The sequence below is a fragment of the Citrus sinensis genome, chromosome 3 (genome assembly GCF_022201045.2).
Source record: "Citrus sinensis cultivar Valencia sweet orange chromosome 3, DVS_A1.0, whole genome shotgun sequence".
Classification (NCBI taxonomy): domain Eukaryota; kingdom Viridiplantae; phylum Streptophyta; class Magnoliopsida; order Sapindales; family Rutaceae; genus Citrus; species Citrus sinensis.
Window position 1 is genome coordinate 22,401,141 of NC_068558.1, and position 72,089 is coordinate 22,473,229.

Consider the following 72,089-nt stretch of genomic DNA (forward strand, 5'->3'; position numbering starts at 1 on the left):
TGCCGCTGAAGATGCGTTGCTAGAGCCGCTACACCCTATATTCAGTCATCTTCGACATAAATATTATTAGGATTTTCCATATTTCACAACTCTTAACTATTCCCTCCCCCCAACCTGAACAAGACATTGTCCTCAGTAACTTAAATGAAAGGAGTAGAGTTTAGAAGACATTACCTCATTGCTCCAAAAAGATAGTTGCAATTGAAGAGTTAAGTCCAACTTGTACTTCTTACTAGGGCTAGGGTTACCATCATTAGTCAACCATTCCAATGCCAAGGTCCTAGGATCTGGCTTTGGTTTGTAAGCTTGTAAAGGATCAAGTAAGTCATTATCAGTAGAAGCACAAAGAGATTGTTTTGCACAGATTGGAATAAAATGATTCTTAATTACATGGTTAATGAATGCGAGCAAGCCATTATAAAAATTATTAACATTTAGTAAACCGATGGGCTTCTGATGGATGTTCAAATGGGCTCAAGATGCAAATGTAATCAGTGCCTCTAAAGTTGCAAGATCTCCTGACAAGAAAATAAAAGTGTCAGCATGATTTAACATCTTAGATATTCGCTCTTGTATATTTGAGATAACTAACTCTTCTCTAATTAGTACGTCAGATATACATCCCAGGGTTTTCAGGCTTGTGGAATGATATCTAGTACCTGATTTACTCTAATAAAAATAGCTTTTGAGATAAGTTTTGATAACCCACAGTTATCTCATCCATATACAAGGTGTAATTTCCTCTCAGCTATAACACGACCAAGATCTACAACTGCCTGAACGAAATCCTTGTATTTTCCATAATGAAATTCAGAGAGCACACAAATGTTTTTGAATTGTCTACTCAAAGATATTGCCATTAGAATAATCTTAAAAAAAAAGTTGTGAGTAGTTTGAAAAAGAGCTCATATTTAAAGATCTTAGTGACAGACAAAATGAGGGCTGGTTGTAAATGGGTTGGTGTATTTGTCAGATGACGCGTAAACCTCATGTCTCAATAATTCAAAAGCAAGCACTAAAAAGAAAAGCAAACATTGAAAAAAAAAAGTAAAAGAAAACAAATAATGATTAAATACAAAATCACACCACTAAATGCAATAATGCAATTGATAAAATAACAACAAAAGAAAAAGATATTTACGGGTAGTTGTGATTGAGGCTCACATATTCCTCTGATTTTACGTCCAGCAATGGTTTGAACGCCCTCTATGAGTCGAGGATAGGCTTCCCATCTAGTTTTCTTATAAACTGGCAAACAAAGTCTTTTTGAGTCAGATTCCAAAAACTAAACTGTGCACTTTCTTTTTTCGAATAGTCTCCATAACATGTGTATCTCATATTGCACATGTCTAATTTGATGTGACTCAAGAGATCGTAAGATATCATCTAACGATTCTTTACTCAAGTCAACTTTAACGAATTTAATTTTATCGTCTCGATTATCAGAAACTATTCCTAAAGATTTACAAACTTCCCGTTTGCAACTAAGTCTTATACAATTATGACATTCTGAGTAAAGTCTTTTAGCTCTCCGTTTTTTATCAAATGTGCTTTTACTAAAACTAGACATGTAAGAAATAAATGGATCAGGAAACTGACCAGCTAATCGGACCTTTACTTCAATTAACCAACAAACATCATGAGTAATTCCGTTGATCATTAACAAACGCAATCTTTCACAATGAGCTTTGTAAATTTTTTTGAGTGCATTTTGAGAGACAAACGGAAAATGCTTATGCAATTTATGTTATATTTCTTCCATGCTTGATTTTGAGATTTTCGTTATTGTAGGAAACTGGGAATACCGACTTAAGAAGTCACAGAGTACCATTATCTGCCATTTATACGGGAAAATAAATCAAAACACACCAAAATCAAATCTGCAAAATCAAGTCAAATGTGAAAGCGAACAAAAAAATGAAACACACAATGTAAAAAGGAAAATGAACTTACATTCGTCCTCTGATTGAGTTAACCTCAAGCTCCATTGAAATTCATATATACCACACTCTATTTCTTTGAGTTGTCTTTCTAGATCCTCAACGTAGACCACTAATGTTGGTGGTTGTCGTTCCTAAATTGGATGTGATTTACAGTTTTGTATCTGGCCTCTCAAGTGAAATTTTTTTCACAAAAGGTTTTTAAGATGTCTGAGCAGAATCTTCTTTATTGAGGTATTTATGATGTATAATGATAAAGAAAACACAATTATTAAACACACTTAAGCAACAAACATCACAATGCATATCATTCAAGATAGTCAAACAATTCAAACGGTAAAGCAACAATAAAAAGTTAAAGCACTCATTAAAAACTTAATCAAGATTTGGTGGGTCACTCAAATTTATTTCGGTGCTTGGTTCACATGGTTGGTATTCCAGATAGGGGCTTTGTTCTTTGTTCATTAACTTTAAATGTGACACTGTTTTTTTTGGATTCTCAATTTCTATAGCCTCATATGGATATACATTTTTTACAACAAATGGGCCACTCCACTTTGACTTTAACTTTCTTGGAAACAAATGAAGACGAGAATTATAAAGCAACACTTTTTAACCAATTTCAAAATTTTTTCGAAAATTATTTTCATCATGAAAAGCTTTTGTTCTTGCCTTTGTTCTTGCCTTAATAATTCTTGAATTTTCATATGCATCATTCCTTAATTCCTCAAGTTCTTTCAATTGCAATTTTTGCTCATTACCAGCATCATCTAAATTTGAATTAAAAAATTTAATAGCCCAAAATGATTTATTCTCAAGTTTAATAGGTAAGTGACAAGATTTATCATAAACTAACTAATAGGGTGACATTCCTAAAGATGTCTTAAATGTAGTACGATAGGCCCAGAGTGCATTAGTCAGTCGAAGAGACCAATCTTTGTGATTTGGGTTAATTGTCTTTTGTAAAATTTGTTTTATCTTCTTATTTGCTAATTCAATTTGACCATTTATTTGAGGATAATAAGGGGTAGCAATTTTATGTGTAATTCCGTATTTTTTCATTAAAGAATCAAATGACTTATTACAAAAATGTTTACCTCTATCACTAATAATGGTCCGAGGGATTTCAAATCGACTTAGAATGTTTTCTCTTAAAAATTTAACCACAATTTTACTATCATTATTTCGACAAGAAATTGCTTTAATCCATTTTACCTTACATTTGTCCCACTAATAAAATATAAACCTAACTTTATCCACTCAAGCACATCCAACACATTCTACTAACAATTACCATACCTAACATGGTAAAAACTTATAATTTCACAATTACTACATTTACCGTGGGAAAAACTTAAAAATTTACAACAAAAGTTTCGGATCCTCCTCGACAATGACATAATTTTTTAGACTTTCAGAATCCAAATTTGACATCCGTACATTTGTTTGGAGCCTCAAATTGTATGAAATTATTATTTTTACTTAATAAACACACAAAAATACAAAAAATCAAATACTTAGAAAATAATTAGAAATTCGCAATTACACAATCACAAATATAAATTACATTAATAGAACAAAATAACAGTTTTTCCTTTAATAAACATACAAATTTTAACACTAATCAATTGGCAATCATATTGAGCATACTTCTATATTATTGTGCAGTTACTATGGGGACGCAAGTGGTGATAGCTTGCAAATCTTCGTGGAGGCGCCTCCTGACATAAGTAAGTTTGGATGTTCGTACGGGCTCTCATATGTCTTTAATAGTTCTTAGTTGATTTCTCCTTTCAAGAGAGTAAAGAACATTCAGCCTCTACCCATGCTCAAAATAATAGACTGCGAGATCGATGAAAGAATGAATGTCAATATAAATCCATTAGAGGACTGGAGGATTCAAAGCTATTTGATGAGTTCAATTAATGGTTTGTTGACAAAACCACAATAGATCGTATTATCTGACAACCGCACAAATTATTTCAAATATTTTTAGGCCACGCTTCAATAGGATGGCTAGGTGATGAAGTAAGCCATTGAAGTCTTCTTAATCTTGTGTACTATCTTCTGTTCTAAATTGACACTTTTATTACTCTATAGCATATGCAAGAGTATTTTCGCTTCATCAGTGACAAGTAAAGGCAGTATCCTAATGCCTTAAGTCAACATTTCATGCATATGGACACATTCTTTTTGAATAATGAGTTTACAAAACTTATAATTGTCGGTTTAATTTCTTATCTCTTAATGGTTTGAAGTCTTATTAATTTCTTATTTTTATGTAATACATCTACTAGAAGTTCTTTAAGTAATTATAGAATGATGATAACTGTAATGTCAATTCATTACAATATAGTAACAACTTAAATAGTTGTATTGATAGGTAGGAAGACATCCTGTCAATACATTTCATAGACGTTGATGTGGTATGTGCAGCTACACAATCCAATGTACTTAACTTTTTAAGGATTGTAGACATAGCAAAAGTGATAAATTTGCAATAATTTTTATATGGAGGTATTCATTCCTGTGAAATCGTGTAGGTATCATTGGATACTAGCCTAAACAAACCTTTGTAAGAAGAAAGTATCAAATTTTGACTCGATGGTGGTATATCATTATTTTAAAATGTACAAGGATCTGTTTAAGCCACTTATAGTCATAATTCCTGGATGGCTAGAAGATGTTGAATTTTATAACATCTAACCTAAGTTACAAAGTACCAAACCTTGGAAAGCCATACTAATTAAGGGTGTGCCACAACAAGATCTTGTTAGTGGCGATTATAACATGTTTGTGTTAATATTTATGATCTATTTAAATATTCAAGCTCAGACTCAATTTTAGTAGTAGCTATGGGTAGTGTTTTAGGAAGAAGATTGCTGTGGACATATTTAATGGCAATATTAGACTGTAAGTCATTAGAGTCTTTCCAAAGTTGATGTATGGATTCTTTTTTTTTTTAAGATTCTTAAGTGAATACAATTTTTTGTTATTATATTACACGTTAGTCACATGGTAAAAAAATCTAAATGTTATACTGATATTTTTAGTAATAATTAATTCTAGGTATATTTAAATAAATATTACAATAATAAGTAAAATAAAATATTTCATCATACTTAATTGTGCAATGTACCAAAAAAAAAAGATTTCAGAATACATAATTACTTGGAACTGTACTGCGATTGTGGAATAAATACAATAAGATTCTTACATTTCTTGCAGTTATGGCCAGGTCTATTGCACCACCCACAATTTCCAGTTCTTCAGTTTACATTCTCACATGTAAAATGTATTCTGAGCTTTAGACGACAACCAAGGGGTGGTGCTTCTATTGATGGGTTAACCTCTATCTCTTAGATATCATCTGGAACTTCCCAAGATGCTTCATTGCCATCTAGCTGTACTGGTTGCATAAGCTATCACCAATAATTCATTGCTGTAAAAACAGAACAAAGGCTTATGTAATTCACTCGAATGGTTAGGCAATCAATAATTGAATGAGCACAAACAAGTTGATCAAGCTGTAATACTTTATAAGAGCAAATCTTGTTACGTATGTTAACTAACTCCTCCTTAATACCACCACCTAAAACTTAAAATTAGTACTCAGACACAGGAAGAATGGTCATCCTTTCAGCCAAAGTTCTCCTATATGTGACCATTTAGTCTGCCTATGTTGCTAGATGAATACTCATTGATTCAGATACATTTTTCTACCATAAAACTATTTTTGTAATTTTTTTCTAAAGTAATCAACAAGATTAGTAATAAGAAATTTCGGGGTCCTCTCATGAAAGAATTTACACTCTTCGCGATGTTGGTGGTAAGAATATTGTACTTTCTACCTTCGAATTTAGACTGTGCCCATTTACATGTATACACATTATTCTCTAAATAATCCTCCACACCTGAGTAGAACATCCACAACCTCTCAAGTTGTTTTTTAAATTCTTTGTGTCGATATGTTTTCCTACTTTTATAAAGGTAGGCTCAATTTCATCTTAAACAGTTTTAGACATTCTGAATTTTGACTTTATATTACCTTTTATATGGTAAAAGAAAATGCCATGGGTGGCGTCATAAAATACTTTTAGAACGAATCTCTTAATAGAAGTGCATCGATCAGAGATGATTACTATCTCTAGCTTATTGCCCATTATTCCATGTAACTTTATCATAAGCTATTCCCAAACATCATTATTTTCTGAATCTAAAACCCCAATGGCTAATATGTTGCCATAAAGATGCTTCTACTATATAGCTTTTAAGATGAGTTTCATATACAATAATCATCAACTTGATTCACTATATAAAACTCTTGATGCGATCCAAAAACTACAAAATAGTATAAAAAATTATCATTTCATCTCGTTTGAGGTGAGTAATTGTATTCTTAATTGCTTTGGTCAAAATATAAGAGTACTTGGAAGGTAAGTTGCATGACTTTGTAGGTTTCCCTTGTACTATTTCAAGAGCAATTTCTTTGGCCAAATATGTCTGCTGATTTATTAATTGGACACCGTATTTCTACTGTATGTCTGCTCTGATATCATTCAGAGTGTATTCTATTTTACTTGGATAAATTTATTTGTGATAATATGACTAATAATCCAACCCCTTACTTGATGAAGACCGCTAGGCAACACCTCATTAGAACAAGTGTATATATTGTCAAATTTCTTTACCACCCAATGAACATTCTTCTTATTCAAATCTCTTATTTCTCGAATACACCATTTATATGATTTCAAAGAATAGTGGGCCTCGAAACATGACATTGTAGACCTTACAATCTTGAAATTAAACTTATCCTTCAAGGCAACTTTGCACAGTTTTAGTATCACCTCATTCTTCTCAGCGAACAACTTACCTATACTAATATCATTAGAATTACAACTTCTAACAAGTTTGGAGCAACTAAGTTTAAGGTAAAATTAGAGCAAGACTTACAAGAGGGTCAACTGTTGTTCTCTTTCTCGAATAAGCCATTGAAGGAACGGATGAATTATCTCTATTATTACTAAGATTATCGTACTAACCCTTATCCTTATTAATAATAAAAATATCGAAATGATTATTGCCTCATCATCAACTAGACTATTGAAACGATCATAAACAGGATCATTATACGATTTCACACAATCGTTATCCGTTTTTATGTTGTTGATGTCATCAATAAGATCATTATTGTTGCGGAATGAAAGGTAACATTGCTTTAACGACATCGCTAAAGGTAAAACCTCTTCTTCAACATCCGCTAATGTAATGCCATTGTCATCAATGATGTCATCATTGTCGTGGAGTAGAAGGTAATGTTATTGCAACAACATCATTTACAGTAACACATTTTCTTAAATATCAGGGACAAAGATGTTTACTTTAAAGGAAGTTTGAATTTCTATAAGTCACAAAATGTCTTGATTTAAAACTTGAGAAGATGTGGTAATAAATATAAGAATGCACTTGTAGTTGACCACATAAGAGGCTTTATATATTATAACTTTGATAATTTAATCATTAAATATGTCTATAGTTAGTAAACATGCACATAGATTGTGTTATTAGATTTCAAAGTTGTCTTCATCGCAATACTCTTTTCATTAAGGTTTATCTGCATAACCTTATATACTCTTGTAAGAAACTGATCAAACGTATATTCTTTTGGAACAAAAAAAGCTCTATTCTACATGTACTCCATAGGGCTATTTTTCACCAACCATCATAACATGTTTGGAGCACAATTGAATCCATTAATCTTGAATTTTTTTAAAAAATAAAACATATATAATTACACACTACAAAACATGATATAATGAATATATGATACATTTTACATAGATTTCACATATATTGTGATTATGTATGACAAGCAACTTTATGTACGACGCATAAAAATATAAGTAATTTGCCAATTTGACCATAGGTTAGAACAGTATGAGCTGTTGCGGGTTTGATTCTCCTCTCATAAGCTTTGGAAGGGTATATTATACCAAAAAAAGACATATGTAGCCTAAGTTATGACCTCTAAAAAGTACCTAATACATTTTACATGGTTGTTGCATATACTATGATTATGTGCGATAGGCATTGAGACATGTGCCTATCACATATAAATAAAATGATATTTATGTGTGACAAACATCTATCGCATATTCCATCACATATAAATTTGCCTATTGCACATAATCTAGTGATAACTCTATGTAATGAGAGTTATCATGACATTTTTAAACGCAAACCAACATTACTTAGAGAGTAAATGATATGCTTTTATTATATCTTTTACTTATATTTTACATGAGTATCTGATTAAGTTTAATTTTAATAACTTGATTGTGTTTTAGATCACTTTGTGCTTTGATTATGTGCATGATTATTTGTATGAATGTAGGGGACAAAAATGCTCAAGTTTCATAGATGGAATGCTGCAACAATAAATTTACAGAGATGATAAAAGAACTTGACTGCAGAGGAAATGAAACAAGTTTAGAACAGAGGAGATGTTGTAGCCCTTGCTACAGCAATCTTGTAGCAACTGCAGACAAGATTAAGCACGTGTTAACAAAAAGATTGCTATCCGAGGTTTCAAAAAATGGAAGACACGTGACCACACACTTTTGGTCACTCTAATTCCAAGATATAAAAGGAGCACACGTGAAAAGAAAAAAAAGGAGAAGTCATCACTTAAGGAAAAATAACAGTAAAAAACAAAAAAAAACATAGAATAAGAGAGAATCGAGGGCTGCAACAGAGGTTTCGATGAGAAAAAGAAAGAGAGATCGCAAAGACTAAGCGGAACTCAATTTCTCATGTTCTTTTCTTGTTTTTCTTTATTTATGAGAATGCATTTGATGACTAAAACGATTCTTGTTACTATTTTATTGCAAATCATGAACTAAACTTTGTTGTGGTTGAGTGTTAAACAATTTTAATAGATATTTGACAGATATATCTGTGTTGCTCTGGATTTGCTGCAACATTTTGCCTTGATTTTACTTATTGTAATTCTCTATTTCGACTGATCACCCATTTAGTGGATACTAGCTAAAAATGAGACTTAAAAATGTTTGACTTAGTAGAACAAATTAAGACAATACTTGGTTTTAGATTGAGTTTCCCAAGTTGAGTTAATCTTGATTTGAATAGGGTCATACTTGATCTAAAATTAGTGAAGAATTAAACATAAAGATTCACCTTGTACGGCAATTAGAACCTAAAACACATAAAATTATATCTAATGTTAGCGTAATAGCTAGTCATTGTTAGGTTTCATTTAGATATAAGATATCCAATATGTGACAACTGAAGATGCATGAAGGATTTTGCCCAGAACTGTAGTAGATGTTGTAATAACAAAAAATTAATTGGAAAAATAGTCAATACCATTAAGTGAGTTTAATTACTCAACTACTTCTTTCCTATTGAGTTTGTCCTTGAGTTAACTTAAGATTTTTCTTATTGCATTTTGTTATTTGCGTTTTTAGTTTAGATACTTCATTAGTTTTATTAATTATTTTATTTTAGTTTAGACTGAAATTGCACTATTAAGATTACTGTAATAAATCCTATAACATCAATCCCTGTGGAGACGATATGAATACTCCTCAGTATATTACTTGTTGTGTACACTTGCACATTAACACCTATAGCAATAGAAACCAACCAACATCTGGGTTTCATTTTTACCTAAAATTTCTATTATTTTCAATAATTGTTTTAGTTTATGTTGATGCATATTGCTATAGGTGTCAATGTACAAGTGTATACAACAAATATTGTAATGATGAGTATCAGATCGTCTCCACAGCGATTAATGTTATAAGATTTGTTACAGTAATCTCAATAGTGCAATTTCTGTCTAAACTAAAATAAAATAATTAATGAAACTAATGAAGTAGCTAAACAAAAAATGCAAATAACAAAATGTAATAAGAAAAATCTTAACTCAAGGACAAACACAATGGGAAAGAAGTAGTTGAGTGCTTAAACTCACTTAATGGTATTGACTTTTTTTTAATTGCTACAATCTCTACTACAATACTGGGCAAAATCTTTCATGCATCCTCAACTGTCTTATGTTGGATATTTTATATCTATATGCAATCTAAGAGTGATTAGTTGTTATGCTAACATTAGATATAACATTATGCGTTCTAGATTTGATTTGCCCTACAAAGTGAATCCTATGTCTAATTCTTCACAAATTTTAGATCAAGTATGACCTTATTCAAATCGAGATTAACTCAACCCTGGAAACTCAATTTAAAACCATGTATTGTCTTGATTTATTTCATTAAGTCAGAAATTTGTTAGGCTATTTCTTAGCTAGTATCCACTAAATGGGTGGTCAACTGAAATAGAGATTTGCAATAAGTAAAATCAAGACAAAATACTATAGCAAAATTTGAGCGACACACATATATAAGTCAAATTACCATTAAGCTTATTTAACACCCAACTACATTAAATTTAGTTCATGATAACTGTTAAAACAATAACAACATACATTTTTGCCATCAACTACATTTCCCATAGAGAGATGAAAACAAGCAAATAAAAATGAGGATTTGAGTTCCGTTAATATAAGGCGTCCCTTTCTTAAGTTTTGCGATCTCTCTTTTTTTTTAAGAAAAATCTCTTGTTGTAGCCTTCAACTCTCTCTTATTCTCTCTGTTATTTTTGTGTGACGACTTCTTCTATTTTTTTACTTTCATGTGTACTCTTTTTATATCTTAGAATTAGGTCAACCAAAAGAATGTAACCATGTGTCTCTTTTTTGGAAACCTTGGATCGCATATCTTTGTTAGTTAAATGTGAGTAATCTTATCTGTATTTGCTCCTGGATTGCTGCCACAATTGCTACAACATCGTCTTTGATTCAGACTTGTTTTAGTTCCTATGCAGACAAGTTCTTTGTTATTCTACTAGTTTGATGTTGCAACATTCCATCCATAAGGCTTGAGCTTTTGCTGCAACATTTCTGCAAGTCTTCTTAAACTAATAAAGCTTTTTTTTTAATTTAAAACACAATCAATTTATTAAAATTAAAATTAAATAGATGCTCACGCAAAATGTAACTAAAAATGCAATAAAAATACATCATTTACTCTTTAATTAATATTAGTTTAAGTCTAGAAATGACATGATAACTCTCATTTCATGAAGTTATCAGTTTCTAAACTCAAACTAAGTGCTTTAAGAAATCATGTTTTATGAATGGAAAATAAAAAATTTACAACAAAACTCACATTAATGAGGTGTCACGATTCTATTGGAGAAAATTCTTATGCACTGTTGATCGGCGACGTGGCAGCATATCAGTGGACCAAAAATCGCGCGTACGGTACATGCATATACATAGGGTTATTTTTAACCAAATCATGTCACTGTTCAAGCCGGTTGACTGTTCAAACCGCTTGGTCAAACCGTGTCACTGTTCAAACTGCGTGGTCAAACCACGTACTATTGACTGATGACGTGGCGCAATCCTGAGCGTCCAAACTGTTTTTAATCCGATGGCCATGATTTACTCAATGTATTTATAAAAAAGGGGCCTCCCCCCTATTTTGATATCTCTGAATCTATTTTTGGGCTCCATTTTCTATAATTCCTTCTCCATATTGTATTTTCTACGTATTTTAATAAATTCTCATTTTACTCCTAGTTCAATTATGAGTAGATAATTTTCTTTTAAGCTTGGGTTGAAGGTGAAGTCTCAACGTGTGTCATGGGCTTTATTTGGTAAATTTATTTTCTCCTCCCCTCTAGTTTTTGTGGATGTTTTGACTTCTCATTGACAAATAATAATAATCTTATCTAGATACTGCTTTGGTTTCACCGGCTCCCTAATACAAGGTTATCATTATTTGGCACGATAAGCCCTTAGCACCATATTGATTAGAGTGTGGTTCATGTAGATGCGGATCCAGATACCCAAGTGCTTCCATTATAATAGTTTCGACTTTAATTTAATTCCACCATTCCAATTTAAATTTTAAGATATTCCAAATCATTTTCATCACAAATCCATCCACCCATTTAGAAAATTAATTCTACACACAATTAAAATCCACTTTCTCGTGGGATTGACACTCGTCACCATTAATCTATTCTACAATAGATTCGTGCACTTGCGAGTTCAATAAAATTTGCACAACAATAAACCTCCTAGAAACCTAGAGCAAACCATCTAGCACAAACTTTCTATTGATTCTAGGATAAGCCACCTACTGTAAAAGCTCCTGGGATAAACCTCCTAAGACAAGTCACTTATGAAAAACCTCTTAACACATTCCTCTTATAACAAATCTTGTTAGATAAAATCTTCTTAGATTCAACCTATGATAAAAACATCTATTTTTTTTAGCTAAGCACAAGGGTGCTACATCCTCTAAAAAATGAAGAGGATGAAGACAATTCCTCTTCTAATCCAAGGACAAGATTGTATGTCAGAGTGTCATTTAACATGGGCACAAAATGATAAGTGTCACTGGGTGTCACAAGAAAAATGACACTTGTCATCAAATATTTAAGACTTGAATCAAATCAAGTCATCTATATATAAGCCCTCTATTTTTGTTTAAAGGTAAGCTAAAATTACTCAAGAGGGGAAATGCTAACTTTCTCTTTCTAAATTTTATCTATCTAAATATTTGGTGACTGAACTAATTATTGAAGGGATTACACCGGTAAAGTCAACCCTTTGAGTTTTTTCTTATGTTTGTATAGCAGTATTTGATCAAGGTCATCCTTGTCAAATCGTGGAAGGTTTACACATCCTAGGAAAAAACAATGTAGGAGATTGCAACTGAACTTGAAAACAAAAGGCCCAACATGAGCAACTCAGATCAAGAGTTTAGCATTGTCTAATCCAAAAAAAAAAAAAGGAAGCACAGTGCTTAGTAGGCCTAATGATAGGTCGTGTTTAGGTGGTTTCATGTTGTTTTCTTATTATATCGTGTCAAACTATATTTTTTTAGAATAAATTCCTAGAGATTTTAGGGTTTGTGATAACATTATAGAGTTAGTCAATTTACCTTTTTTTTTTCATATAATAGTAAAAGCATGTCAATTTATTTTTCTTTAAAATTTTATAATTAAGTTAATAAATTTATTAAACCATTAATATTAGGTATTTTTGGGTTGGGTGAAATGGGTTTGATGCTTAAATCCAAGCCTGACCTCTTATGGAATGAGTTTTAGTGGATTAACTCATTAACTATTCGATCTGATAAACCGATTTTATTGTATGAATTCGTATTATATTAGAGCATCTCCAAAAGCCTCTATAAATTTTACTCTTCAAATACCTATTTGCTTACCTATGTGGCAAATAAAAGAGTGAAAAAATATGATATTCTCCAAAAGACTCTTTAAATATAAATAAGTTAATATTATTTTAATAATATAATTAGTTTTTTAAAGGAAAAGTCAATAGCAATTAAAACACTTCTCTTTCTTTCTTCAATGAAAAGTAAAATAATATAAATTGAAGAGGGAGAAATTAACTCTCCAAATTTGAAGAGAGATAATCAATTCTTATTTGAAGAATTTTAATTGGAGTGTCTTTTGGAGCTTTAAATATTGATGTAGCTCTTCAAATAAGTAATAAAATCTTATTTGAAGAGCCTTTTAGTGATGCTCTTAGTTGGTCACATAAAATTTATTTTGCCTAGCCTAATAATAAAAGAATTCATTCTAGGTTAAAATTTCTTGCTCTCTTCACTTTCTATACAAAATTTGTTGTCATCATCATATTCATCTCAACTAGTCAACTTTTTAGATGCTATCATTCTATTTTCCTATTTTTAGTTATTATTATTCTTATATTTTTTAAATTTAATTTATTTTTTATTTTTTTTATTGATTTATGGCTTGAATAGTCTTAAAAAGATTGTGTTTGTTTATCTGTTTGTTTAACAGATTTGAAAAAACATGTCAACTAAAAAACATGCATCAAGATATAAAAAAACTGCTAAGTAGAGGAGAATTGAAAAGTTATTCCAATGTAATAAAAGAGCTCTTGATTAATTTGTCACAACTAGTGTGTGTGTGTTTAGATTTAAATGAAGAATTAGTTCTTGAGCAGCAAACTTCAAATGAATTAAACAAGGATGAAACAGTGATTGAAATAAACAACATTGAAGATGATAAGAATAAAAGTTTGCACAAAGTTGGTGTATGAAATTTATTTGTTCCAAATAATGTTTATGACCCAGGAAGATAGGAAAATGTTGATACAAATTTAAAAGATGTTTTAGTAAAAAAAGACCTAATTACAAAGAATGATATAACTTTCCCAAAAGATGAAAATTCTGGGCATTTATCTACTACATTTTACGTTAAAATTTTGCCAAATGGAGAAAATCATGACAAAATATAGTCAATATATTCAAAAGATTTTGGCACAATATATTGTTTTTGTTGCAAATTATTCAATATAAATTGTAGCAAAGATCAGCTTAATGATAAAGGAACAAGAGATTGGAAAAATCTTAGTTTTAAACTTAAAAGTCGTGAAACAACCAATGAACAAATAACTAATACGAATCATGGGTCGATTTAGAAGTAAGACTTTCAAAAAATAAAAACAACTGATAAATATGTTCAAGAAAGAATTGACAAGCAAAAGAACATTTGGAAAATGACTAATAAGAATTATGCTGTTGTAAGGAATCTTGCTAAAATTAACTTAGCATTTGGAGGAAAAAAAAATGAGAAGAGCCATGAAGAGAGAAATGAAAATTATTTATGTTTAATTGAAATGATTGTAGAATTTGATCCACAATGCAAGAACATATTCGACGTGCTAAAACCTGTGAAATTCATGATCATTATCTTATATGTAACATACAAAATGAACTGATATTGATGCTGGCACTAAAAAAAAAATGAGTTGTTAAAAAATCAAGGAAACAAAGTATTTTTTTAGTTATACTTGATTGTACTTTGAATGCAGGCCATCAAGAACAAATGCCTCTTGTATTAAGATGTGTAGATATTTCAAAAAATCTAGTAAAGGTAGAAGAATATTTTTTGGGATTTTTACAAGTTGGTAATACCATTGGAAATGTCTTTTTTGTGAACTTGTGGATGCAATCAAAACTCTTGAACTTGATATTAATGATGTAAGAGGACAAGATGATAATGAATCTAATACGAAAGGGAAATATCAAGGTGTAAAAAAAAGATTATTAGAAATAAATCTTAGAGCATTGTATATGGCATGTGGCTGTCATAATCTTAATTAGGTACTTTGTGATGTGGCTATTTTTTGTCCTAAAGCTCTTTTATTTGTTGGAGTTTTTCATCAATGTGTTTATTCATTGTTTTCTTCTTTACCCAAGAGAAGAAAATTTTTACAAGATAATATACTTATTAGCAGACACATTGGGAGAGTCATATAGAAAATGTCAAACCAATAAGATTTCAATATCCCCAAATTAGAGATGCTTTATTTGAATTAGCAGAAGTTAGTGAAGATCCTAAAATAAAAGTTGAAGCTAAATGTTTAGTAACATATGAATTGGAAAATGTTGAACTTTTATTAGGTATGACTATTTAGTGTGATATATTATTTGCTATGAACACTATTACTAAAAGCTTACAAAAGGAAGATAGGCAAATTGATGTTGCTATAAATCAACTAAAACGTCTTACATCTTTTTTGGAAAATTATAGAAAAAATGGTTTGTGGCTGCTATGATTTCAGCTAAAGAGATTGCAAATAAAATGATAACAAAACCAAAATTTTATGAAAAACATATAATTCGTAGAAAGAATAAATTTGCTAAGAATGATAATGAAGAGAGAATTTTGTCTTCTGAAGATTCTTTTAGAATTTGATTACTTTATATATATAGTATATCAAACTATTCTCTAATCACCAATAGATTTGAGTAGTTTCAATTCTATGAAAGTATTTTTGGATTTTTGTTTAATTTTGAAAAAAATAAAATCATTTGATGATGAAAGTTTAGAAAGTTGTTGTATTGATCTTGAACACGTCTTGAAATATTATATGTTTTTTGATATTGATAGATTAGATTTGTTTTCAGAGTTAAATGTCTTAAAAGAAGTTTTACATATTGAAAGAAATATTTCACTTGATCTTAATTTTATTATAGAAATAGATTCTTTTCTAAATACATTTGTTGCTTATAGAATATTATTGATATATAGTACCTATAACTGTTGCTTTTGTTGAGATTGTTTTTCAAAAGTAAAGTTAATAAAGTCTTATTTAAGAACAATAATGTCACAAGAAAGATTAAACGAATTAGCTATATTAGCTATTAAAAAAGATTTGTTAGCTAAATTAGAATACAAGATTTTAATTAATAATTTTACATCTCGAAAAGCAAGAAGAATAAAAATTGAATTGATTAGTAATTTGCATCAGTGATGGTTTGCAGGATGGATCTAGCAGGTAAGAGTAATGATTTAAAGTTCACGAATGAGAGAGATTATGGTTGTGCCTAATCAAGGTTTATAGTATCTTAAGAAGGTGGAATTTGTGGAAGATAAAGATAGTTAATGTTCTTGGGAAACTAAATAGATATCTTTCCTATTGTTGTTTTTTGTGGGAACGTTGCTAATTATTGTTGTTATATAAGATGTTATAGTAAATAGTTAAATTTTGAGTTATTTAATGTTCCTATGAGAGTTGAAATGTTAACATCAGAATGCCTAAAATAAAATTTCACTTGAGGCATCCATCTCTCGCTTTGACGCCTAATATCATTTCTACACTTCAATATGAGTGAAATTTCTCCTGACCATAAATCATTTGTGTTTGCACATCAATAAGCTACTTTGTTTTAGTTAGTGTCCTAGGAATATTTGGTTGCCGAGAAGTTAGAAAGGAGTAAATGAAGTGAACAATAAAAAAAATTAAGTCCTCCAAATTAAATTATAATTTTTTAAATCAACTTTCCCCTAATCTATCTAGCTGGCCTGCCACTATAGCATAATTCTTCAGTTCGTACATATGCAAGTATGATTCTAGTTTGATTTTAATAAATTTTCGTTTGTTTGTGCTTATTTCCTTTTGAACAAAAAAAAAAAAGAAACTCTTTCCACTCTATGGGCTTCATACAATAGCTCTTTTCTTTATTTTGAAAAATAATTTAATCACCCTTCTATTAATTTACCGTTAGTTTTGTACGGTCACTACTACAAAAATGAGTTTTACTGACACCAACTTAGTGTCAATAATCACTTTTATTGACACTTGTTAATTGTGTCAGTAATGTTCAAGCTAGAACGCACTGACACTAAAAATTAGTGTCAGTGATTTTGGTGTCAATAATCCGTGTCATTATAATATTACAAAAATAATGACACTATAATATTAGTATTTGATAATACTATTTTACAAGTTAGTAATTCATGTCACTATAGTATCGCCAAAACAGTAACACTATAGTGTTACTGTTTAATGATACAATTAACAGTAACACTATAGTGTTAGTATTTAATGATACAATTTACATGTCAATGATTTATGTGACTACAGTACTTAGTGTCAGAATTTAGTGTTGTTATGCTAGTTTTGGTTAATAGTATATTTTTGTTTTAATTATATTTTCTTATTTGTTTTACAATTAAAAAAAACTCAAAACCTATTACGTATACCAAATCTCGCAAAACAATTCACATAATAAATATCCCAAACTCATCAATTAAATTAACATAATTCAAGTACCAAACTAAGTTTTTGACAACAAATTATTAAATTAGTTTCAATAAACATTATCCAACAAAAAAAAGCGCAAGGTCACTCAATATCAATCTGTGGCTTCATTTTTCCCTCATCTGTAAGTATATAAAATCAATTAGTATACCAAAATATCAATAATTATAATTATAGCTCCAATAATAAATTCATAATTCTTGAAAAAATCACTTACAGCTCCTGTAATCAACGAGTCCTATAAATCAATGGACTTCTATAAAGTGAAATAATTTTTCCAATACACTTATATTTAGCAATATTAACCATAGCTATAAAAACTATTAGAGGCCATGAATAGTCAACACAAAATATATTGGACTCAACAATTATATTTCTAAAAACTAAAATGGATTATATGCATCTACAACCAATATTGAAATAAAATATTAGAAACTATATTATTACTCTTCCAGTTTAATAGTCTAGTGACCAAACGCTAATTACATCGAACACTTTCACATTGTCAATGTAGTGGTAATTTAAGCTTATTTTAATATTATAAGCCAGGTCTGTTTATCTAATTCAATGGATTTGGTTGTCTATGGCATGCCAAGACTAAATTATTAATCATGAATTTAGTTTGACGAGTATCACAATTTCATAGAACTACTCTAGCAAATATTTTATTCAAATTTATGCAAGAAATAAATATAATACATGTAAACTCAATATTTTGTTCTTATATGAAAACTTATAAATTAATAATAACGTATGTATTAATTTGTAAACATTCCACTCACAATTTATCCTGGTCAATCCTAAATCGCTGGAACGTCTTCTAATTGATTAGCAACTGATAGTCCTCTTATAAATTAGAGAAAAATTTATAAGAAACTGTGCAATCTTTAAAAAAAAAAGGTAAATTCAAAACTGTATATAAAGATAGTCCATATTTATTAACTCTCTATATCAAATTAATATGTATCTATCATCCACATGTTTTTAGGGATTCTTTCCATATTTTACAACTTTAGCTTAAAGTTAATCAAACATAGATGAATGTTATAGTTTCATCCACTATTTTGTCAATCCCTCTTTTAAATAAATAGATAAAGTATATAAAGTAAGCTAAAGTAATATCCAAGATTAAAGTCAATAAGGAAATTCTTTCAAGCTTTATAAATAAATAAAAAAAATTAAAATTATGCTTGCACGACACCAGTTTCTTTAGTAGTACATAAGCAATTGGTGCACCATAGTAAGTAATAAATAAATATAATTAAATTTAAACAAAACATTGGCAATTCTAGAAAGTAGCCATTTGCTTTAGCATGGTAGGGGCTTTGCTAAATTTTAAGATCCATATTTCTTTCAATTATGTCTCCCTCATTGCAAATTGTCTCTAGAAATATAATCTTACACAAGAATTAAAGATATATGACAAGTGCTTTCCAGAACATCCTGTGAAAAGTATTATAATAAAAATAAAATAAAAATTAGTAGAAACACTTGACAATTAAGGAAAAATACATAGAAAAATTATTAGAAGCCTCTTATCCTTTTCATACCATCCAGACTTCCAATTTAGAGATTCCCACATATAGACTGGCCATTCCTCTACCTCTTTTGTTCTCACATGAATCACTTCTCTTGGCTTCTCCACCACTATATCATCATTTCTCTTTCTTTTTTCTCCATTCAATCCCTGCATACCAACTCCCAAAATCATGACACAAAAACTTGATAATTTTATCATGATTTTTACATTTGCACAAAATAAATGATTCAACATGAAAAAGATAGAAATAAATAACTAAATAAAAGAAAGACCAATTAACCTTATTATTTTCACTTAACAACCCAATTTCGGAAGCCAGAGGTGGAGACAAATTCATAAAACTTTCAATAGTAAGCCCCACTGCCTTCTTTCTACTTATGTTATCATGGCTAATATTTATTTTTATATGAACATAATACATATAGAAAACAAGCACATACATGCTTAATACATAGTAGCCCACCTATGTAAAGGCCAGTAAGAAAACACATACAATATTATAAAGAGCCAGATAGTTACAAGCTGATATTAAAAATTTGATGTATAGTGGAAATGAGAGCATGTTAAGACACAATGCAAACTCCTTGACACTATTACAACATTTATTGATCCTAATAATCAGCTTTCCAGGAATTCAACTATCAGACCTTACATTCCTAAGTTTTGTTTTCTGATCTTATTTCAACACAAATTCTAGCAAACTTGTACATGCATTCATGTGCAATAACACTCCTCAAATCAAATATAATCATCCTACTAAGAAGTAAAACATGCATTCGTGTGGTCAAGGACTTTAACCATTCTCTGTTAAAAAAATCAATGAAACTCTTAGTCTCTTTAGTTTGATTAAAAATTAAACAAATGAAGATTAGTACCTAGTAGAGGTTCTGTACTGTTATTGTGAAGCAGAGGAAAGAGAAGAGTTTGATAGAAAATACTGGGAGAGTGATTAGGGGAAGGAATTGGACTGCCAGTAGAAAGAGCCCTTTGAGGATGATGCTTCTGAACATCAAGAAGTTGCAGCCCCACTAATCTTCTACTTTGAAGCTCGAGGGCTTGTTGTAAATCAGCTTGCTCCTCTATTTTTCCCCTCCACAACATGTCCTAAGTATTATTATTGAACATTCTTGCATTATAAAGACCAACAAAAACCAGAAATTAAAGAAAATTCAATTTGGTATTGGAATGAAATGAATGAAAATGAGTTTTTTTTTTCTTTTGGTTTCTTAATTCTTACCAAGTGGAAGGTCAGAAGACTCTCTTAAAACAAGCCCAATTAGGGTTTCACAAGGAGAAAACTCCCCTTTTTCAATTTGTTGCTATTGCTTCCTGTAAATAAATAACGAAGTATCTTCTTTTTATTTTTTAAAATAAAAAATAAAACAAAGTTACCAGAATCAAGCATTGCAATAGCCACATCTCTTTGAGTAGGTTCAGCTATCAACTGGACTTCGCCATTGGAGTTGCGAAATAAGACTATGCTGCCATCTACAGAGAACTACAAAGTAGCACCAGATGAGATCACGGGTCAATGAAATGCAAGTTAGGCAACCCAAAAGGGGGGTTGAATTTATGGCCAAAAGGAGAAGGCCATAAATTTGGAGATGAGTTTGTGTAAATGGTGGAAATAAAAAAGAAACTCAAAAATTTTCAATAACCAGAAATGAAATTCAAAGGAAAAATGAAAAGTACAAAGATTGAAGAGAGCAAAGTGCCTGTACTAGTATGAAACTCTTCTCTTAGCAGTTTCAGTGCTTATAATGCCTCTTACCCATGCCTAAAAGAAGATTGAATTACGCCTTTTACCTTTTGCGGCTGACGATAGCAAACGAAGCTGGAAGGAGAACGAAACTAGAGGCAGAAAACAAAGCAAATGGAGAACGGCTAGAAGCTGCAGCGTCGGTACGTTGGAACGGAAGTGATAGCGGCGGCAGGGAGGGCGTGGGCGTTTCGTAGCAGCAATAGCGTGGTCATTCTCCGTCTTTCACGATAGAGAAAAAGAAGTCAAGCAAGGGGAGGGAAATTAGGCAGCGGCTGCAGCGTGAGCTCTCTTGCACAATAAAGAAGGGGAATTAGGGTTTTGTTTTTTATATGTAAAGTTTTTATATAACATTATGTCTCTAACTTAAATCTACAAGGTTCAATGGTTTGTGGTCTATATTTAGAATTTTTAGAGTTTTAGAAGTTACAGGTTCGAGTTGAAATCAAAACAAATTATAATTGTTTTTTTAAATCTCTGATACATTAGTATCAGTGATCTCTAATATTTAATTTACTGACACACTAATATCAATAATTTGTGACACCTATTTGTTAAAAGTGAAAAATGGTGCATAGTTAGGTAATTACTGACACTTTTTTTAAAGTGTCAGAAACAAAGTGTCAGTGAAAGTCATTTTTGTAGTAGTGGGTTTGTTATAATTTATTGAGGGAAAAATAGTATTTTCAAGTACCATCAGACAACTGTTTTTAAAATTAAAAAATAAGTGGAAAAAAACATATATTCATTAAATTATTCGAATAAAGACCAGCGATGATATAGTTTGATACAACAATAAAATAATTGTCATAAATTACACATTGTATTTAACATAATATCTTCAACTAAGTTGAAAAATAAAAAAATAAAAAATACTACCAATTTTCAGATGCATGAATTGAGTTCAACATCTCTCGCATCTTAAACCCAATTCAAATTCATCAGGGATAAAATACAAACAATAGAGATGCATTGGGCTACCAAAACAAACTGGAGAGATGTAAAGACGTTTGCCTTGATTTAATTAATCTTTCGATTAAATTTAGTTAACTCTGTGAAAATAAGATCTTATAATTTTGAAATGATTTTATTTGGCCGGCCAACGATAAGGATGGCAAATAGACGTTTCCCGAACGGACTACAATATTTTTAGATTTTATTAAATGGAAATTTTTAATTATTAATTAGAAATATAAATGTAAAAAGTTAGAAAAGTATTTCAATACATCATGAATTTATTACATCGTTAAGTCATGATCAATCTTCACCAACAGTTCAAGAAATCATCGGCACCGAACAGCCGCAGGTAAAGACAACTCGCAGCGACCGACCAGCTACACTGCTCGTCATCGATTTAATTCATTGTTATTGATATTCTTGTGAATCAATTCTCAAAATTGAATCCCTTCTTCAGTGGTAGTGTCGTTAAGGTGCACCAAATTGAAAACCTTACCACTAATATAAATAATTAGTACAGAGCGAGTAAGGATCGATCCCACAGAGACTATGCTAGTTATATTTATTATTAACTCTAAAGCAAGATTTGAAATAAAATAATAGTAGTAATAATAAGAGTAATAATAATATAAATTAATCTAACTAAAGAAAATGCCAATTATAAATAAAAGGGGGGTTTATGAATTTTTAACTAAATAGTAAGAAATAAAAAAAAATTAAAACTACGAACAAGAATTTAAAAAAAACTCTAATTAAAGGAGAAAGAAATAATAATGATGAAAACTTTGTTAAAGGATCATTCGCCACCACCAAACATGCACATAATATATCAATTCTATCATCAATTTATATTAAAACTATCAACCGTAGACAACAATAAGCTCTGTTAGTCTCAATCTTTCCTTAGTGTGTCGTTAGGCAAAATAAACTCTTCACCTAATCTCTAACCATTAAATAATTTAAAACAAGCTCTTTAAATTTAAGATAATAGAAGCATTAAACAAAGAAAGATATTAGGTTGATCTAGGCAATAAACACACAAGCTCGGATTATTTAACCTAAGTTATGTTCTCCAATCGAAATCACTAATTCCAACCTGCTACTAATGATTAAAATATCAAGACAATTACGGATCAAGAATTTTAATCTATCAATAGAATTTATTCAAGTCCTATCTAATTGGCCACTCAAACAAGACGAGAATAAAATCATAAACATTAATTATAGAAGAACATAAATAATCTCAATTAAATAAATTGAATGATAGAATTTAAATTTAATTGCATAGCATGTTTAGGGTTTTGAATTCACCCTCAACCAAATAAAAATCTAGCCTAACATAATTGAATTAGGAATAAGAGAATTGAGAAAACCAGTCATGAAAATTAATTCAAGCGGCTGCCTTTGCTTTACTTTAATTCCAGCTGCTGATTTTTTTCCTCTGCCCGAATTGCGTCTGCACTCTCAAAGTCTCTTGCTGCCGATTCTTCTCCAGTGTTGCTTCCGCTTGATCCTATTTATAATGCTTCAATTGTGGTTTTTTTTAAATCCTTGCCTGGAAAGAATTAAATTCAAAGCCCAAAATCGCCACTTTCATGCTTCAATTAATAAGCCAATAATGATTTCCTAAAGCCAAAAGGCTTTATTCTCTTTCCTTTCACGTGGCCACTTTTGGTTTGCAATCTTTGTTTTCCAATTTTGCTTTCATGTGATGGCTTGGCTTGTTAATTGGCTTGGCTTCCTTTTTTACTACCATTTTCTAATTTTAGCTCCATGTGCAACATTAATTTTGCTTGGCCCATACAAGCTTTAATTAAATTTATTTTCTAATTCCTTCTAATTCTTGATCTCTTGTGCACTTTTGTCTCTCAATCTTCAATCAAATTTCTTTCCTGAATGCTCTGATTTAATTTCTCTTTAATTCCAAAATATACCTAAAATAAAAAAATAAATAAAACTAAGATAAAAATTAACACAATAAAATATAATTTACTAAATTAAAAATTAACTAAAATAACTAAAATATTTAAGACCAAAACAAAAAAAAGATAGAGAAATTAATAGCAAAATATATGGAAAATATGCACTTATCAAATTCCCCCACACTCACCCTTTGCTCGTCTTCGAGCAAACCTAAAACAAAAATAAAAAGAAAACCTAAACTAGTCCACTTTCGTAGGAAATCACGATTGCATTTAGCGTATGCAACAAGCCTTTAAACCCCTAGGCGGCCCTAGTGGACAAGTTATAGTCTCGTGAGGGCTTCAACGATGATACCCACAAACATCATTGCAATTTTTTTTTTTAAAACAAAGAACAAAAGAATTTAGAATAAAAATAGCCTCAAAGATTGTATAAGTCATATAGCTCAAAGAAAATTTCAAATATTATCGAAGTTCTAACTTTAATTCAATAGTCAATCCCATCTCTCTTTTGATTCTCATAGTGTGTATGTGAATCAATTCAATTAAAATTTGAAATACTAACTAGGCAACCCAAGAGGGGGGGTGAATTGAGATTTTAAAATTTAAGCTAAGCAAATCACACAACAATTTAATCTATTGCCTTAATCAAATTGAAAACAATAAATTCAATCATGCACAATATTAAAACAGTAAGGGAAGAGAAAACAAACACAATAATTTTTACGTGGTTCGGCAATTCCCGCCTACATCCACGCCTCCAAGCTCACCGGGCTTGAGGATTTCACTAAGCTAGCCTCCCAAGGCTTCAAACACTTACAATTGACTTCCAAGGTGTCAATGGACCTTTGTAACAAGAGATTATCCCCAATCTCTTAACCCAAGTGTATCCCAACACTTACAATCTTTTAACTTGATTTTACAAAAAAAGATTACAAATGAATCTCTCTCACACAATGTGTTTGATCACAAGTGAAAGGTCAATGTGTGAATGAATGAGATGAATACAAGAATTTAAAGCTCAATGAAAGTTGTATTCTCAATATGTTGCTCAATGATGATCGTTGAAATTCTACTTGTTTAAATTGGATTGAGCTTATTTATAGTTGGAGTTGAAAACTAGCCGTTATTGACTTTCTGCACACTGTCGGATCGCCGCTAACTAGATGTCGGATCGCCGCTTGACTGGTCAATATGACCGTTGGGGCTGATTTTTAAATTGTCGGATCGCCGTTATCTAGATGTCGGATCGCCATTTAGGTCCAGAGGCTAATCTTCAGTTCTATTAAATATCAGCGAGCCGTTTATCAAAATTGTCGGATCGCCGTTTAGGTCCAGAGGCTAATCTTCAATTCTGTTAGATGTCGGCGAGCTGTTATCAAGATGTCGGATCGCCGTTTTCTACAGTAACTGCTCCAGTGACATATTTTTTAAAATTATAGTTTGACCCTAAAACTTTATAAAACTATATTACAGCCCAAAACGTTATGAAACTTTACAAATAGGTCCAATTTCAGAATTTCTATGTAATGCTTTGTTAATCCCAAAACTTTCTAAAATTATGATGTAGCCCAAAATGCTATGACACTTTTCAAATAAGTTCTTCTCCGAAATTTCAAGCAATACTTGTTGATTTCAAAGTTTTCAAAATTCTTTCAATTAAACCATAAACTTGAAAGAACAAATAATTTCATAAAATCATTTTTCCATTAAATATAAAACCTTTAAAATGTGAAAATAATGATTTATTTAAAAAGAAAATAATTTGAGCTTAAAAGATTAATTATTCTTAATCTTGTTTGTTATCATCAAAATCAACATTATGGAAACATATATGTTAACAATCTCCCCCTTTTTGATGATGACAAACATTTCATGTATTTAAAGAATGATTCCACAAATTGCTCCCCCTAAATATAATCTTCTTTTGCAATTTGCCAATTAGCTAAATTAACATATTTAAATACATGGATTTTTCTCCCCCTCATCATCAAAAAGAAAAACTTAATTGGCAAAGAAAAAAGTAGCAAATTTTTATAAATTTGAAAACATGTATTCTTTTTCCCCCTTCATCATCAAAAAGAAAATGTAAAGGAAAAGAATAAAAGTAGGAAATTTGTTACCCATGTTGTTTGAGTAGAAATTTTGAAAGAATCTCCCCTTAACAACAAGCATCACCTCAAATACAAATTTAGTAATATTACTCACAAATTATCATCATCATATAATCAAATACCAATTATCAAAACAATTTCTCAAAATGCATATTATTCTCCTCCTTTTGACAATATCGAAATGAGATATTACTTTGTCTCCCCCTTTTGGACAACAAAAAAGTTCAAAATGCATATTATCCAAAATCATATTATATGCTCCCCCTAAATATATGGCCAATTTAAAATTTTAACCAAAATGATTTTATCCAAAAACATATCATATTTGTCTCCCCCTATCAATCATCAAAACCTCAAATCAAGCACATTAATTCAAAATTATCCAAAACATAAGTAAAGAACATAACATATAACTATATCAAATCCATATAATTCAAAATAGACATATAATCCAAAATCATAGCAAACATCCATATAATCCAAAAAAATAGTAAATGTTGGTGTGTTCAAATACAAGCATAAAGGATTTGAAGTGAAAAAGGATGAGATTGATGGATTTTAGAGAGATATTGCGTGAGAGAGGAAGTAATTTTTAGTGAGAGAGTAACCGATTGACTGAATGAAGGAGAAGAGAATGAACAAAATATCAATGCCCGAATCCGGCTTGCCGGATTTCACTAACCGGTTAGCCGGTTAGTGACCAGAATCATAAAAGCCGAAAACAGCTTGCCGGATTTGCTTAAACAGCTAGCCGATTTTGAGACAGAATGTGGGCTTCACGAATTCGGCTTTCCGGATTGATTTTAACCGGAAATCCAGTTATGTGCCAGAAAGGTCTTCACTCGAATCTGGTTTTCCGGATTTGAAGAACCGGCTGACTGGTTATGAGGCAGAGAAGAGGCTTAGCAAATCCGATTTTCCGGATTGAAAATCCGGTTATCCGAATGTTGTCCCGAGAGCAACCAAAGCTAATCCGGTTTAGACTTGGAAAACCTTTTGTCTCTAATTAAATATTGGCTAGCTCTTATACTTGTATTACACTCACCATTTTATTTTTGGCTTTTAAAATTGATTAATTTTAAATCATTTTGAGATTTAAAACTTTTCAATAAGCCATTTAATACATGAGACATAAATGCATACAAGACCAAACATATGAAATCGTATCAAACAATGATGTCAATTTTATAAATGAATGATGATATAACACAATTAATGACACAAGAATTCACACATATAATTCATTCATCATGTATATATTTTACACAATCATGAAACATATAAGCATTCAAAGATTAATAATTCAAGCATATCATTCATTTATCAAGCTTAGGCATTACATAATCATCAAAATCAAACAAAGCTATCATGATGAGTTGACAAGCTATCATCATAAATATATAACCATGCATCATGATAAATCACTCAATGTTATACACAATGATAATTTCATCATGTAAACATATAAGCATACTTTCGCAAATTCAAGCTATTATCCATTTATCATGATCCATTCAACAAAATTAATATGGCAAGAATTATTACCAAAACAATTAAATCATCTTGCCTCATCTTTTTCTCCTAGATCATGCTCAAATGATTATTCTCACAAGCTTCATCAAGGAACTCTCCACCATTCCTTGTTTGTGGTACCTACAAAAAATATTCAAGTTGTGTGCTTTGGTACCCAAATATTCTTGGGTCCATGACTGTTAGCAATGGTTCCTTTTGGAACCCAAATACACTTGTCTCCATAATATACATTTCTCTTAATTGGACATCTAAAACTCATATGACCATTTCCATTACAATAATGACAAACGATCTTATGATCACTTGTGGAGGTAGCCTTAACAAAATAATTTTTATAATATTTTTGTTTCAAGTTAGGCTTATACCTAAGTCCTCCTTTCTCAAACACACATTTTTGAGTGCTTAGTAATTTTTCTAAGTTCTTTTGACCACTTGTGAATTTTAACACAATTTCGTTGAGCTCATTACTCCTTTTCTTAAGCACTTCATTTTCTTTCATCAATTCATTAACATGTGATTTTTCATGCTCATATGAAGTACTTTGTTTGCATTTAAATGATGCAATTCTATCATGCAACATTTTATTATCTAACTCTAGTCCTTTAATCTTTTCATTTAATGAATCATTGCATTTTTGTAAAGCATCCTTTTCATTTTTCAAGACATCTACATATGATTCTAGATGCTCATGTGAAGTGCTATGTTTCTCATTTGATAATGCAACTCTATCATGCAATGTTTTATTCTCTAATTCTAGGCATGTAATCTTTGCACATATAGATTCATTTTCATTTTTGAGCTCTACAATTTTCTTTTTAAGACATGCATTCTTTTTACCAATTTTTATCCAATTATTATGCAATTCTTTAAAAGCATCATATAATTCATCATAAGTAAAAAGATCATTTACCTCATCAAGTTCATCATCCGATTCATCTCCAATTGCCATGAGAGCTAGATTTGTCATTTCTTAATGCTCTTCATCATCACTTGTTTCCTCATCGCTATCATCCCATGTGGCTACCGTTGCTTTCTTCTTGAGCTTGTTGAGAAGAGGACATTCCGTTCTTATATGGCCAAGCTTCTTGCACTCATAACATTTGATTAATTCCTTCTTCTCCTTTCGGTTCTTGAGGTCTTTAAATTTTCTTCGCTCACCGGATTTCTTAAAAAGTTTTCTGAACCTCCTAGCCAGCATATCCATCTCCTCCTCATCCAGCTCGCTTTCCTCATCACTCTTCTGTTTCGAGGCTTTGAGAGCAATGGTTTTCTTCTTCTCCTCATTGCCTCTTTCGGCTGCCAAGTCTTCCTCATAAGAAATAAGAGAACTAATTAAATCATCAATAGGTAAGATATTTAAATCCTTGGCTTCCTCAATGGCAGTCCTTTTTGGTCTCCATTCCTTAGGTAGCGACCTAATAATTTTCTTAACCTTCTCGCTATTTGAAAAAGTCTTTCCTAGGGCTCCTAGAGTATTTACTATGTCCGTAAATCTAGTATACATAGAATACACACTCTCATTTTGTTCCATTTGGAACAATTCATATTGCCGAGTGTACCTGCTAATTTTAGACTCTTTCACTTGATTTGTGCCTTCATAAACAACTTCAAGTTTGTGCCAAATTTCATTAGCACTCTCACAACTAGATACTCTATGAAATTCTTTCTTATCTAGTGCACAAAACAAGGCATTCATAGCTTTGGAATTTAGAGTAGCTTTTCTCTTTTCCAATTCATTCCATTCCCGTGAAGGTTTTGGAATAACTTCCCCGACTTCGTTTTTAGTCAAAGGCATAAATGGACCATCACAAACAATTTTCCAAATTTCATAATCTAAAGCTTGTAAATAAATTCTCATCCTAGTTTTCCAATATGGGTAGTCATTACCATCAAAGAATGGTGGTCTAATTGTGGAATGTCCTTCCCTAAAGATTGAGTCATTATGGGTTGCCATGGATCTTTAACTCTAGAAGGTTAAGTCTACACAAGAGCACTTCGCTCTGATACCAAATGAAATACTAACTAGGCAACCCAAGAGGGGGGGTGAATTGGGATTTTAAAATTTAAGCTAAGCAAACCACACAACAATTTAATCTATTTCCTTAATCAAATTGAAAACACACTACTAGAAAAATGGGCTTTACTGACACTTCGTTACTGACACTTTGCAAAAAGTGTCAGTACTTATGTACATATGCACCATTTTCCGCTTTTGACAAATAGGAATCAGAGATTAATGATACTAGGGTGTCAGTAAACTAAACATCAAAAATCACTAACACTAAAGTATCAATGATAAAAAAAATTCATAAAAATTTTGTTTTAGCTCCAACTCGAACCTGAGAGCTCTAAGATTTAAAGCTTTAATGTTTGGAGCACAGACCATCAAATCTCGATGAGTCAAAGTCATAATAATATTTAAATTATTAAAAAATGAAAATATAAATAACAACAACATAAAACACACTTGTTCTCCCCATCTAGACTATATCGACTGTCTCTATCTTGCTTTCATCGTTCACTTTCGCTTTCGTTTTTCTCTTTTCGATCTCTTCTGTTTTGCACTATCCATTTACAAATTAAATTCAATAAATTTAGATAGATAATGAAAACCTAAAACTCTGTTTCGTTTTTCCATTTTCCCTAAATTAAAACACAAACCAAAACCCTAATCGCTTGTTATCGAAGGGGTTTTTCTCCAACTTAACCATCCAGTGCCTAGACTAGGCAAGCAAGTAAAAGCCATCGACAAGGGGTGAAGTGGCACCATCGGTTCGGTATTCAGGTAATCTCATTCTCCTTGACAAGTTAAGTCCAGAGAAAGAACTGTAGAGGAGGTTATCAGCTGGTAATGGCAGAATATTTTATTTTGTTGTGCAATTTAATTATTGGGTTTGTTTTAATTTGGCTTATGAATAATATTTTTGAATTTTTATTTTTGGGTTGTTTCAGATATTCAGAAATTGAACAGTCGTGCAACCTTGGTGGGTTTTGTTTTCCAAATCTTTTTTTTTCTTTTATTTATTCGTAACTTGAAATTTTTGTTCTTATTTTTCTATATCTTCACTCACATGCAGTCCAAAAATACAGGCATTTTAAGTGGTGCATTACTTAAACTCAAAACACTTGCTGCTACGACTCTGTTTTTTCTGCCACATTTGAGGTCAGTTTCAAACTTTTGTGCATGTGATTTACTGTCATTGTTATTTAAAACTAAGAATGTGCATTTTTTTTAGTTTATGAAATAAATTGTTAGCTCCGTTTCTTAACTTTGAGCAATAAGTTAGTTGATTTTGAATGTACTAAAATATAAAATTTGATTTTAGCTTTTGGCTTTGTGATTAGGAGATGATTGTTTGGGTGTTATATTGGCTGAATGACTGTGTATTTAGTGGTTACAAACTATTTACATCTTTGTTTCATGTAAAGAGAGGCAAATTTTGTTATATAATCCTACTTGTTTATTTATTCTGTTTTAGTTGGACGATTTGTAATAGAGACAATGACTATGATATGAATTAATTAAGTTCGTGGTTGTGAGTATTTTGAGATTGTATAAAGTTGATGATTTGTGTTTGATTCAATAAAGAAATGCTTGTTTTAAAGTAGTCCTGCATGTTGTATTTGAAGTTAAAAAATGATTTATAGAATCTTAAAAAATGGCTTGCAAAGTGGTATGAAGACATTATTTATTTGAACTCTTAACTTTTGTTAGTTACTTGACTTATGAATTAGTTCGACTACTTAAAAAGCCATTAGCACCCATCTTACCTATTAATCTCCTATTTAAGTTTCAAAACTTATTTTGTTTCAATTTCAAGATTTTGTCTAAATTATTATTATAATTAATGATTTATAGGGCTATTAATAATTTTCCAGAATTATAAGTTTATTATTACAACTATAATCATAATAACATTGAACTTTAAATTAATCATGCAATTTAATTAAACTTAAACTGACATTACATATGTGAACAGGTAAAATATTTGAAATGGACAGAAGTTGGATAACTTGTGATAGATTGTCTGTAGAGTATCGTTCTGGAGTTGCTAATTTCTTAGATTTTGCCATTTTGAATGCTGAAAATCGAATGTCAATTAGATGTCCTTGCACCTTTTGTTGTAATATGGAGTTTCGTACTCCTCAACAGGTGAAGGATCATTTATTTGAAAAAGGTTTTCTCCCAAGATATATTGTTTGGACTTGGCATGGTGAGACTGACTATAAATCTACATTTACAAACTGTGAAGACCATTCACATAGTCAAAGATTTAGATGTCATGATTACAGTAATATAATTGACATGGTCGAAGATGATTACGAGCATTGTGATAGAGATCCTAGTTCTTTTAAGGATATGCTTGAAGATGCTGAAAAGCCTTTGTACCCGGGTGCAAAACATTCAAAGTTATCTAGTTTAATGAGACTTTACAATGTGAAAGGGAACTATGGGTGGTCCGATAAAGGGTTTTCTGCTTTGTTAGAAGTCCTTGCTGATATTTTGCCAAATAATACTCTACCTATGTCAATGTACGAGGTTAAGAAAACAATGAAAGTGCTAGGCTCAGAGTATGAAAAAATACATGCATGTCCAAATGACTGCATTTTGTATAGGAATGAATTTGCTGATCTTGCTGAATTCCCAAATTGTGGAGCATCTAGGTATATATATAAAAAAAAAGATAGCTCAACAAAATTTAGGAAAGGGGTTCCTAAAAAGGTATTATGGTATTTTCCACCTATTCCTAGGTTGAAAAGATTGTTTCAATCACCACAAACAGCTCAAAATTTAACATGGCATGCTAATAAAAGAATTAGAGATGGAAAACTTTGCCACCCAGCAGACTCACCAGCCTGGCAACTAATTGACAATAAGTGGCCAAAATTTGCACAAGAACCTAGAAATCTCCGTTTAGCTCTCTCAATTGATGGGGTTAACCCACATAGTACACTTAGCACTACTTATAGTTGTTGGCCTGTTATATTAATAACATATAATCTTCCTCCATGGTTGTGTATGAAGAGAAAGTTTTTGATGTTGTCACTTTTGATATCTGGCCCTAAACAACCTGGAAATGATCTAGATGTATACCTAGCACCTTTGATTGAGGACTTAAAAACTCTATGGGATGTAGGTATTGATATTTATAATTCTTATAGAAAAGAAACCTTTAATTTACGGGCTGTCTTGATGTGGACAATTAGTGACTTTCCAGCATACGGAAACCTCTCTGGTTGTACTGTTAAGGGCTATTATGCTTGCCCAATTTGTGGGATAGACACGTGTGCATGTTGGCTACCACATAGTAGGAAAATGTCATAGATGGGCCATTGCCGCTTTCTACCACTCGGTCACCTATTTCGGAAACTGAAAAAGGTTTTTAATGGGAAACAAGAGTGGAATGAGCCTCCTAAAACTTTGTCTGGTGAGGAAATCTTTAATATGGTGGAAGATATAGATATTAAGTTCGGGAAAAAGAAGGCCAAAAAGCGGAAACATGATGGCGGTGGTGGCGGTGATGGTGATGAGAACATAACTGAAAAATTGTACAAAAAAAAGTCAATCTTTTTTTAGTTAGATTATTGGAAGCATTATTAGTTCGCCATCAATTAGATGTGATGCACATTGAAAAAAATGTGTGCGAAAACATATATGGCACATTACTTCATCAACCAGGCAAAACAAAAGATGGGATTAATGCTAGAAAAGATCTTGAGTCTTTAAAGATCAAGGGAAAACTAGTTCCTGGTGAAACAAACAAAAAAAATAAAGTCCTACCTCCAGCTCCTTATACTTTGAGTAAAAAAGAAAAAAAATAGTTTTGTGAAACCTTACTGAGTGTGAAAGTCCCTGATGGGTATTCTTCCAATGTCCAAAACCTTGTTTCAATAGATGATTGTCGACTTCAAGGCCTTAAGTCTCATGACTGTCATACTTTGATTCAACAATTTCTACCACTAGCCATTCGAAACTGTTTGCCTATAAATGTGAGAACGGCCATAATTAGGATGTGCTTCTTTTTTAATACATTGTGCTGTAAAGTGGTAGATCCTAATACTCTTAACCAATTGCAAGAGGAACTTGTAATCACTTTATGCTTACTGCAGCAGTACTTCCTACCTAGCTTTTTTGACATAATGATCCATTTAACAGTCCACTTAGTTGAACAAGTTAGGTTATGTGGGCCTGTCTATCTTCGATGGATGTATCCTTTTGAGAGACAAATAAAAACTGTCAAGGATTATGTTCGTAATCGCTACCGCCCTGAGGGTTGTATTGTAGAAAGTTATATTGCAGAAGAAGCACTTGCATTTTGTGCTGAGTACCTCTCAAATTGTGATGTTATTGGGCTGCCTACTGGTTGTCCAACTGATTTATCTATCGAAAAGCCTTTGGGAGGTGCAAACATAAAGGTGGTTGATGATTCTTGAAATATAAGTGTGCAACCCAAGAGGGGGGGTGAATTGGAATTTTAAAAATTATCCTAGGCAAACCACACAACAATTCAATCTAATGTCTTAATCAATTCGAAAACAATAAATTCAAATAAACACAATATTAAAAGATTAAGGGAAGAGAAAACGAACACAAGGATTTTTACGTGGTTCGGCTATCCCCGCCTGCGTCCACGCCTCCAAGCTCACCTGCTTGAGGATTTCACTATCCAAGCCTTTCCAAGGCTTCAACGATTACAATTGACTTCGAGGTGTCAATAAACCTTTACAACAAGAGATTATCTCTCCAATCTCTTCACTCTAAGTGTTTCTCACACTTGTACTCTCACAATTTTGATGAGAAATGAAAAATACAACAATCAAACTCTCTTTAAGAGTGGATATACAAATTGAAGAACAAAGATGATTTAAAGAATGATGATTCACGAAGTTGAAGCTCAATATAAGTTGTGTGCACTTGTTCTTGCTTGCTTGGATTGCCAAAAATGAATTGGTTTTGAGTTTATATAGTTTAAACTCAAAAACTAGCCGTTATGCACTCAAAAACTAGCCGTTATGCACATTCTGGTCGTAACCGGCTTGCCGTTTATGGACATCCGGTTAGCCGCTTTCGTTCTGGTGCTTACTGCCCCGAATCCGGCCTGCCGTTTATCAGTATCCGGTAAGCCGCTTGCTACAGTAACTGCTACAGTGAAACATTTCCCAAAATTTATAGTTTGACCCCAAAACTTTATAAAACTATATTATGGCCCAAAATGTTATGAAAATTTACAAATAAGTCCAATTCCAGAATTTTTAAGTAATGCTTTGTTAATCCCAAAACTTTCTGAAATTATGATATAGCCAAAAATGTTATGAAACTTTTCAAATAAGTCCTTTACCAAAATTTCAAGCAATACTTATTTATTTCAAAGTTTTCAAAATTCTTTCAATGAAACCATAAACTTTGAAAAACAACCAATTTCATAAAATCATTTTTCCATTAAATATGAAACATTTATAATGTGAACATAATGATTTATTTAAAAAGAATAAAAACAATCAATTTCATAAAATCATTTTTCCATTAAATATAAAACATTTATAATGTGAAAATAATGATTTATTTAAAAAGAATAAAAACAATCAATTTCATAAAATCATTTTTCCATTAAATATAAAACATTTATAATATGAAAATAATGATTTATTTAAAAAGAATAATTAAATAGTTTGAGCTTTAAAATATTAATCATTCTTAATCTTGTTTGTTATCATCAAAATCAATATTATGGAAACATATATGTTAACAATTCTTTGTTGGCACAAGCACACCGGTGTGTTCTAATGAACACCCCTGAAATCCAAATATATATCGAGTAAGTTGTTAATTTTTCAAAAAAATATTACTATTGTATTATTAGATTAATATACTAGTTTTTAAATCTTAATATGTTTCACTGTAGGGAGCATATGCATTATTTGGCATCAAGAAACCCCTATAAGGCAAAAACAAATCTGTGATTGCAAAATGAACACATACGAACATTTTCTGGTTGGTTACAAGCAAAGGTTAGAATTACTTAACTAAATACAATATAGGATATAAACTTAACAAGATTTTTCTACATGTTACTAATTACTGTACTTGTTAAATTAATTTATAGGTGGCATATGATAAAGCAAATAATGTGCCGATTGACGAAATAGTGTACTGGTTAGCAAACAAACCACGCTCAAGCGTGGTGACCTTCTCTGGCTACGAGATAAATGGCTTCAATTTTACAACGAGGGACCGGGACTGTAATCGTGTGACCCAAAATAGTGGTGTTAGGGTTGTTGCTAACACTCTACAGATTCCAAGCTCAAAAGATAAAAGTCCTCATTTTGGAGACATGACGTTTTATGGAGTCATTGATGAGATTTGGCAGCTTGATTATCTAATGGTTAAAAAAACACTTTTCAAGTGTGATTGGGTAGGTGATAGAGGGGTTTGCACTGACAATTTAGGTTTCACTGTAGTTGATTTAAATCGGATTGGCTATAAATCTGATTGCTTTATTCTGGCTTGTCATGCAAAGCAAGTATTTTATGTAAAGGACTAGCTAGATAATAATAAATCAATAGTTTGTTCAGTGACCGACAAAGCTTATAAGTTAAATGGGGAAAGATGTAAAGACGTGGATGTATTTTCTCCATTATCTAACAAACTTCTAGTATGTGAGTTGGATGAGAAAGATGATGAAGGAATTTATGACAGAAAAGATTGTGATGCTATTCCAATAGATATTGATTTAGAAAATCAGTGAATGCATTATTGTAGTTAGTTTCCAGCACCAATTTTCACAGTTTTCCAGTAAGTGATTTATTTATTTCATTATATGCTATTGCTCTTGTATTAACTTATTAATCTAAATGATATACTTATTTATTTTAATCATTTTTAGGATTGTAGGAGATGGCTGACGATGTTGAGTTCACTTTTCCGGAGCTCGACGGAAGACCAAGGAGAAGAAAACAAACAAAAAAAAAAGGTTTGCAAAAACAAGAAGTTAGTCATGAAGCTGCAATTGAGTACAATTCTTATGGTGTTCCAGTTGGAAAGGGAAGAAATGATCTTAGGAGTTACATTGGAGTCATTGTATGTGAAACAATTTCAATTTTACTTGATGATTGGAGGCGTGTGCCACTGGAGATAAAGGAAACTTTGTGGGTTCATTTTCAGGTTTTGTTTTCTTGTTTCATAGTATGTTTAAAGATTTTATATAACTTCCAGATTTTTTTAAAGTTGTTTCTAATCCATGTTATTGGTTGACAGAAAAAATTCAAATTGAGCTTGAAATGCAAAAGCCAAGTATTAAAGTGGATGGGGGTTGCATCAAGAAACTTTCGATGTGAACTGGCAACTGAATTCGTTCTACCTAACAAAGACGGTCGAAAGTCACTAAGGTTGCCTCCTATTGAATATCCAAGCATTAAAAAAGAAGATTGGAAACTTTTTGTTGACAAAGTTTTGTCTGAACAATTTCAGGTGTGTTGTTTGTTAATATTACCTGATTTAATTGTTGGTAGTTACTAATAATCAGTGGTAACTTTTTGTTCTTCATATAAACTATTTGTGCAGGAAAAAAGTAAGAAGGCAAAAGACAAAAGAGCAAAGAATGTCTATAACCATCGCTTGGGTAGTACTTGAACTTGTTTTTTACCCCCAAACAATGATGTATTTGAACTATTTTAATTTAACTGATGTATTTGAAATGTGTATTATGTGAATTGCATTACAAGATTTGGTATGTTTAATAGATTTTGGGTTTATTTTAATTGTAAAATAAACATGAATAATGTGACTAAAAAAAATAAAACACAACTGGTATAGCACCGTTAATACTGACACTAATTATTTAAATGACGATAAGAATTTTTGATGTTACTGAGTCAGTGGATTCCTGATACAGTAGTCACATAAATCAGTGACATGTAAATAGTATCATTAAATGCTAACGCGATTGAGTCACTATCCTTGTGACTCTCTAGTGACACAAAATACTGACATAGAAATAGTATCAACTAGGGATGGCAAAATAACCCGGACCCGGCCCGGACCCGGATAAACCCGGATAATCCGGGCCGGGTTGAACCCGTACCGGAGTGTAAAAAAATCCGGATCCGGAATGAATTTTAATAACCCGGATTAATCCGGGTCCGGGTCCGGGTTTGAGGTAACCCGTGAATCCGAAACCCGGACCCGGATTCATTTTTTTTATATTATTTTTATTAGTTAATATAAATAGAAACATAAAAAAAACCCTAAAAAATCGCGTTTCATTTTTTTCTATCTTTCATTCTTTCTAGTTTCTATCACAAATCGCGATTACATAAGAAAAACCCTAGCTGTGCCGCGGCTGCCGCCTCCCGCTGTCCTGCAGGCAAGTCAAACAACCATCGCCTGGGTTCGCCACCGTCGCAAGGTTGGGTTCGCCGTCGTCGCAAGGTTGGGTTCGCGGCGTTCGCCACTATCAAAAGCTTGGGTTCCCCACCATCGCAACTCGCAACTTGTTTGGTTCACCACCGTCACATGCTTGCAGCACTGCAGTTCCTCTATTCATCATCATCAGCAATCTTTTTTGAGCCGTGACAGGCTGACAGCACGGCAGTTCCTCTGTTCGTTTGATTCACTCACGTGAATTAATTTCAAGACTCATATCATCATGTTTTTTTTTCTTTGCAATGATGCTGTCAAATGAAATGATCTGATAAAGCCTTGAGAAATGCCATGGGATTGGAGATGGTAGTTGTGGATTGACCACTTAACTGACTTTTTTTTTCCTTTTTCCTCAAATTTGAAGCTTCGTAGCTAACCCACCGAAGAGAGAAAAATGGATGATTCTGTGAAACGCACCAAACCCATGCCATAATATTCACCATTTGAATTGCTTTCTGGAGTTGGTTTTTGGCAAACATTGCACGTGATCTAGCATTCTTTAATTATATTTTAGGATTGCAATTTTTTGAGTTATTGATCCGGGTTCAAAACCCGGAATCCGGGAACCCGGATTTTCTGGGTTGAACCCGGCCCGGACCCGCATGAGAAAAAACCGGGTTTTAATCCGGGTCCGGGAACAAGAAAATGGTGTCCGGGTCCGGAACCGGAAAGGCTAAACCCGGACCCGGACCCGGATTTTGCCATCCCTAGTATCAACTGATACTAACATCATAGTGTCACTATGGTGGTGATACTATAGTGACACAAAATACTGACGCAAAAATCACTGACACCAAAGATTAGTGTCAGTGTGTTCTGGCTTGAGCATTACTGACACAATTAACAAGTGTCAGCAAAAGTAATTACTGACACTAAATTGGTGTCAGTAAAGCCCATTTTTCTAGTAGTGACAATAAATTCAATCATGCACAATATTAAAAGAGTAAGGGAAGAGAAAACAAACACAATGATTTTTACGTGGTTCGGCAATCCCCGCCTACGTCCACGCCTCCAAGCTCACCGGGCTTGAGGATTTCACTAAGCTAGCCTCCCAAGGCTTCAAACGCTTACAATTGACTTCCAAGGTGTCAATGGACCTTTACAACAAGAGATTATCCCCAATCTCTTAACCCAAGTGTATCCCAACACTTACAATCTTTTAACTTGATTTTACAAAAAAAGATTATAAATGAATCTCTCTCACACAATGTGTTTGATCACAAGTGAAAGCTCAATGTGTGAATAAATGAGATGAATAAAAGAATTTAAAGCTCAATGAAAGTTGTATTCTCAATATGTTGCTCAATGATGATCGTTGGAATTCTACTTGTTTGAATTGGATTGAGTTTATTTATAGTTGGAGTTGAAAACTAGCCGTTATTGACTTTCTGCACACTGTCGGATCGCCGCTAACTAGATGTCGGATTGCCGTTTGACTGGTCAATATGACCATTGGGGCTGATTTTTAAATTGTCAGATTGCCGTTATCTAGATGTCGGATCGCCGTTTAGGTCCAGAGGCTAATCTTCAGTTCTATTAAATATCGGCGAGCCGTTTATCAAAATTGTCGGATCGTCGTTTAGGTCCAGAGGCTAATCTTTAATTCTGTTAGATGTCGGCGAGCCGTTATTAAGCTGTCGGATCACCATTTTCTACAGTAACTGCTACAGTGACATATTTTTCAAAATTATAGTTTGACCCCAAAACTTTATAAAACCATATTACGGCCCAAAACGTTATGAAACTTTGCAAATAGGTCCAATTTCAGAATTTCTATGTAATGCTTTGTTAATCCCAAAACTTTCTGAAATTATGATGTAGTCCAAAATGCTATGACACTTTTCAAATAAGTTCTTCTCTAAAATTTCAAGCAATACTTGTTGATTTCAAAGTTTTCAAAATTCTTTCAATTAAACCATAAACTTGAAAGAACAAATAATTTCATAAAATCATTTTTCCATTAAATATAAAACCTTTAAAATGTGAAAATAATGATTTATTTAAAAAGAAATTTGAGCTTAAAAGATTAATTATTCTTAATCTTGTTTGTTATCATCAAAATTAACATTATGGAAACATATATGTTAACAAAATTCATTCCCAAAATCTTCAATATCAACAGTCTTTGCCTCAAACAAAGAAAAGAGTAGGTCATACTAATCTTATCATCTTGATTTCCAATTTTTTTTCTTCTTTTACAGACATTTGTGTGCATTTTCTTTTGAAGTTCTTTTTTTTTTTTTTAGTTAGGAGCTTTCACTCTACCCCTTAAGGTGGTACATAGGCTCAAATTACTCAAGGATAGCTTCACTCTTAAGGGTTATAGGTAGCTATTTCTGACTATGGTGCCTGTGTATACTACACTGTATTTTGGAGATAAGAATCAAAACAAACAGTCATTTACTCAATCTAAAATTCTCAACTCAGGCTGCTGTTGTGCAAATTTTATTGAACTCGCAAGCGCACGAATCTATTGTAGAATAGACTAATGGTGACGAGTGTCGATCTCACGAGGAGGTGGATTTTAATTGTGTAGAATTAATTTTGTAAATGGATGATTGGATTTGTGGTGGAAATGATTTGGAATATGCTAAAACGTAAATTAAAATGGCGAGAATAAATTGAAGAGAATTCTATTGAAATGACGTACTTGGGTATCTGAATCCGTATCAACATGCATCATGGGTTAAATAATCGTTATTAATGCCAATTAAATCATGAGGGGGGAATCCACACCTCATGAACCACACTCTAATCAATATGGTGCTAAGGGCTTATAATGCCAAATAATAATAATCTTGTACTAGGGAGCCGGTGAAACCAAGGCGGTACTAGACAAGATTAGTATTATTTGTCGACGAGAAGTCAAAACATCCACAAAAATTAAAGGGGAAGAGAAAGTAAATTTACTAAATAAAGCCCATGACACATATTGAGACTTCACCTTCAACCCAAGCTTGAAAGAAAATTAGCCACTTATAATTGAATTAGGGGCAAAATGGGAATTTATTAAAATACGTAGAAAATACAAGATGGAGAAGGAATTACATAAAATGGATCCCAAAAATGGATTCAGAGATGTCAAATTAGGGGGGAAAGGCCCCCTTTTTATAGATACATGGAGTAAATCATGGCCATCGGATTAAAAACAGTTTGGACGCTTAGGATTACGCCACGTCATCAGTCAACAGTACGCGGTTTGACCACGTGGATGAACAGTAACACAGTTTGACCTGGGTTGAACAGTGACGCGGTTTGGTTGAAAATAATCCTGTGTGATGCATGTACCGTACACGAGATTTTTCGTCCACTGATATGCTGTCACGTCACCATCAACAGTACATAAGAATTTTAGCCCAACAGGATCGTGACACCTCATCAGTCAATACCACATCATCGGTCAATGCCACATCATCGATCCGTCTATGTGAACAGTGTCATGAACAGGAACGTAGATAGTACCGTACACGTGAATAGTACCGTACATGTGAATAGTGCCATTTTTCCTTTTATGCTCCTCCTAAGGTTTTCGACCGTCCTGAGTTCAAAATTGATGTCTGTTTTGCCGTCTGATCTCTCGTTTATTGTGAAATGACTATGATACTCCTAAAATACATAAAATACTTAATTAAAATAAAACACACGGAATTAAATCAAAAGAAGGTTAAATACATAAAAGTAAGGGTGTTAGTAAAACTTATAGTGTAAAATGACGATTTTCTCCTTTATAAATATACATTTTCTAACACTCAACACACCCCCCAACCAGCTTATTGCTGGTCCCTAGCAAATAAAGCGAAAATGAAATTCAAATCCAAAATGATTTTTTTTTAATAGAAACACTCGTGTTTATTCAATCAGATTAATGATAGCAATCAAATAAAAATATAAGCATTATCTCCAGTCTAAAGAAACATCACACCCACATCAACCATTCACATGAATCAGCCCAGTAGACTTTGTTATAGCTACTTTCAAGAATGACATGTCAAACCCCAAACTCTCACTGGAAGTAGTGATACTCTCACAAAGAAATTAAACTCAATAAAAATAGTCACTCCAATGAATGGTAATTGAGAGAAAATAATAAAGAAGTGATATCACATGCTCTCACCAGGATGAAAGAAATATGCCCTCAGCTTAGAAATAATACGATCTCAAGTCAAACAAAAATGCTAGTCAACCCATTTTATTTATCTCTTTTTCTTTTATTATTATGCACTACTACATCTTTTTAGCCCATATAACTAGCTTCTACTTCAAACTATAGTTTCCTAAAATCAAGAAGGAATTTTATTAGGACGTAACGTAAGCTAGGGATATGGCTAACACAGAAGGAAAATAAGGAAAACAAAGTGTATGTTTGAGAAAAATGCAGAGATTTTTTTTTGTTTTTTGTTTTTTTTGAAGTTGCAAGGTGTATTTCACCTATTGTTGTTATTTTTATTCTTTTGAAACAACAACTTTTTTTTTTTTTTTTGCTTTTATTTGGCATAACTTCACTGAACAAAATAATTATTTACATTTTCTCAAACATAAATAGGTGATGGAACTTATAAGACATCGGGTAATACTTCAAATCGTAGTGGGTCAAGATGATAAGTTGACAAAGAAAAGGTTTTTTTTTTTTAAAGGCTCAAAAGGGGTAACTATGGATATTTAATAAAAAGGATGGCTAGAAAGGCTCAAACGGATCAAAGATGGCATTTCCATCGTCTTTTAGGGCTCTAAATAATTATCCATATCTACTAGTTAGATGAGCCTCCCAATGTAGCAACACACATTTTTTTCTTTTTTTCTTTTTTTAATTTTACAATTTTTTTAAGGGTTAACTCAAAAGAAATCTAGAGGTCGTAGATAAAATAATAAACTGCTAAGCTGTATAAACAATGGGCAAAAGGGTTACTCTCCAAGAAAAATGATAGGCTCAAAAACTCAATTGGCACTTATTTATGACATGTTCATTCCTTCAAGCAACTCATATTTGTCTCTGACATCAACATGTAAAGTAGCAAACATAGCGTAATATCACTTAAGACCAAAGATAACACAAATACTAAAATTTGAAATTAATCATGTCATCCAATGTTAAAACAAATAACACAATTTTTTTTAAACAACATTCTACCCCCCAACCTATTCTAAACATGAAAGGAAAATATGCATGCAGAAATGTGAAAATAATGTAGAAAAATTAATTAGAAAAAAAAATTTTTTTAACTAAGAAGATTCGTTTCTAGAGGCACTACACTCCATATTCAGCCATCTTCAACTCAAATATTTGAATATATTTATAAAGGAGAAATTAAAAAGAAGAAGAAAAATGAACATCAAAACTTAATAAAGAAAAAGAAAATGTCTAAATTTTTTTTTTAATTTTTTTTTCAAACGATGAAGATGCGTTTCTAGAGTAACTACACTCCATATTCAGCCATCTTCAACACAAAAAGTTAGCAACAGTTAGTTTCTACAACAAAAAATCAGTAAAAACTTAACCAAGATTTCACAATTGTCTACTATTCCCTCCCCCCAAGCAGAACGAAACATTGTCCTGAATGTTTGAAATGAAAGAAGTAGAGTTTAGAAGACATCACCTGGGTGGTGTAACACAGAAGAAAATATTTACAAGCGGAGAGTTAAATCTAATTTGTACTTCTTACTGCGGCTACTGTTACCGTTATTATTTGGACGCTCCAACACAAAGGTCCAGGGGTCTGGCTCCGGTCTATAAGCTTGTAACAGATCAAGTAGCTCATTAGCAGTGTGAGCACAAATAAAAAGCTTTTTGGCATTGAAAGGAACGAAATAGTTTTTTATTGCATGGTTAAGAAATGCGATAAAGCCATCATAAAAATTATTGACATTTAACAAACCGATGGGTTTCTGGTGAATGTACAGATGGGCCCAAGATGCTAGTGTGATAAGTGCCTCTAGTGTTGCAAGATCTCATAGAAGGAAAATAAAAGCATCAGCATGATTAAGCATTTCAGTTATTCTTTCTTGCATACCTGAGATGGCTAACTCTTCTCCAATTGATGAGTCAGACGAACTGCCCAATGGTTTTAAGACTCTTGGGATGATGCCTAACACTTGACTTCCTCTGACAAAAGCTGCTTCAAAGACCATTTTTGATAACCCTCGGTTACCTCCTCCATACACCAAGTGTAATTTTCTCGCTGCTATGCTTCAACCAAGGTCTATGGCTGCCTCAACGAACTCTTTATGTTTGCCATATGTAAATCCAGAAAGCACACAAATGTTCTTGAATTGTCTATTAGGAATAGCTGCCATTGTGATACTTCTCAAAAACAATTTGTGAGTGCTTGACAAAAAAGAAATCACATTTAAGAATCTTGGTGACAGTGGATCACAGTTGTGTATGAGGTAACATGTCAGTGTCAAATAACGCGTAAAACACGTGGCTTGCTAGTCAAAAAGGAAACAGTAAAAAGGAAAAAGCAAACAGTAATAAGGAAAAAGCAAATAGTAATAAAATTATTAAAGACAATAATACACACAATAAAACAATAGTGAAATAAAATAACAGTAAAGTGAAAGGATATTTACAGGTAGTTGCGACTGTGGCTCACATCTTCCTCTGGTTTTACGTCCAGAAACGGCTTGAACGCCCTCTATGGGTCGAGGATAGGCTTCCTATCCAGTTTTCTTATAAACTGGCAAACAGGGTCGTTTATAGTCAGATTCCCGAGACTATATCGTGCATGCCCTTTCTGGAATAATGACCATAATTGGAGAATCGCTCCTTGCACATATCCACTGGGATGCGTTTCAAGAGACAAAATGATATCATCCAATGACTCCTTATTCAAGCCATCCCTAATGAATTGAATCTTATCTTCCCTGTTATCAGACACCATTCCTAAAGAACATGGGTTTTTATTGCAACTCATTCTGGCACACTTATGACAAGCAACAGAAATTCTTCAAGCTCGTCGTTTTCTTGCATAATTTCCTTTACCACAACCAGGCATGTATGCAATAAATTTTGGAGGTAACTCACCTGCCGATCGTACTTTAGCCTCGATTAACCAACGGATGTCAGCAGGTATGTTATTCCTCATAAGTAATCGCATGCGTTCGGAGGGCATTCTGAGGAAGTGAAGGGAATCGCTTGTGAAGCTTCGCTAGAGTCTCGTTTCTGTCCATACTTTCGCCTCAGAATATCAGTTATTATGGGAAACTGAAGTAACCGACTTGATTGTCACGGAGTACCGTTATCCGCCACTTCACCGGGGTAACAAACTAAAGCACACAAACAGAAAAATAAATTAAAACACACAAAGAAAATTAAAATCGTCCTCTTATTGAATTTACCTCAAGCTCCAACTGGATGTCGTAAACACTTCTCTCAATGTCTCTGAGTTGGCTTTCTAAACCCTCAACATAGGCTATTAACTCTGGTGGCTGTAGAGCCCAAATGCGATGTGTTTTACAAAATTGAATCTGCCTTTTGAGATGAGTTTTGACACGTTGAAGTGGTTTAAGAATGCTCAGGTGGAACGGTCTAAGTAAGGTAATCATGATTAAAAATGATAAGAGAAAACTTAATAGTTAAACAAACACACTTATGCAAAAATAATTTCAATTAGCAAAAGTTAAATATAAAGAAAGAAAGAAAGAAAAATCAAATCACCGAAAAGAAAAAAAAATCAATTCAAATTTGGTGGGTCACTCAAATTTATTTCGATGTCTTCTCCATGTGGTTGGTATTCTAGATATGGCTTTAATCTTTGACCATTTACTTTAAACATGACACCATTCTTTGGGTCCTTAATTTCAATTGCCCCATGTGGAAAAACAGTATGAACAATAAATGGGCCAGACCAACGAGAGCGTAACTTACCTGGGAATAGGTGCAAGTGAGAATTGAATAAAAGCACTTTCTGACCTGGAGTGAACGATTTTCTCATAATTTGCTTATCATGGAAGACTTTCATTCGTTGCTTGTAAATCTTGGCATTTTCGTATGCATCATTGCGAATTTCTTTAAGTTCTGCCAGCTGTAATCTTCTTTCTGAGTTGGCTTGCTGCATGTCAAAATTGAATTTCTTGATGGCCCAATATGCACGATGCTCGAGTTCTACAGGTAGGTGGCAAACTTTTCCATACACTAGCCTGTAGGGTGACATCCCAATCGGGGTCTTGAAAGCCGTTCTATATGCCCATAATGCATCATCAAGTCTTAATGACCAATCTTTCCTGTCTGGCCTCACCGTTTTTTCTAATATGTGCTTTATTTCTCGATTGGATATCTCAACTTGGCCACTGGTTTGCGGATGATATGGGGTTGCCACTTTGTGTGTGATTGAATACTTTGTCAAAGAGCTTTGAATGCTTTGTTACAAAAGTGGGCACCACCATCACTGATTATCGCTCGAGGGAATCCAAAGCGTGAAACAATGTTGCTTTTCAAAAATGCTATCACCACCTTGTGATCATTGGTCCTACATGGAATTGCTTCTACCCATTTCGATACGTAGTCAACAGAAACCAATATATATTGATGGCCAAATGACAGGGGAAATGGTCCCATGAAGTCGATACCCCATACATCAAAAATCTCAACCACTAAAATTGGATTTAGTGGCATCATATTCCTCCGCGTAATGCTCCCCATTCATTGACACCTATCACATGAAGAACAGAACGTGTAAGCGTCTCGAAATATAGTTGGCCAATAGAAACCACATTGTAAAACTTTAGTTGTTGTTTTCTTAGCACTGAAATGGCCTCCACAAGCTTGTTCATGGCAAAATGAAAGAATATTCTGAATTTCATTTTCTGGGACACATCGTCTAACAATTTGATCAGCACAATACTTGAACAAATACGGGTCATCCCAAAAGAAATTCTTTATCTCTGCAAAGAATTTAGCCTTGTCTTGCTTGGTCCAATGCTCTGGAAGTTTACCTGTAACAAGATAATTAACTATATCAGCATACCAAGGCAATACTTCCGCACTCATTAATTGTTCATCTGGAAATGACTCTTTCAATATTAATGGCTCTGTAATTGTGTCAAAATGGAGACGAGAGAGGTGATCCGCCACAACATTTTCTGTCCCTTTCTTATCTTTAAATTCCAAGTCAAATTCCTACAAAAGTAACTCCCAACGAATTAGTCTAGCTTTTGAATCTTTCTTTGTGAGAAGATATTTAAGAGCAGCATGATCTGTGAACACAATTATTTTACAACCAATGAGATAAGATCGAAATTTTTCCAATGCAAACACTACTGCTAGCATTTCTTTTTCAGTAGTTGAATAGTTCAACTGTGCATCATTTAATGTCATACTAGCATAATAAATAACATGGGGAATTCGATCAACTCTTTGTCCTAATACTGCTCCTACTGCATAATCAGATGCATCACACATGAGTTCAAATGGTAAGCTCTAGTTAGGGGCCTGAATGATTGGTGATGATGTCAACAACTGCTTTAATTTTTCAAAAGCCACAAGACATGAATCATTAAAGATAAAAGGTACATCCTTAGCAAGTAAATTGCATAAGGGTTTAGAAACTTTGCTAAAATCTTTAATGAAACGTCTATAAAAACCAGCATGCCCAAGGAAAGATTTTACTTCTCTGACTGGTTTGGGTGGAGGAAGATTAGAAATGAGATCCACCTTGGCTTTGTCAACCTCAATACCTTTGCTCGAAATGATGTGACCGAGAACAATACCTTGTTTTACCATAAAATGGCATTTCTCCCAATTTAAGACCAAGTTCTTTTCGATACATCTCTGCAGAACTAGTGTTAGATGATGTAAACATTGATCAAACAAGTCACCAAAGACAGAAAAATCATCTATAAAGACTTCAAGGAATCGTTCCACCATATCAGAAAAAATGCTCAACATGCATCGTTGAAATGTAGCAGGTGCATTACATAATCCAAATGGCATTCTCCTATATGCAAATGTGCCAAAAGGGCAAGTGAAAGTAGTTTTCTCTTGATCTTTTGGTGCTATAGGAATCTGATTATATCCTGAGTAGCCATCTAGAAAGCAATAAAATTCATGGCCTGCTAATCTATCAAGCATTTGATCAATAAATGGTAAAGGAAAATGTTCTTTACGTGTGACAGAATTCAACTTCCTATAATCAATGCATACACGCCATCCTGTAGTCACTCTAATGGGTATCAATTCATTATCGGCATTGGTAACTACAGTGACTCCTGACTTTTTGGGGACAACTTGCACAGGACTGACCCATGAACTATCAGAAATGGGGTAAATGATACCTGCGTCTAATAGCTTAAGGACTTCTGTTCTAACAACTTCTTTCATATTAGGATTTAACCGACGTTACATTTCCCTAGTAGATTTAGCATTTTCATCATGGTGAATGTAATGCATGCAGTCTACTGGGTTTATACCTTTAATGTCTGCTATGGTCCATCCTAATGCTCCTTTGTGCTCTTTTAAAACATCCAACAACTTACCTTTTTGTTCGTCATTCAGGGATGATGAGATGATTACCGGCAGAGTACTTTCTTCTCCCAAAAATGCATATTCCAAAGTGTTGGGCAATGGTTTGAGCTCGAGTTTCGGTGGTGATTCTGATGATGGGATGAGTTTCTTCTCTGATGGTGCTAGTTGTTCAACTCTTGACTTCCATTTATTAGTGTCCATAGATGGTGCTGAGTCAAGCAAAGCGTTGACCTCATCGACCGATCTGTCAATATCAAAATCCAAACCAAAGTGAGTTAAACATGTTTGTAAAGGATCATCACTAAGGTTTGAAAGAAAAGTGTTATCAACTATTGTTTCAATTAAATCCACATCAACAATTCCATCATCTGCATTGTGAGGTTGTTTGGCAATGTTGAAGATGTTCAGCTCCATAGTCATGTTACCGAAGGACAACTGCATATTTCCAGTCCTGCATTGAATGTGAGCATCCGCAGTTGCCAAGAAAGGTCGGCCTAGAATAATGGGGATTTGCTTCCTTGAATCCTGTATTGGTTGAGTGTCAATTACAATGAAATCAACAGGAAAATAAAACTTGTCTACCTGGATAAGCACGTCCTCCACAATACCAGGAGGTATTTTCGGGGACCGATCTGCAAGCTGTAACACCAATGAAGTTGGGTGTAATTCTCCCAGTCCAAGTTTCACAAATACTGAATAAGGCAACAAATTTACACTAGCTCCTAAATCCAACAAAGCATTCTCAATTGTGTGGTTCCCTATACTACATGAGATAGTGGGGGAGCCTGGGTCTTTGCATTTTAAAGGAATTTTATGTTGGAGTATAGAACTAACGTTTTCTGTTAAAAATGCCTTCTTTTGAACATGCATATTTCTCTTTTTAGTACAAAGGTCTTTAAGAAACTTGGCATAAGATGGAACTTGCTTTATAGCATCAAGCAAAGGGATGTTAACACTTACCTGTTTGAAGATTTCGAGAATCTCACCTGTGGATTTTCCCTTCTTTCCTTTAGCTAACCTTTGAGGAAATGGAGCTTTAGGAACATATTCTCGTGGGTTGGATTCTTCTTTCTCTTCGGATGGTGAGTCCTCAACATTCACAGGTACAATTTGATTTTCTTTTGTTACCGGCATCTCCACTTTGTTGTCGACTTCTTTTCCTTTTCGTAAGGTCATGACTGCTTTGACTTCTCCATGCTGTTGTGGTGAACTGGTACTTGCTTCATGCACTCCTTTAGGATTAGGCACTGGTTGGCTTGGAAATTTACCTTTCTCAACTGTCATTGCCAAGGTCTGAACTGAAGAAGCAAGTTGTCCCACCATCTTCTCGAGGCTTGAAACTGATTGAGCTTGTGAGTTGAAGCCTGCTCTCAACTCATTTCGTAGTCCATCAATGGTGCGGTTCTGTTGCTCAATCGTGGAGTGAGTAAGATTCTTGAGATTCTGGAATGAATCCTCCCATGGTCTGGGTTGAGAGAAATTCTGGTTCTGATTGTATGATCTAAATGGTGGCTGAGAGGCTTGAGGAATTTAAGAAATTTGTTGCATTAGGGGAGCTGGAGCTGCTGGTCCATTCTGTTGGAGTCCTTGAGACCATGAAAAATTGGAGTGGTCTCTCCATCCAGGGTTATATGTGTTGGAGTATGGGTTGTAATTCGATGGTTTTCTCATTACACCTATGGCATTGGCTTGATCTGAGTATGAGTCATGGTCATGTGGCTCTGTTGATTTAGCAGTCGATAACGATGCTATTTGTCGAGCGAGACCTTCAATTATCGCTTTGACTTCTTTAATTTCTGAACTTGACTCGCCAATGTGAACCTCATTTACTCCCTTAATTCTTCTAGTATTCCTGAGTGATCGACTCCGTTGTTGGGAATTATCCGCTTGTCGCTGGAAGAATTCCCAAATCTCTGATGCACTTTTTGACATTAGCTCTCCTCCACTTGTTGTCATTAGCCATTCTTGCACATTCAGCAATAATCCCTCCAAAAAGTATTGGCATTGGTACCATTTCTCGTACCCATGATGTGGACACTTCAAGAGTAGCCCATTGAATCGCTCCCATGTTTCGAAAAACTGCTCGTCATCTCTCTGGGTAAACTCTGAGATTTCCCTGCGAATAGCATTGGTTTTATGCACTGGGAAATATTTATTCAAAAATTTCGTTACCATTTGTTCCCATGATGAAATGCTGTTAGCAGGTAAAGTATTTAACCATGAACGAGCTCTATCTTTTAAAGAAAATGGGAATAGTCTAAGTTTAACATCATCGTCTGAAAAATTTTCATATTTAAAAGTTTGACAAATGGCATGAAAATCATTCAGATGATTATATGGATCCTCATTTTCTAGGTCATAAAATGTGGGGAGACAATTTAGCACACTAGGTTTTAATTCAAAACTCCTAGCAGCTACATTTGGGTATCTTATGCATGATGTGCTCAAATTAGCTAAGGAACTAAAATAGTCCTTAAATGGCCTCTCCTGTGGTGCTTGTAAATCCATTCCAAATTTATTTTTAATGTGCTTTTGTGTGCGAAGTGTTTTTTCTAATTCAAGGTCTATAGGTTCAAGATTAGGTAATAATGACCTACGACCATGCATGCAAAACAAATAAAATAAAAATAAAGATGGGAACAAAACAAATAAAAATAAAGAAGAGTGAGAAATTACGATACTAACCTTATTGCGCTATTACAACCTTTCTATAAAAATACACAAAAATAAATACGTGAAATAAATTAACTAAAAATTAAGTTAATAAAAAAAAATTACAAAGAAAAATAAATTGAAAATTAAATTACAAAAGTTTAAAGAAGAGAAAAAGAAAAGAAATACTAACCTTTAAATGTAGATTCACTTTTTTTTCTTTTTTTTTAATAAAAAAAATTACAAGAAAACAAATAAAAGAAATTATTCACAAAAATTAATTTTATGAATTAAAATTACTTACCTCCCCGGCAACGGCGCCAAAAACTTGTTGTGCAAATTTCAATGTACTCGCAAGCGCACGAATCTATTGTAGTATAGATTAATGGTGACGAGTGTCGATCCCACGAGGAGGTGGATTTTAATTGTGTAGAATTAATTTTGTAAATGGGTGATTGGATTTATGGTGGAAATGATTTGGAATATGCTAAAACTTAAATTAAAATGGCGAGAATAAATTCTAAAATTGGTATTGAAATGACGAGAATAAATTGAAGAGAATTCTATTGAAATGACGTACTTGGGTATCTGGATCCGTATCAACATGCATCATGGGCTAAATATTCCTTATTAATGCCAATTAAATCATAAGGGGGGAATCCACACCTCATGAACCCCGCTCTAATCAATATGGTGCTAAGGGCTTATCGTGCCAAATAATAATAACCTTATACTACAGAGCCGGTGTAACCAAGGCGGCATCTAGACAAGATTATTATTATTTGTCGACGAGAAGTCAAAACATCCACAAAAACTAGAGGGGAAGAGAAAATAAATTTACCAAATTAAGCCCATGACACATGTTGAGACTTCACCTTCAACCCAAGCTTGAAAGAAAATTAGCCACTCATAATTGAACTAGGGGCAAAATGGAAATTTATTAAAATACGAAGAAAATACAAGATGGAGAAGGAATTATAGAAAATGGATCCCAAAAAATGGATTCAGAGATATCAAATTAGGGGGGGAGGCCCCCTTTTTATAGATACATTAAGTAAATTGTGGCCATCGGATTAAAAACAGTTTGGACGCTCAAGATTTCGCCACGTCATCAGTCAACAGTACGCGTGAACAGTACGCGGTTTGACCACGCGGATGAACAGTAACACGGTTTGACCCGGGTGAACAGTGACGCGGTTTGGTTGAAAATAATCCTGTGTGATGCATGTACCGTACGCGAGATTTTTGGTCCATTGATATGCTGCCACGTCACCATCAACAGTACATAAGAATTTTAGTCCAACAGGATCGTGACACCTCATCAGTCAATGCCACATCATCGGTCAATGCCACGTCATCGATCCGTCTATATGAACAGTACCGTAAACAGTAACGTATACAGTACCGTACATGTGAATAGTACCGTACATGTGAACAGTGTCATTTTTCCTTTTATGCTCCTCCTAAGGTTTTCGACCGTCCTGAGTTCAAAAGTGATGTCCGTTTTGCCATCTGATCTCTCGTTTATTGTAAAATGACTACGATGCCCCTAAAATACATAAAATACTTAATTAAAATAAAACACACAGAATTACATCAAAAGAAGGTTAAATTCATAAAAGTAAAGGTGTTAGTAAAACTTGTAGTGTAAAATGACGATTTTCTCCTTTATAAATATACATTTTCTAACACTCAACAACTATATCGTGCATACTCTTTCTGGAATAATGGCCATAACTGGAGAATCGCTCCTTGCACATATCCACTGGGATGCGTTTCAAGAGACAAAAGGATATCATCCAATGACTCCTTATTCAAGCCATCCCTAATGAATTGAATCTTATCTTCCCTGTTATCAGACATCATTCCTAAAGAACATGGGTTTTTATCGCAACTCATTCTAGCACACTTATGACAAGCAACAGAAATTCTTCGAGCTCGTCGTTTTCTTGCATAATTTCCTTTACCACAACCAGGCATGTATGCAATAAATTTTGGAGGTAACTCACCTGCCAATCATACTTTCGCCTCAATTAACCAACGGATATCAGCAGGTATGTTATTCCTCATGAGCAATCGCATGCGTTCGGACCGAGCTTTATAGATTATAAGGAGGGCATTCTGAGGAAGTGAAGGGAATCGCTTGTGAAGCTTCGCTAGAATCTCGTTTCTGTCCATACCTTCGCCTCAGAATATCAGTTATTATGGGAAACTGAAGTAACCGACTTGATTGTCACAGAGTACCGTTATCCGCCACTTTACCGGGGTAACAAACTAAAGCACACAAACAGAAAAACAAATTAAAACACACAAAGAAGATTAAAATCGTCCTCTTATTGAATTTACCTCAAGCTCCAACTGGATGTCGTAAACACTTCTCTCAATGTCTCTGAGTTGGCTTTCTAAACCCTCAACATAGGCTACTAACTCTGGTGGTTGTAGAGCCCAAATACGATGTGTTTTACAAAATTGAATCCGCCACTTTAGCCTTGTCTTGCTTGGTCCAATGCTCTGGAAGTTTACCTGTAACAAGATAATTAACTATATCAGCATACCAAAGTAATACTTCCACACTCATTAATTGTTCATCTGAAAATGACTCACTCAATATTAATGACTCTGTAATTGTGTCAAAATGGAGACGAGAGAGGTGGTCCGCCACAACATTTTCTGTCCCTTTCTTATCTTTGAATTCCAAGTCAAATTCCTGCAAAAGTAACACCCAACGAATTAGTCTAGCTTTTGCATATTTCTTTGTGAGAAGATATTTAAGAGCAGCATGATCTGTGAATATAATTATTTTACAGCCAATGAGATAAGATCAAAATTTCTCTAATGTAAACACTACTGCTAGCATTTTTTTTTCAGTAGTTGAATAGTTCAACTGTGCATCATTCAATGTCATACTAGCATAGTAAATAACGTGGGGAATTCGATCAACTCTTTGTCCTAATACTGCTCCTACTGCATAATCAGATGCATCACACATGAGTTCAAATGGTAAGCTCCAGTTTGGGGCCTGAATGATGGGTGATGATGTCAACAATTGCTTTAATTTTTCAAACGCCATAAGACATGAATCAATAAAGATAAAATGTACATCCTTAGCAAGTAAATTGCATAAGGGTCTAGAAACTTTGTTAAAATCTTTAATGAAACGTCTATAAAAACCAGCATGCCCAAGGAAAGATCTTGCTTCTCTAACTGTTTTGGGTGGAGGAAGATTAGAAATGAGATCCACCTTGGCTTTGTCAACCTTAATACCTTTGCTCGAAATGATGTGACCGAGAACAATACCTTATTTTACCATAAAATGGCACTTCTCCCAATTTAAGACTAAGTTCTTCTCGATACATCTGTGCAGAACTAATGTTAGATGATGTAAACATTGATCAAATGAATCACCAAAGACAGAAAAGTCATCCATAAAGACTTCAAGGAATCGTTCAACCATATCAGAAAAAATGCTTAACATGCATTGTTGAAATGTAGCAGGTGCATTACATAATCCAAATGGCATCCTCCTATATGCAAAAGTGCCAAAAGGGCAAGTGAAAGTGGGTTTCTCTTGATCTTTTGGTGCTATGGGAATCTGATTATATCTTGAGTAGCCATCTAGAAATCAATAAAATTCATGGCCTGCTAATCTATCAAGCATTTGATCAATAAATGGTAAAGGAAAATGGTCTTTACTTGTGACAGAATTCAACTTTCTATAATCAATGCATACACGCCATCCTGTAGTTACTCTAGTTGGTATTAATTCATTATCAACATTCGTAACTACTGTGACTCCTAACTTTTTGAGGACAACTTGTACAAGACTGACCCATGAACTATCAGAAATTGGGTAAATGATACATGCGTCTAATAACTTAAGGACTTCAGTTCTAACAACTTCTTTCATATTAGGATTTAACCGACGTTGCATTTCCCTATTAGATTTAGCATTTTCATCAAGGTGAATGTAATACATGCAGTCTACTGGGTTTATACCTTTAATGTCTGCTATGGTCCATCCTAATGCTCCTTTGTGCTCTTTTAAAACATCCAACAACTTACCTTTTTGTTCGTCATTTAGGGATGATGATATGATTACCGGTAAAGTACTTTCTTCTCCCAAAAAATGCATATTCCAAAGTGTTGGGCAATAGTTTGAGCTCGAGTTTTGGTGGTGATTCTGATGATGGGATGAGTTTCTTCTCTGATGGTGCTAGTTGTTCAACTCTTGACTTCCATTTATTAGTGTCCATGGATGGTACTGAGTCAAGCAGGGCGTTGACCTCATCAACCGATCTGTCAATATCAAAATCCAAACCAAAGTAAGTTAAACATGTTTGTAAAGGATCATCACTAAGGTTTGAAAGAAAAGTGTCATCAACTAATGCTTTAATTAAATCCACATCCACAATTTCATCATCTGCATTGTGAGGTTGTTTGGCAATGTTGAAGATGTTCAGCTCCATAGTCATGTTGCCGAAGGACAACTGCATATTTCCAGTCCTGCATTGAATGTGAGCATCCGCAGTTGCCAAGAAAGGTCGACCTAGAATAATAGGGATGTGCTTCCTTGAATCTTGTATTGGTTGAGTGTCAATTACAATGAAATCAACAGAAAAATAAAACTTGTCTTCCTGGATATGCACGTCCTCCACAATACCACGAGGTATTTTTGTGGACCGATCTGCAAGCTGTAACACCACTGGAGTTGGGTGTAATTCTCCCAGTCCAAGTTTCAAAAATACTGAGTAAGGCAACAGATTTACACTAGCTCCTAAATCCAACAAAGCATTCTCAATTGTGTGGTTCCTTATACTACATGAGATAGTGGGGGAGCCTGGGTCTTTGCATTTTAGAGGAATTTTATGTTGGAGTATAGAACTAATATTTTCTGTTAAAAGTGCCTTCTTTTGAACATGAATGTTTCTCTTTTTAGTACACAGGTCTTTAAGAAACTTGGCATAAGATGGAACTTGCTTTATAGGATCAAGTAAAGGGATGTTGACACTTACCTGTTTAAAGATTTCAAGAATCTCACCTGTAGATTTTCCCTTCTTTCCTTTAGTTAACCTCTGAGGAAATGGAGCTTTCGGAACATATTCTCGTGGGTTGGTTTCTTTTTTCTCCTCTGGTGATGATTCCTCAACATTCACAGGTACAATTTGATTTTCTTTTGTCACCGGCATCTCCACTTTGTTGTCGACTTCTTTTCCTTTTCGTAAGGTCATGACTGCTTTGACCTCTCCATGCTGATGTGGTGAACTGGTACTTGCTTCATCCACTCCTTTAGGATTAGGCATTGGTTGACTTGGAAACTTGCCTTTCTCAACAGTCATTGCCAAGGTCTGAATTGAAGAAGCAAGTTGTCCCACCATCTTCTCAAGGCTTGAAACTGATTGAGCTTGTGAGTTGAAGCCTGCTCTCAACTCATTTCGTAGTCCATCAATGGTGTGGTTCTGTTGCTCAATCGTGGAGTGAGTAATATTCCTGAAATTCTGGAATGCAACCTCCTATGGTCTAGGTTGAGAGTGGTTCTGGTTCTGATTGTATGGTCTAAATGGTGGTTGAGAGGCTTGAGGAATTTGAGGAACTGGTTGCATTGGTGGAGCTGGAGCTGCTGGTCCATTCTGTTGGAATCCTTAAGACCATGAAAAATTGGGGTGGTCTCTCCATCCAGGGTTATATGTGTTGGAGTATGGGTTGTAATTCGATGGTTTTCTCATTACACCTATGGCATTGGCTTGATCTGAGTATGAGTCATGGTCATGTGGCTCTGTTGATTTAGCAGTCGATAACGATGCTATTTGTCGAGCGAGACCTTCAATTATCGCTTTGACTTCTTTAATTTCTGAACTTGACTCGCCAATGTGAACCTCATTTACTCCCTTAATTCTTCTAGTATTCCTGAGTGATCGACTCCGTTGTTGGGAATTATCCGCTTGTCGCTGGAAGAATTCCCAAATCTCTGATGCACTTTTTGACATTAGCTCTCCTCCACTTGTTGCCATTAGCCATTCGTGCACATTCGGCAATAATCCCTCCAAAAAGTATTGGTATTGGTGCCATTTCTCGTACCCATGATGTGGACAATTCAAGAGTAGCCCATTGAATCGCTCCCATGTTTCGAAAAACTGCTCGTCTGTTCTCTGGGTAAACTCCGAGATTTCTCTGCGAATAGCATTGGTTTTATGCACTGGGAAATATTTATTCAAAAATTTCGTTACCATTTGTTCCCATGATGCAATGCTATTAGCAGGCAATGTATTAAGCCATGAACGAGCTCTATCCTTTAAAGAAAATGGGAATAGTCTAAGTTTTACATTATCATCTGAAAAATTCTCATATTTAAATGTTTGACAAATAGCATGAAAATCATTCAAATGATTATATGGGTCTTCATTTTCTAGGCCATAAAATGTGGGGAGACAATTTAGCACACTAGGTTTTAGTTCAAAGCTCCTAGCAGCTACATTTGGGTATCTTATACATGATGTGCTCAAATTAGCTAAGGGACTAAAATAGTCCTTAAATGACCTCTCCTGTGGTTGCAAATCCATTCCAAATTTATTTTTAATGTGCCTGTGTGTGCGTAGTGTTTTTTCTAATTCAAGGTCTATAGGTTCAAGATTAGGTAATAATGACCTACGACCATACATGCAAAACAAATAAAATAAAAATAAAGATGGGAACAAAACAAATAAAAATAAAGAAGAATGAGAAATTATAGTACTAACCTTATCACACTGTTAAAACCTTTCTATAAAAATACACAAAAACAAATACGTGAAATAAATTAACTAAAAATAAATTAATAAGATAAACAAAACAAAAAAAATTACAAAGAAAAATAAATTGAAAATTAAATTACAGAATTTTAAAGAAGAGAAAAAGAAAAGAAATACTAACCTTTAAATGTAGATTCACTTTTTTTTTCTTTTTTTTAATAAAAAAATTACAAGAAAACAATTAAAAGAAATTATTCACAAAAATTAATTCTATGAATTAAAATTACTTACCTCCCCGGCAACGGCGTCAAAAACTTGTTGTGCAAATTTTATTGAACTCGCAAGCGAACAAATCTATTGTAGAATAGACTAATGCTGACGAGTGTCGATCCCACGAGGAGGTGGATTTTAATTGTGTAGAATTAATTTTGTAAATGGGTGATTGGATTTGTGGTGGAAATGATTTGGAATATGCTAAAACTTAAATTAAAATGGCGAGAATAAATTGAAGAGAATTCTATTGAAATGACGTACTTGGATATCTGGATCCGTATCAACATGCATCATGGGCTAAATAATCCTTATTAATGCCAATTAAATCATGAGGGGGAAATCCACACCTCATGAACCACGCTCTAATCAATATGGTGCTAAGGGCTTATCATGCCAAATAATAATAACCTTGTACTAGGGAGCCGGTGAAACCAAGGCGGTACTAGACAAGATTAGTATTATTTGTCAACGAGAAGTCAAAAAATCCACAAAAATTAGAGGAGAAGAGAAAGTAAATTTACCAAATAAAGCCCATGACACATGTTGAGACTTCACCTTCAACCCAAGCTTGAAAGAAAATTAGCCACTCATAATTGAATTAGGGGCAAAATGAGAATTTATTAAAATACGTAGAAAATACAAGATGAAGAAGGAATTATAGAAAATGGTTCCCAAAAATGGATTAAGAGATGTCAAATTAGGGGGGAGAGGCCCCCTTTTTATAGATACATGGAGTAAATCATGGCCATCGGATTAAAAACAATTTGGACACTCAGGATTGCGCCACGTCATCAGTCAACAGTACGCGGTTTGACCACGCGGATGAACAGTAACATGGTTTGACCCGGGTTGAATAGTGACGCGGTTTGGTTGAAAATAATCCTGTGTGGTGCATGTACCGTACGCAAGATTTTTCGTCCACTGATATGCTGCCACGTCACCATCAACAGTACATAAGAATTTTAGCCCAACAGGATCGTGACACCTCATCAGTCAATACCACATCATCGGTCAATGCCACGTCATCGATCCGTCTATGTGAACAGTGTCATGAACAGTAACATAGACAGTACCGTACACGTGAATAGTACCGTACATGTGAATAGTGCTATTTTTCCTTTTATGCTCCTGCTAAGGTTTTCGACCATCCTGAGTTCAAAATTGATGTCCGTTTTGCCGTCTGATCTCTCGTTTATTGTGAAATGACTATGATACCCCTAAAATACATAAAATACTTAATTAAAATAAAACACACGGAATTAAATCAAAAGAAGGTTAAATACATAAAAGTAAGGGTGTTAGTAAAACTTGTAGTGTAAAATGACGATTTTCTCCTTTATAAATATACATTTTCTAACACTCAACAGCTGCGTCAATCTCAAATTCTAAGTCAAAATTATGAAAGAATTGATATTAGTGCTCATGGTTTAAAGAATCTCAATTAAGAGGAAATCAACACAAGAATCAAGTATAAACTAAGGTAATATTCAACCCTTTTTAAGAACCATATTCATTGTCAATCAAATTCTTGTCACTGGCTAATATTCAAAACAATATTTTTTTGTTTTTTAAAAAAAAGAAAAAGATGAAGCAACAAAAACTAAGTTCGAAATCCACCCCCCACACTTAATTCTTACATTGTCCTCAATGTAAGCTAAGCTAACAAAAGACATAATTAAACATGGGGAAATTAGATGAAACACACAAATAGAAACAAACAAAATTCAACACAACGTAGGTAAAGTAAATGAGAATGAGAGGGAGAAAGATCAAATCTGTTATGGCGTGCTCTCAAAATCTTTTCTCCAGCCATTAGGTTGCCTCCCAATAAGCGCTTGGTTTATTGTCCTCAGCCTGACATAGTTCTCAAGTTTCACTCATCAACATACGCAGGTTCATAAAGTGGAGCCTCATCTACATTGAGTGTCTGAAAGTTTTCATAGTAAGGCTTCAACCTATGACCATTAACTTTGAACTCTTTACCTGTCTTTAAGCTCCTGATCTCAACTGCACCATGAGGAAAAACATTAATAACAATAAAAGGCCTAACCCATCGAGAACGTAACTTACTTGGAAACAACTTAAGGCGAGAATGGAATAGCAGAACTTTCTGTCCAACTTCAAAATTCTTTCTCAAGATCTGCTTATCATGAAAAGCCTTAGTCTTTTCCTTATAGATTCGTGAACTCTCATAGGCATCATTTCGAATTTCCTCTAATTCTTGCAATTGGAGCTTTCTGTGTTGGCCGGCGGCGTCCAGTTCCATGTTACATTGTTTCACAGCCCACCATGCTTTATGTTCAAGTTCCACTGAAAGATGACAAGGCTTACCATATACCAACTTGTAGGGTGACATACCAATAGGAGTTTTGTATGCGGTCCTATATGCCCAAAGTGCATCATCAAGCCGTAAACTCCAATCCTTTCTATTTGGATTAACTGTCTTTTTAAGAATTGATTTCACTTCCCTATTAGACACCTCAGCTTGCCTACTAGTTTGGGGATGGTAAGATGTAGATACCTTGTGAGTGATGTTGTATTTTTGAAAGAGGGCTTCTACTAACCTGTTACAAAAGTGAGTGCCTCTGTTGCTGATAATTGCCTTTGGTGTTCCAAACCTTGTAAAAATGTTACTCTTTATAAAATCTACCACAACCTTAGAATCGTTAGTTCGGGTGGCTTTTGCTTCCACCCATTTTGAAACATAATCAACCGTAAGAACAATATAGAGATTACCAAATGATGAAGGAAATGGTCCCATGAAGTCGATGCCCCAAACATAAAAAATCTCAACTATAAGAATGGGAGATTGTGGCATTTGATTTCTAGGTCCCAAATTACCTATTCTCTGACAACGATCACAAGATTTGCAAAACAAATATGTGTCCTTAAATAGTGGTGGCCAATAAAAACAGCTCGCAAGTACCTTAAGGGCTGTTCTCTTTAGTCCAAAATGCCCTCCACAAGCCAAAGTATGACAAAAGGTGAGAATAGAAGTAAATTCAGTTTCGGGTACGCACCTTCTAATAACTTGATCAGAATAATGCTTCCACAAGTATGGCTCATCCCACACATAGTACTTGGCATCACTCTTGATCTTAGCCTTTTATGCATGGCTTATCTCTTTCGGTATTGTCCTGGTAACCAAGTAATTGACAATATCTGCATACCAAGGAGAAACTATACCTACATGTAATAATTGTTCATCTGGAAAGTTCTCATGCAATGGAAGTGCATCTTCATTATAGGTAAGTCGACTCAAATGATTTGCCACCAAATTCTCAGAACCTCTCTTATTTAAAATCTCTAAGTCAAATTCTTGCAATAGAAGTATCCATCGAATAAGGCGCGGCTTGGCATCCTTTTTTATGAGCAAGTACCTAATAGCTGCATGGTCAGAGTAAACGATTACCTTAGATCCAATTAAATAAGAACGAAATTTCTCTAAGGCAAAGATAACTGCTAAAAGTTCTTTCTCGGTAGTGGAGTAGTTAAGTTGTGCATCATTCAATGTACGAGAGGCATAATAAATGACATGAGGCAGCTTGCCCACACGCTGGCCCAATACGGCTCCAACAGCATAGTCACTAGCATCGCACATAATCTCAAATGGTAAATCCTAGTTCGGTGGTTGAATCACAGGAGCCGATGTCAAAACCACTTTTAACTTCTTAAAAGCTCTTTGGCACTCTTTATTGAAGTCAAACGTTGCATCCTTTTGAAGTAAGTTGCAGAGGGGTAATGCTATCTTGGAAAAGTCTTTGATAAACCTGCGATAGAAACCTGCATGACCAAGAAAAGAACGAACCTCCCTCTCACTAGTAGGAGGTGGTAAGGAGCGAATAAGATCTATCTTAGATTTATCAACTTCAATCCCCCTTTCAGAAATAACATGGCCTAGTACAATACCTTGATTAACCATAAAATGACATTTTTCCCAATTAAGCACAAGGTTAGTGTCAATGCATCGTTTAAGAACAAGTATAAGGTTATCTAAACATCTATTGAAAGAATCACCATAAACTGTAAAATCATCCATAAATACCTCAATGATGTTCTGCACATAATCAGAAAAAATACTCATCATACATCTTTGGAAAGTGGCAGGAGCGTTATAGAGACCAAACGGCATGCGTCGGTAAGCAAATGTTCCGAAGGGACATGTGAAGGTTGTTTTCTCTTGGTCTTCCGGAGCGATAACGATCTAATTATAACCTGAGTAACCATCAAGAAGCAATAATGAGAGTGACCACTTAACCTTTCAAGCATTTGATCAATGAATGGCAGAGGAAAATGATCCTTGCGAGTGACTGCATTCAGTTTACGATAGTCAATGCAAACTCTCCACCCAGTTTGAACTCTTGTTGGCACAAGCTCGTTTTCTTCATTCTTGACCACTGTGATGCCTGATTTTTTTGGAACTACCTGCACAGGACTCGCCCATTTACTATCAGAAATTGGATAAATAATCCCCACATTAAGGAGTTTTAGTATCTCTTTTTTTACGACTTCCATCATTGGTGGATTAAGGCGTTGTGCATCTCTCGTTGGTTTAGACCATTCCTCTAGCAAAATGTGTTTTTACGACTTCAATTATGACTGGAAGTGTTTCATTTTCACCTAAGTAAATATATTGCAGGTGCTCTGGGAGTGGCTTAAGTTCTAAGATAGGTGCATGTACAATTGAAGGTAAAATTTTCTCATTTAATAAAGGCAATTCAAGGTAAGAGACATTATACCCATTGGTGCGTAATGTGACTGCTCCATCTAAGATCGCCATAGCTTCCTCTACATCATCATCCAATTTTATCAAATTTGCATGTTCCTTAGAATCATCTTTTGTAAGATTTTTTCTTATGGCAATTTCAAAACTGTCATTACCGGATAATTCAAAGAAATCCTGCACCAAAGTATTAATATCATCTATGGCAAAGACAGAATGTACATCACTAGGATACCTCATTGCCTCAAAGATATTGAAGCAGATCACTTCACCATCGAATTCCATTGTGAGGGTTCTATCGTGAACATCAATCTTGGTTCGGGTTGTCTTAAGAAATGGCCGCCCCAACAGAATATGAGTAGGATTGGGCGACAACTCATCCTCCATTTCAAGGATATAAAAATCAGCTGGAAAGACTAATTCATTGACCTGCACAAGAACATCTTCCATAACCCCCTTCGAGTAAGCATTAGATCTGTCAGCCAATTGAATAATTATACCAGTTTCTTCCATTGGACCCAAATTCAAGGAGTTATAAATCGAATATGGCATAACATTAATTGAGGCCCCTAAATCTAACATGCATCTTTCGAATCTGGTATTACCAATAGTGCAGGGGATAGTGAAAGTACCTGGATCCTTACACTTAGGCGGAAGTTTTCTTTAAAGTACAGCAGAAACATTCTCTCCAACACTTACCTTTTCGTTACCGCTCAACTTTCGCTTGTTGCTGCATAATTCCTTCAAAAACTTTGCATAACGCGGCACTTGTTTAATAGCATCAAGTAGATAAATATTTACCTCTACTTTACGAAAGGTCTCAAGGATCTCTTTTTCTTGCTCCTATTTCTTGGATTGTTTAAATCTGCTAGGAAATGGTGGAGGAATGGAGAGTCTTAATTCGAGGTGAGGGGATACTTACCTGGCCAGATGGATCGACTGGCAATGCCGAGTGGGAATCATCTTTCCTTGTTAAAGGAAGAGCTTCAGGGGAGGAATTGGTCACAGAGGGCGATGATGTTGTGGATACTTTTGATGGCTTAGCTAATAATGGTTCCAATTGCTTTCCGCTCCTAAGAGATATAGCACTAGCATTCTCCTTTGGATTAATTTCTGGTTGAGAAGGTAACTTTCCTGAAGTTCTACCCTCTATCCTACTCATAGATGTGGTCAGTTGGCCAATTTGATTCTCTAAATGTTGGAGCTGTGTCTGGGTAGTCTGTTGGAATTGCATAGAGTTAGTAGCGAGAGCTTTTACAAGATCTTCTAAAGACGTACCTTGATTTTGAGGAGGTGGAGGTGGCCAAACTTGGTAAGGCTGTTGCACCCGGTGTTGGGGGTAGCCCGGTTAGAAATGCCATGTTGTTGGTTCCCATACCTAAAATTAGAGTGATCCTTCTACCCTTCATTGTAAAAATTAGAGTAGGGATCATACCTTTGTCTTGGTTGGCCTATGAACCCCTCAACTACGTTGGCCTGCTCATGTGAACCCTCTTGGATGGCAGGGCACATGTCAGTCGCATGCCCGACCATAAAACATACGCCACACGGTCTCATTTGTTGCCCTAGAGCTAATTGTTGCACCAAAGAAGTAAGATTTGAAACTTGTTTTTTCTAGAGAAGTAGTACTTACCTCATTGACTCGCTTAGGTGGCAGCAGTAGATCGTTCCTAGTGTTGAACTGTTGGGAATTAGCAGCCATGTTAGCAATGCGATTTCGGGCTGCTTCTGGTGTCTTATCCACGAGTGCTCCTCCACTAGCGGCATCAATCATACTCTTATCCATAGGTAGTAGACCCTCATGAAAGTATTGAATAAGAAGTTGATCACTTATCTGATGGTGAGGGCAACTAGCACATAGCTTTTTGAATCGTTCCCAATAGTCGTAGAGTGGCTCTCCATTATACTGTCGGATTCCACAAATTTCTTTCCGAATGCAGCCAGCTTTTGATGCTGGGAAATATTTCTCCAAAAATAGCTGACGCATCTTATTCCATGTAGTGACAATAACAGAGGGGAGATAGTACAACCATTCCTTGGCTGAATCCGCCAAAGAGAATGGGAAGGCCATTAGCTTAACTTGCTCTTCAGAAACTCCGGCTAGTTTCATTGTGGAGCAGACCACATGGAACTCCTTCAAGTGCTTTTTTGGATCCTCTCCTGCAAGACCATGAAAAGTAGGAAGAAGATTAATCATCCCAGATTTGAGTTCAAAGTTTACCTGAGGGTTTGGATTCTCAATGCATAACGGTTGCTGGTCCAAGTTAGGAGCTGCCAACTCTTTAAGTGTTCGGTTGTTATTCTGAACCATTGGTTCAGGTTCTGGGCTGTTTGGCTCTGTCTTCGGGAGTGGAATGTGGATGGCAAAATTGAGTTCTGAATATGATGAGGTTGCTCTAAGTTGTTCGAGTTTCAATCGAATGTCCTCTATGCTCATGAAAATCTAAATATAAAACAAAAAAATAATAATAACTAATTAAAATAAAATAAATAAATAAAATGAGAAAAGAAATAAAAAAAATAAAATAAAATAAAACGAGTGATAATAAACAAACTAGACGCTAATCCCCGGCAACGGGGCCAAAAATTTGGTAGTGTCGTTAAGGTGCACCAAATTTAAAACCTTACCACTAATATAAATAATTAGTACAAAGCGAGTAAGAATCGATCCCACATAGACTATACTAGTTATATTTATTATTAACTCTAAAGCAAGATTTGAAATATAAATAATAGTAGTAATAATAAGAGTAATAATAATATAAATTAATCTAACTAAAGAAAATGCCAATTATAAATAAAAGGGTGTTTATGAATTTTTAACTAAATAGTAAGAAATAAAAAAAATTAAAACTACGAACAAGAATTTAATGAAAACTCTAATTAAAGGAGAAAGAAATAATAATGATGAAAACTTTGGTTAAAGGATCATTCGCCACCACCAAACATGCACATAATATATCAATTCTATCATCAATTTATATTAAAACTATCAACCGTAGACAACAATAAGCTCTGTTAGTCTCAATATTTCCTTAGTGTGTCATTAGGCAAAATAAACTCTTCACCTAATCTCTAACCATTAAATAATTTAAAACAAGCTCTTTAAATTTAAGATAATAGAAGCATTAAACAAAGAAAGATATTAGGTTGATCTAGGCAATAAACACACAAGCTCGGATTATTTAACCTAAGTTATGTTCTCCAATCGAAATTACTGATTTCAACCTGCTACTAATGATTAAAATATCAAGACAATTACAGATCAAGAATTTTAATCTATCAATAGAATTTATTCAAGTCCTATCTAATTGGCCACTCAAACAAGACGAGAATAAAATCATAAACATTAATTATAGAAGGACATAAACAATCTCAATTAAATAAATTGAATGATAGAATTTAAATTTAATTGCATAGCATGTTTAGGGTTTTGAATTCACCCTCAATCAAATAAAAATCTAGCCTAATATAATTGAATTGGGAATAAGAGAATTGAGAAAACCAGTCATGAAAATTAATTCAAGCGACTGCCTTTGCTTTAATTTAATTCTAGCTGCTGATTTTTTTCCTCTACCTGAATTGCGTCTGCACTCTCAAAGTCTCTTGCTGCCGATTCTTCTCCAGTGTTGCTTCCGCTTGATCCTATTTATAATGCTTCAATTGTAGCTTTTTTTAAATCCTTGCCTGTAAAGAATTAAATTCAAAGCCCAAAACCGCCACTTTCATGCTTCAATTAATAAGCCACTAATGATTTCCTAAAGCCAAAAGGCTTTATTCTCTTTCCTTTCACGTGGCCACTTTTGGTTTGCAATCTTTGTTTTCCAATTTTGCTTTCATGTGATGGCTTGGCTTGTTAATTGGCTTGGCTTCTTTTTTTACTACCATTTTCTAATTTTAGCTCCATGTGCAACATTAATTTTGCTTGGCCCATACAAGCTTTAATTAAATTTATTTTCTAATTCCTTCCAATTCTTGATCTCTTGTGCACTTTTATCTCTCAATCTTCAATCAAATTTCTTTTCCTGAATGCTCTGATTTAATTTCTCTTTAATTCCAAAATATACCTAAAATAACAAAATAAATAAAACTAAGATAAAAATTAACACAATAAAATATAATTTACTAAATTAAAAATTAACTAAAATAACTATAATATTTAAGACCAAAACAAAAAAAATAGAGAAATTAATAGCAAAATATATGGAAAATATGCACTTATCATTCAGCAACTTTATTAAAGAAGTTAACGCTCGTGTTCAAATTCCGAAAGAGATAGTGAACATTAAAAATTAAAAAAAAAGGTAGTGCTAATAAATTAGTTTTTTTTTATAAAAAGTTATGGCTGCCACCTTTTTGCACGAAGTCATCAGGGCATAGGTTTACATTAGTTTATTATTACTAATCATGAGGATAACACGATTCTTGCCGTTGATTATTTTGTTAATAATTCTCGGAATCCATTAGGTGCTCCTCAGTTGACTTATTGACTTTAGCCAATTTATTTCTTCATTCTCTTCGATTAAGTAACAGTTTAAATAATTATCATATTCTAGTGATCGGCAAACATAACCTTAAAGCAAATTCAAAATTCAAAATTCAAAATTCAATCCTTGCAAATCGGCTAGTAAAAGTCAATTAAACAGAAGAAAATAATAGGATAGAGAAATTAAGATAATTATTAATAATTGGAATGTTTTGGAACCTGAGAGACATTTTTTGGAATTTATGATATATTCTAAAATTTCTCTATTTGAGGAATTTTAAAATGCATAAGAGGTAATACAACCAATATATATATATATATATATAAAGTAGTTTTCTGATCCAGAATCATAAAGTACTAGAAACATCCGGAAAAATTTTAAAACTACGGGATTTTAAAGGCTTAAAACCTAAAGCGCTTGAACCGCACAGTTCATGTGTTTTTCCAGACGTTCCTGCACTTTAAAATTCCGGACTAAAACATTTCTAATATATATATGACATGTGAAATTGAATTTAATATACCCATCAATTGCATGATAGTTTTACAAAATAAATATACGTGTACTAATATAATTTACTTGTTGTATAACTTTTATGATACTTCTGATGTATTGTAAAATTTCTCCATTTTCGGATTGATTTTTGCACAAACATTAGCAAAAAAGTCTTTACCATCAATGTAGCAACTTTGTTTCCTATAATCTAGAGTAAATACCATCTATTGAGTTTCACGCACTTGTCTTTATTCACCAGGGTTATTTCAGAATTTATATAAGCATACTTTGCTCAAAACATGTCTCTTTAATTAGTGAGGATAACTCAAAACTTATAAATTAATGAAGATATTTCTTACTAGATGTGATTGATATGTAACTTTATACACAAAGAATAGGAAAAAAATTAAAAAAAAAGAACTTTTATTTTGCAATTCTCTTCATATTTAGCATGACCTGATGTCACACACCCAATTAAAAATACATGGTAGAAGAGGATAATCTATATACATAAATTTTGTCATAATTATTATTTTCATTTCCATTGGAGGTAGTACTATCATAGCTAGAATTAAAACTTGATGGGGTAAAGTTTAATTTTCTTAAAAAATTTAATTTCCCTAAAGTGCTTTAAAACATGAAACTTTTGGTGAGAACCATCACCTATAATTAGGGTTGTTCACGGATCAGATTTTACGGATTGGATATCAATCCATATTCGATCAACAATTTTGAGGATTATAAATTTTTAATCCAATCTAATTCATAGATTGATGAAATTCAATCTAAATTCAATCCATACGTTTGCAGATCGAATGCGGATTTGACCCAATCTATATCCAATCCACCATTTTGCGGATTGGTTTGTAGGCCAAATTTTTTTTAATTCAGTCCTATCCATGAATTGACTAAGTAAAAAATTAATATAAAAATGATTTTCCTACCAATCAAATTCAAGATTAAATAAGATTTAAATAAATTAATTGCTTAAATAAAGCTAGAAAATACATTCAAAGTTTCAAAATATAACACATCAAAAAGAAAAAAATCTCATTTGTTTAGATCAGTATATGGAAAAAAATCTCATTTATTTAATTAATTTTATTTTAAATTATTATCGGATAAGATATAATATGGTGTTAATATAACTATATTCTAACTTATTTATTTATTAGTAAGTACTTGTGCCATATTTACAAGTTTAATTTTGTTAAATAATTTTTTTTTTTTACAGATTTGCGGATTCTTTGGATTTACAGAGATTTTATAGACATAAATTCATATTCAATTCATCGATTGCGAATTTTCAAATTTTTAATCCAATCCAATTCACCAATCCATAGATCGAATTTCTACGGATCAGACGAACTGAGCAGATCATATTGAATTCTAAACACCCCTACCTATAATTCAGGAACATTCTAGTTATGTCACCAAGAATCAATAACGAATTATGCGAAAGTATACCTGAATCCATAACGCTAATTTGTTCTCTAGAGTAGTGTGGCGGCCTTCTAGATTTACAAGTTCTCTTAGAGAATTCTTTAGTTTTCTCTGAGCTCTCTCTCTCTGATGATGAGATATCCCAAAGAATAAAAAGATATGTGTGACTTGAAGATCATAACCACTTATATAGACAAATTTTTTCATATTGTCATTAGATATTCCTAATTCTGCCCATCATAGAATTAGAATACCATTATATCTCTACATATTAAAAGTCCACACCCTATTAGATACATTAAAGTCCATAATACTGAAAATCTTAATAGATTACTTTTAATTGGGCTTAACTTTACATGATAATCCGCAACACATAATTATTCACATATAAGTCAATATTAGATTAAGAATCCAATAATACTAGATTAAAAAATCCAACACAAAGATTCTGAAGCTAAAAGAACCCATTTTATAAGAAAATTAATCTATATTTTTAGATCATCTTTTTCTTTCTCTATTTTTTTCCTCCTTAATGAGGGAAAGCTACACGATCTCGCGTCTTTCTATTTTTTTTAGTTAATATGACTTGTTCAAACAGAAGACCCGCTCAACTGGTTTAATGTTCTTAAAATTTGCATGCGAGTGGGGTGTCTGCCGCGCCCACCAGTCATATGTCTACATTTATACTACGTGATTGGCATTTGAATACAAACCAAAAACATTTAAAAAGTGACCTTTGCTTAGTGACTTCACTTGTATCAAATGCACGTTGATTTGAGCTGATGTTTCCAAATCCTTTTAATTTTTGTCTTTTGTTTTTTTGGGAGAGAGTTTATAATATTTTTATTGTATTACACTCACTTAATACACACACATACATAGATATGTTATACAAATTACATGATATGATTTTTTAAAACAAATGCACTCATGTCATAGATATATATTAAGTGGGTGTACTACAAAAGAAGTACTCTAAAACCTCTCCTTAGCTACTGATGTCACCAAATGTGCCTTAATGGCAGGGAAATGTTTATGGTGGTTACATCGAAGTTGTTTAGTCTTATTCCACTGAGTATGAGCAAAACGATAATGCATGAAGTTGAAAAAATGGATTGGTTATGATGCTTCAACAGATAAAAATAGACTGTTATTAAGAGTTGTTTGGTATATAAGTAAAATTAGAATACATAAAGTTGAAAACATGGTTTGTTAATAATATATAAGTTTTGGTTTTCGGGTTGTGTTGCAATCCGTTTGGATTTGAGATTTCAATGCAAACGAGTGAAAGGCTATTTTAGTTCGGTTCGGATCAGTTTCATATTACAGTTCTAGTTAGGAAAATAATATTGGGTACAATTACGGTTTGGGTTACAGCAAATTCATATTACAATTCGTGTGTTATTTTTGCATTTGTTTGGTGTGCTTTTATATTCTTTGTTTCTATATTTTTTCAATGTATTCTTTAATTACTTTTGTTTCTATGCTGTCTTAACTCTTAAGTGTGTCATTTTGTCCTTCAAATAATTAAATAAATAAATATTGTGTAAATTTGTATGAGATAATAAACTTCTTTGCTGTAAGTACATGTATATTAGTATTAGTAGTAAATATTAATACTTTGATTGTATGATCTTGGAATTATCCATTCTTTTTGGATCAATTTCTTCTAAATATTTTGAAACAGGTTTGATCCACATCAACAAATTGTAATATACTTAAATAAAGAACTTTTTTTTAATGATCAAATAAGTAATCACTTACATATATTATACAATTCACTATGTGACAATAAGATGATAAGATAAGCAGTGATTTAACACTTAAAATTTTAAAATAATTTTATGTTATATGTCATCACGTCACTTGTGGTGTAAACTTTACATCATAACTTTATCAACAAACCATTATTGCATTAATTTCTTTTTTTCCAATTGTTACAATCTGATCTCTACTAGGAATTTAGATACATACATATGTATATTATAACCCGAACCTTTGCTAAAACTACCTCGGAAATTCCGCTTTTAACAACAATCTGGGGAGAAATCTACCATTAGTTCACATAATATTTATTTCATATTCACAGCTACGTCATTATCATAAGCTTTTTACAATTTTCGACCTTCAATCGACCACATGTTCCCCATGTGTACAATTTCTTTAATGAAGATAATTAAGATTATATATAGAGAGAGATTAAAAGGAGTTCTCATCTTAACATGAATGTAGATTAAAAGAGTACACCCTAAGAATTTTATTTGAAGTTCCTGGGCTTAACTACCGAACAGGAACCTGATTAAAGGTCTAAAAATTCTCCAAAAATAAAAACACAGAGCTATAAGAGATAAGACAAAAACAACATAATGCTACAGAAAAATTGTTGTTCCTCCCCTAAGCTCTAATTATTAAATTCTGCCGCAAAGCCATGAATTAATACGTACGAGATGTACGTATGTAGGCCATGGTTCTTTTATTTCTCTAAGTAATAAATTAAATTAAATTGAAGTTGATCAACAAATATAGCTGCTGCCATATATGCTAGTTTTTTTTGACATTTAAGCGCTTCTCAACAAGAACGATTTTTCTATCTGTCTTGTAAGATGCAATGCAGCATGATGAGGGGAACCACACCCACAAGTTGATTGTGAAGATAAAGCACTTTCATTGTAAACTCGAAATTCTTTTTCTTCTTCAAAAATTGTGGCCAACATTTTTGGCAATGGCCGGCGCTTTTGCTACCGAGATCAACTGCGGCGGCGCAACTTCTGTTGTAATCCTTGAAACCTTAATCTTTGCCATTGATAGATGTGATGAAGAAAAGAAAGAATAGAGTTAATGGAGATGAAGTGTGAAGAAGAGTATAAATGAAGATAAGATTAAGATGCTTGCTATGGCTATATGAATATTAAGTCGATGAATTTATATAGTGTTTCAAGTCGAAGGT

The 72,089-nt window shown here is 33.4% G+C and overlaps 1 protein-coding gene and 2 non-coding genes across 3 annotated transcripts; all 3 read left to right on the forward strand.

Annotated features, from left to right (window-relative positions):
• The first annotated feature begins 31,459 nt into the window (after nt 1-31,459).
• LOC127900658 (uncharacterized) lies at nt 31,460-32,791 on the forward strand. The gene is made up of 2 exons (XM_052435842.1): nt 31,460-32,130; nt 32,218-32,791. Exons 1-2 carry the CDS (start codon nt 31,460-31,462, stop codon nt 32,789-32,791), a joined length of 1,245 nt encoding a protein of 414 aa, XP_052291802.1.
• A 17,573-nt stretch (nt 32,792-50,364) lies between these two features.
• On the forward strand, nt 50,365-50,468 carry LOC127901603 (small nucleolar RNA R71). The gene has a single exon (XR_008053847.1). It is a non-coding gene; the product is annotated as a small nucleolar RNA R71 (small nucleolar RNA).
• Nucleotides 50,469-57,068: 6,600 nt separating this feature from the next.
• LOC127901594 (small nucleolar RNA R71) lies at nt 57,069-57,172 on the forward strand. The gene has a single exon (XR_008053838.1). It is a non-coding gene; the product is annotated as a small nucleolar RNA R71 (small nucleolar RNA).
• The last annotated feature ends 14,917 nt before the right edge of the window (nt 57,173-72,089 follow it).

Bases quoted from the DNA above. Each gene is read 5' to 3' on its own strand.
- LOC127900658 (XM_052435842.1), top strand. From the start codon at position 31,460: ATGGACAGAAGTTGGATAACTTGTGATAGATTGTCTGTAGAGTATCGT. The intron at 32,131-32,217 runs GTATATATATAA...ACCTATTCCTAG, and splicing joins CCAAATTGTGGAGCATCTAG to GTTGAAAAGATTGTTTCAAT.